The sequence below is a fragment of the Lycium barbarum genome, chromosome 2, assembly GCF_019175385.1.
Source record: "Lycium barbarum isolate Lr01 chromosome 2, ASM1917538v2, whole genome shotgun sequence".
Taxonomy (NCBI): domain Eukaryota; kingdom Viridiplantae; phylum Streptophyta; class Magnoliopsida; order Solanales; family Solanaceae; genus Lycium; species Lycium barbarum.
The window spans coordinates 136,587,229-136,659,317 of NC_083338.1; the positions used below are offsets into that span (position 1 = coordinate 136,587,229).

General features: G+C 35.9%; 4 protein-coding genes, 1 long non-coding RNA gene and 4 pseudogenes across 5 annotated transcripts in view; 7 read left to right on the plus strand and 2 right to left on the minus strand.

Moving 5' to 3' along the window:
- The first annotated feature begins 1,662 nt into the window (after positions 1–1,662).
- Positions 1,663–4,189, plus strand: LOC132622683 (F-box protein At5g03100-like; annotated as a pseudogene).
- Positions 4,190–11,808: 7,619 nt separating this feature from the next.
- On the plus strand, positions 11,809–14,209 carry LOC132627476 (putative F-box/LRR-repeat protein At5g02930; annotated as a pseudogene).
- Positions 14,210–21,909: 7,700 nt separating this feature from the next.
- LOC132627477 (F-box protein At5g03100-like) lies at positions 21,910–24,280 on the plus strand. Its single transcript, XM_060342842.1, has 3 exons — positions 21,910–23,013; positions 23,428–23,589; positions 23,780–24,280. The coding sequence occupies exons 1-3, from the start codon at positions 22,054–22,056 to the stop codon at positions 24,143–24,145; spliced, it is 1,488 nt and encodes a 495-aa protein (XP_060198825.1). The 5' UTR covers positions 21,910–22,053; the 3' UTR covers positions 24,146–24,280.
- A 7,107-nt stretch (positions 24,281–31,387) lies between these two features.
- On the plus strand, positions 31,388–38,082 carry LOC132628980 (F-box protein At5g03100-like; annotated as a pseudogene).
- Positions 35,822–37,677, minus strand: LOC132624145 (signal recognition particle subunit SRP54 1-like; annotated as a pseudogene).
- A 1,583-nt stretch (positions 38,083–39,665) lies between the features above and the next one.
- LOC132627478 (uncharacterized) lies at positions 39,666–47,555 on the minus strand. Its single transcript, XR_009577879.1, has 3 exons — positions 46,999–47,555; positions 44,357–44,424; positions 39,666–40,032 (listed from the first exon to the last, which is right to left on the minus strand). It is a non-coding gene; the product is annotated as an uncharacterized LOC132627478 (long non-coding RNA).
- Positions 47,556–47,776: 221 nt separating this feature from the next.
- LOC132624151 (F-box/FBD/LRR-repeat protein At2g26030-like) lies at positions 47,777–49,262 on the plus strand. Its single transcript, XM_060338975.1, has 2 exons — positions 47,777–47,811; positions 48,023–49,262. The coding sequence occupies exons 1-2, from the start codon at positions 47,777–47,779 to the stop codon at positions 49,002–49,004; spliced, it is 1,017 nt and encodes a 338-aa protein (XP_060194958.1). The 3' UTR covers positions 49,005–49,262.
- A 17,772-nt stretch (positions 49,263–67,034) lies between these two features.
- On the plus strand, positions 67,035–69,168 carry LOC132627479 (F-box/LRR-repeat protein At3g03360-like). Its single transcript, XM_060342843.1, has 3 exons — positions 67,035–67,607; positions 68,026–68,196; positions 68,628–69,168. Exons 1-3 carry the CDS (start codon positions 67,062–67,064, stop codon positions 68,997–68,999), a joined length of 1,089 nt encoding a protein of 362 aa, XP_060198826.1. The 5' UTR covers positions 67,035–67,061; the 3' UTR covers positions 69,000–69,168.
- A 2,230-nt stretch (positions 69,169–71,398) lies between these two features.
- LOC132627480 (uncharacterized) overlaps positions 71,399–72,089 on the plus strand; it is a 3,605-nt gene continuing 2,914 nt past the window's right edge. Inside the window, exon 1 of the mRNA XM_060342845.1 lies at positions 71,399–71,710. Within this exon, the coding sequence (XP_060198828.1) occupies positions 71,556–71,710 (155 nt within the window). The 5' untranslated portion in view covers positions 71,399–71,555. The remainder of the gene's footprint in view (positions 71,711–72,089) is intronic.

Below are 72,089 nucleotides of genomic sequence, written 5' to 3' on the forward strand. Positions count from 1 at the left end.
GCCTCATCTTTTAAACACGGTAGATAAATTGTGTTAGTCATTGTGTTTGAAACAGAAAATGAATATAACCATGAAATATTGTTTGGTCCTAAGCCATATAAAGTAAAGATAATTGCTATATTTATTTATTGTCAAAATAAAAGGAGGCCCAGTTTAGGCCCTGCACTCTGCAGGTCGTGAGCTATCATACTACAAAATAAAGATACCTTTTTGTATCCTTCAATCTGATTTTAGAACCCAGATTAAAATTCTTAACATTAACTTGAAAGAGCCGTGAGTAAGTTTTTGATTCGATGGTAGGACTTGAAGAAAATTGTAATTTTATGATTAATATACTCAATGGATGTGGAAGGAAGCCTAGAGGGCAATCCACACAAGTGGCCCTATCTTGGGGTGGTCTTTAATTTTTGTCCCTCAAATCGCTGATCTTTAACTTTTGCCATTTGGCAGTTTAAGTAACAAAAAAGTGACTGAAAATATCTTGACATAGAAACTTTGTCTTGTCGGGCAAAGTTACATAGAAATTAAGTTATCTGGCATAACTTCACTTCTATAGAACTTATGCCCGATAAGGCAAAGTTTCTATTAACTTATGGCGATCGAATTAGATACTACACCAACTTATGCCGGATAAGGCAAAGTTTCTACAAACTTATGCCAAGCGAATTAGTTCTACAAAACTTTGCCTTGCGATTTTTTTTTTCCGACTCTGCTGGGGATCGAACCCAGAATCTCTAGTTTCGTAGGCCAACGAATAAGGGTATTTTGGCCCACAAACTTTCATTAAATGAAAAGCAGGGGCAAAAATTAAAGATCAGCGATTTGAAGGGCAAAAATTAACGACCAATCCGTATGAAGGGCAATTCGCGCAAAAAATTGAAGCCTAAAATGTCTTTCGATTGGGCTAAGTAGGTTGTGTATGAAAGAAAATGCCGATGGTCTCAATTAATTTTGACAGCAAACATAATCATTTTCTTTACCTTGACTCAGAGGCGGACCGTGCACTCCCATCCTTCGAAAAAAATTATGTATGTATATGTGTATATAACTTGAGAAAGTGTCTTTGGGGCACGTTAGTTGCAACTGTTACTTCCCTTACATGTCATCCTGGATCGAACCCGAATGTCACTTTTAATTATTTTTTTGAGCCTATTTTTAGGAAAATAATAAGCGTTAAATGAGCTCGCCCAGATTCGAACTTGCACTGTCACCACATGTTGCACAGCCTTAACCACAGAGCTATATCTTTCATTTGCTTCACTGTGCTAAATTTTATTTATTACACATATTTGACCTATATACTTGTATTTTCGCCACTGCTACGCTATTAGTGACTGCTCCGATACAATATTATTCCTCAGTCGCCATTAAAATTTTTGTTGACATTTGTATTAAGATAATAGTGCCCCGGCGTCATAAAATCCTGGGTCCGCCTCTGCCTTACTTAGGATCAAATTGGTCACTTTTATATGTTCAGAACCATTTACATCATATTTATACATTAAGGACCAAATGGAACCAATTCCATACATTAAGTTCCATTTTGATCATTTTCTCCATCACTACTTCGTTAAAAAAGAGAAATGCCATTAGCAGTGACCTTAGATTTCTCATTTCTGTTCTTTGGACGTGTGTTTCCCATTTCGGAATAGGTTTCCAATGATGGCTTCCCGCCATTCCAGCAAAAATGGCTGTTGTAGAAGCAGTAATTTGGGAGATTCAATGTCCAAGAAACTAAAACACGAAGTTGAAGAAATCCTAGATGATTATATCAGTCAGTTGCCGGACGGACTGTTGGTACAAATTCTCTCTCTTTTGCCGACCAAAGATGCTGTCTCATCATGTGTTGTCTCAAAGAGGTGGCGTTATCTTTGGACTTCAGTTCATAATTTCCTTTTCAATGATAGAGATTACAATAATGCCCAAAACTTTGTATCCTTTGTGGACCACGTTTTATCTCATTCCACTTGTTCTAAAATAAAAAATTTCCAAGTCGATTTTCAACACAGAGGCTTGGATTTTGATTCCAAAATTAGCCAATGGCTTAGTTTTGCTGTGGAAAACAAAGTGGAAGATGTTGTGTTACATCCATATCCATCTACTTACGATCTTTCTTACAAACTGCCTCTATGTATGTACACTTGTTCGTCATTGATTACATTGTATTTGAGCTGTTGGATGTTTGATGAAGGAACAGTTATAGCGTGGAACTCTCTAAAGAGTCTAAAGCTGGACTCAACAGAGTTAAAAGACAGTAATTTAACAAAATTACTGTCAAGTTGCCCTGCTTTGGAAACTATGGAGCTGTCATTTTGCGTGGGTTGTCGTCGTCTAGAAATTACTTCTTCAAATTTAAAGAGACTTACTTTGAGAAACCATTCACCGCCTCTGTTGTTAGAATATGATACTTTGGAGATTATTGCCCCACATCTTCAACATTTGGATATTTCAGGAGATCTTTTTCATCTCAAGTGTAAGCTTGCAAATGTCTCCTCTTTGGTTATTGCCAGCCTTTTAGCATTAGTTGTATCAATGAAGGCTTGGAGGAACATGATATTGAGGAAGACAGTTGTCATGATTATCATCAAGATATCAGAAACCTTATTCTAGACTATCTTGAAAAGTTGAGTTATGCGACTGAGCTAATAATTGGAGGTTGGTTTGCAAAGGTTTGTTTCTATGCCAAAAGACCTTATTCTCTATTTGATTTTTAGCAGAGAATTGCAGGATGTAAAACTAAGAAAGAGAATATCCTTCAGAATATCATACGATTATGATTTTTTATTTGTTGAATACTTGAAAGGAAATTTATAATGTGTACAGAATTATCTTGTCTTCACCTTTCCGAAAGTTGGAATTCTTTATGGCAATATATTACTATAGAAACTATGGCAATAATTTATAATGTGTACAGACCTTAAAGTGTTTAGATAATTAGATTTGTCATAGCACTATATTTTTGTTGTGTATTACTTTTTGCTTGTAGTTTCTTCTTTTTCTATCCTTTACTAATTTCTTTGAGATTATTTCACTAGGTCGTGTTCATGATGAAACTTGAAGGAATGAGGCTTCCAGAATTGAGATGCACATGTCTAACTCTAAAGTTTCATGTCACAGAGTATAATCTGTATGGAGTAGCCAGCCTTTTGCAAACCTCGTCTATTTTGGAGTCACTCAACATACACATCCAACCTGAGGTCGTAATTTCTTTCAATTTATGCTCTTCTTCTTGTATCCATATTCAGTTTTCGAAGTTTCAAACCCCCTTCCCTCCAGAGGAGTTTCGTATGGAGAATGCAAATGTAACATTAATTGTCATTCAGAATATTGTCATTGTAGAACTAAAATTAAATGGTCAGAGTAGTTGCTTTCTATCTGGTAAACGAGCTCAAGAAAGGAAAGTGATCATTGACAACTAAACCTCTTGTTGCTTGGTTTATGCATTGCATAAGTATTTGCTGAGAACTGTTCAACACCTAAGGGTTTTGAGAATTGTTCTACCGTGAGATCATTTTATTGTCTTCTGTGAATATTCTCAATAGGATGTTGATCTGCTTTGGATCCTAATTATATTCTTTGTTCCAGTTTAACGATCCCCTCTGCCAGCTTGAGCAGAGCTATTTTGCCGAAGTAGATAACATCAATTTGGTGAGTTGGATTCCAAACGCTGTGTTTCCCAGTCTCAAGAGTGTTAAGATTGTCGGCTGCATAACAGAATGTTTGAAGGAGTGGTCTACATCGGGCTTTTGTAAGCTGTTCAAACTTTTGAAGTTTCTACTAAAGAATGCAGTGGCTTTGCAGAAGCTTGTTATCGTAACAAAGAGAAGAAAATGTTGCACTTGTTCAGAGAATTGTATGTCCCATCATTTATCACGATTGGCTAAGAAATTGTTAGACAGCCCAAGATCATCAACAAGTTTTGTGATTATTTACCAGGAGTTAGCTTAGCATGACCAGGCTGGAAGTCCTTTTGTTTCGGCATACTAGAAATACCTTATATTTTAGCCTTTGATTTACTGCAGATATATGCATTCCAAATGTTATGATGGCTGCTTGGTACCTTTGTTGCACTCTAGACATTGCATACGTGCTTGGAATTTTCTTGCAATTTTTATTTCATGGAACTGCCAAGATTGGCAAACCACAAACACATGTTTTCTCATGATAATTAGGCTCTTGAAATGCTGTATTTTGCTTCCTTTGTCTATAGGACCAAAATTCTCTAGGGAGATGGTTTTCTCTCTCTCTCAGATTGCTTTTACTTGGAAGAAAGAGCTCCCACTGTTTTGTTTAAGCAAATAATCTGTAGCTATTGTATTTGAGGCTTACAGTGCTGTTTAATGTTTTTACTTGGGATTATGCTCATAAGAAGATTGTTTGATTGCATCTAATTGCTTGATTTCCCTGAATCTTCATTCCTCAGACAGATCCCTACTGTCTAGAACTGCTTACTAGGGGTTGCAATTTTTTTTTTGCAGAACAGCATTCTTGATATAAACTATAATAGTTTTGACTTTGTTTCTGTTCACCAGGAACAGTCAAGGTGCTTTTTGTTTTATCTTTCTAGAGTTTAGCAAGCACATCGAAAGTGTTCGATAAATTAGATACATTATTACCACCATCCAAATTCTTCCTCCCGCGTATTCTACTGGTTGCATGACCTCTTCCACTTCACTCATAACAAGATTGTTGACTGAGATCTTTATCTCCTTCAACCTTGGATTGGCAAAGATCAATTTCGACCCTCACCTTTGCTACACGTAGTCTAGAGTTGGAACCAGACGCTTTATCAGGTGTCAGAGGGTACCCAATTGGTTCTACTAGCCTACAGATTGCTTCCCAGTGAAAATAATGCCATTTCAAACCTGGCAAAGTAACTCATACCGCAACCAGTGTAGTCTCTGAGGTAACCTTGAAGTCCATCGTTGTAAATGTATTAGTGAATCTTTCCATTTCAAATCTTGTTTCGTTTATTTTACTCATTCAATCGGTGTTTACAAGGTGATCGGTGGAAAATCTGTACTTTTAACACATGATTGAGCTGGTGTGCTTGTGCAATTGCAAATATAGCTCAGTATTGATAGAGTTACGGTCGATGACACTGTGTCATACTTGGAAACCCAGTCTCCTTATTTCTTTCTCGTTTTCCTCTCATTCATAAATCTTCTGTTGCTTCTGTTTTTGCTTCCTGTAGTGCTCAACAGGATATGTTGTATCACGTCTGGGATTTTAACTACATCTTCATAAGAGAATAAAAATGCTGCAGATATCAGTAATTGGAAAATTTTCGCGCTAAAGATAGATTTTCCAAATAATTGTGCAAAACCGTTTGTTTGGTGTTGTTATTTTCTCAATAACGCCTTGCTGCTCTCGTATATTGGTGTCGTTGGGTTCATGCACTTCTGACTTAAGGCATAATCAGTTAACCTGATACTATAACATGTAAAAGTACAAAAATTTAATGAAGAAGCAACTCAAATGAAGGGAAGGACTTAATAAATGCTCAATCATCTACTAGAAAAGATTTAGAGTCCGGAGCCAAAATGACTTATTTTTGTAGCCATTAGACCAAAATAGGCTGTCTTTTTTTTTTATACCACAATAGGTATTTCGTTGGTTATCCAACGAAATACCCACACAACGCACTGTTCATAGTCGGAATTTTTTGTTGCATTTCGCTACACTTGTAGCGAAATGCAACAATTTTTTTTTTTTTTTGTGCATTTCGTGAGTTAATCATCGAAATGCAACAATTTTTTTTTTGTATTTCGTGAATTATTCAACAAATATGAACGAAACTGATTTTTTTTTTTGTGCATTTCGTGAGTTAATCAACGAAATGCAACAATTTTTTTTTTTTTTTTTTTTTTTTTGCATTTCGTGTATTAAAAAACGAAATAGGATAATTTTTTTTTAATTCGTTCATATAAAAACGAAATTGGAAAATATATATATATATATATATATATATATATATATATATATATATATATATATATATATATATATATATATATATATATATATGCATTTCGTTGGTATATCTACGAAATAGTAAAAACAAAATTTTTGTATTTCGTTTATTAAAAAACGAAATATGAAAATAATTTTTTTTGTATTTTTGTGTTTCGTTTATATAAAAAAATAGGAAAATAATTTTATTTTCATTTCGTTTATATAAAAACGAAATAGGAATATATATATATATATATATTTGTATTTCATTTATATAAAAACGAAATAGGAAAATAATTATTTTTTTCGTTTATATACCAACAAAATATATATTTATATAAAAAAAATATTTTCCAATTTCGTTTTTATATAAATGAAATACAAAAAAAATATATATATATTTATCCTATTTCATTGGTATATGAAATATATATATATATATATATATATATATATATATATATATATTTATTCCTATTTCGTTTTTATATAAACGAAATGAAAATAAAATTATTTTCCTATTTTTTTATATAAACGAAATACAAAAACATTATTTTCATATTTCGTTTTTAGATGAACGAAATAAAAAAAAAATTCTTATTTCGTTTTTTAATAAACAAAAAAAAAAAAGTTGTAAAGTCAAGACATAACTTTATTTTGAATATAAATATAATTCTAAAAAATATAGGGAGAAAAACTAGTTGTAAAGTCGTCAAACTTTAGATGGTCATAACTTTGCGCTCGGACGTCTGTTTTACGCGTTTTGTTTTTTTGAAATTGTGTATTTTTTCGAGATCTATGCGGGCAAGCTGCCGCGAGGCGGTTTGGCCGAGCCGATTTTTTTAAAAAATAGCTTTTATCCCATTCAATTTCAATTTTCCCCCAAATTGGGGTAAAATTTTCAGTTTTATTTACTTATAAGATGATGATACGCAATAGATTTCAACGTAAAAATCTTGGGGTAATGTAGCTGTGAATGTCAATTTCACTTCTGCGGTTTCAATTTTTGAAAATAAAGCTGACTAATTTTCTCGACATATAAAGTTGACTAAAATAACCTTATAGTCAAACACTAAGTTTTTTCAAACAAAACTTACTTCGGCCACCTTTTAAACACCTAAAATGACGATCCGAACGTCTACGTATCCTTGATGTATTGGGCCTACATTATTGTACGAAGAAAAAAATATCAGGTTCTATATAAAATATTGACGTTTCGGAGTCTTGACACACGACTAATCATTGGTCAAAGTATGGAGAAAAACACTAAGCGTTGTAAAAAATAAAGTTGGCCAATTTTTTTTTTTTTTGGTACTGTTTCTATAACGCAGTATTTTACTGCGTTATAGAAAAAAAACATTGGTATTGTTTTACTGCGTTATAGAAAAAAAAATTCATATTTCAAATAAAATAAAAGAAATTATATATATATATATATATATATATATATATATATATATATATATGTATGTATTCCTATTTCGTTGGTATATAAACGAAAAAAATAATTATTTTCCTATTTCGTTTTTATATAAATGAAATACAAAAAATATATATATATTTATCCTATTTCATTGGTATATGAAATATATATATATATATATATATATATATATATATATATATATATATATATATGTATTCCTATTTCGTTTTTATATAAACGAAATGAAAATAAAATTATTTTCCTATTTTTTTATATAAACGAAATACAAAAATACAAAAAAAATTATTTTCATATTTCGTTTTTTAATAAACGAAATACAAAAAAAAAATTACTATTTCGTAGATATACCAACGAAATGCAAAATATATATATATATTCCAATTTCGTTTTTATATGAACGAAATTAAAAAAAAAAATTATAATTTCCTATTTCGTTTTTTTATTCACGAAATGCAAAAAAAAAAAAAAATTATTGCATTTCGTTGATTAACTCACGAAATGCACAAAAAAAAATCAGTTTCGTTCATATTTGTTGATTAATTCACGAAATACAAAAAAAAAATTGTTGCATTTCGTTGATTAACTCACGAAATGCACAAAAAAAATAAAAAAATATTTGTTGCATTTCGCTACAAGTGTAGCGAAATGCAACAAAAAATTCCGGCTATTAACAGTGCTTGTGTGGGTATAAAAAAAAATAGGCAGTCTATTTTGGTCTAATGGCTGCAAAAATAAGCCATTTTAGCTCCGGACTCAAAAGATTTATACAGCTTGTTGAAGAATGTCTATATAATATTGAGGCTTACAATGTTGCTGAATGCTTTTACTTGAACTTAGGTTATATTGTAAGAGCGGTTGTTTGATACATATGCTCGATTCACCTTAAAATCTTCATTTACTATGTGCATATTCGAATTGGCTCAAAAAGCTTACTAGGGGTTTGTAAAAATTTGTGGCTTCAGTTGGGTGGAAGTGTCGGGAGCTTGCTCAACACAAGACAACCTGAAAAGAAGAGGAAGAGTGCTATGTAATAGATGCTACCTGTGTATGGACGGAAATGAGAGCATTGATCACTTGTTTTTGCATTGTATGGTAACTAAAAGTGTGTGGGACATGTTTTGCAACCTTTTGGCGTGAGTTGGGTGATGTCAAGGACGTTTTGTGAGCTGCAATGATTTCAACGTTGGGAAATCGATTAGAAGCATATGGAGAATGATATTGCAGTGCATTATTTGGAGCATTTGGAAGGAGAGGAAACAGAGGTGTTTTGATGGAACTCCAACTCCAACACATGTTCTAAAATCCCGATGTCTCCTTAATCTTTTTGCTTGGTCTTATTTATGTGAAGTAAATAGTTCTATTTTGTTTTTCGGATTTTATTAGTTCCTTGAGTCTTTAGAAAGGAGATTATGATGTAAACAGGAGCTTTATCCTTCTTTTTTGTACAAAAATGCATCACCTGGAATCTGGATGCCTACTAGAATGCTATTTTAACTATACATGATCAAAAGAAAAAATTGCGGAGCAACTTTCTTGATAAATCCCACGCGCAAGTGGTACTAGCTTCTTTTATGCCGATGTTTTGGTTCCACTGTTTTTCGGGTTTGGTTGAACGGTATGTATTGTAGGACAATGTTCGTGTGCAATGATAACAATATATTGAACTTTGGGTAAGTGTCATATAATATTGGTCTGTATTTCGTTTGATTTATTGTTACAACTTTTACTGTTTATCAGCCCTTGAAATACCAACTCTAAAATTTTGCATTACGTTCAATGGTATTACGTTAGAGAAGTTTCAATGTAGAAACATGGTCCGTGAGGACTCATATAAAAGAGATGTCATGCATTCTAACAAATATAGTCCCAAGTGATCTTTTTAACACGGTGGACATTGACGGAACTAGAATTTTCACTAAGGGTGTTCAAAATATCAAAAGGTAAACACACAAAGAAGCTAAAGGAGGTTCATCATCTACTATATACGTCAAAAATAATTTTAATCATGTATAGACAATATAATTTTCCGCCGAACGGGGTTTGGGTGAAACCCTTGGCCCGTTGGGTAATTTGTTCATATATCTTGCTGATGAATCCAACCTTCAGCATATGTACGAAAAACATGAATATGAAGAAAATGTATTCAAAAGACACTTCCAAGTTGGGTAGTGGAAAAAAATGAACTGGTCTAAAATTATGTGCATTATGACATACTACAAATTACATGTTCTACCTATTTACGTCAATTGAATTTTTGCTCTGACGAATTGGGTTCATTCAAATTATGAGGAGCATACACAAGAGTCATACAACACAGAATTATAGCTGAAGATAGTTAGATGTACACAGAATAACAAGTGTCAAGTTTGGAAGATCTCAAAGTGTTATGCCTATAAAATAATTTTATAAAGGACTATAACATCAGTTAACCCCGAGGGTTCCAGTGTATTTGATATACTCTCTCCGGATTAAAAAGAGTTCACTTAGCCATTTGCACACCCCTTAAGAAAATACTAACTCCTGAACAAAAATAGGTAATTTGACTAAACCACCCCTAATTAAATAGGCATTGAGATTTGAACACTTAATAGGGGCAAATATGAAAAAACAATATTAATTCTTTCTTGATTTGCTAAGTGGACTCTTTTTCTGATCCGAGTAAAAAAGGCTAAGTGGACTCTTTTTTTGATCCGGAGGAAGTATTATCTTATTTTCGGATCCAAAGAAATAATTTGTGCGAATGAGTCAATTAAATCTTTATGATCTGAATAAAAGAATATGATCATGTAAAAATTCTTGTTCGTTGTTTTCAGTATTATATATGTAAAAAGGACGTAAAACAAAAAACAAATTTATAAAAAATCTACCAAACCAATTGACTCAAGAAATCTTAGATTTTGTTTATTACTCCACTAGTAAATAATCAAAATGATCTTTAATGTATAAACATGATGAAAGTAGTCCTTAGGGGTCGTTTGGTAGAGGGTATAAGATAGGATATGCTGGTACTAAATTTTTGGGATAAATTAGTACCATGTTTGGTTGAGTTATTAATTAGTACTGGTACAAATTTATACCATAAATTGGGATAATATTATCCCCATTCCTAGTTGGTATAACTAATACCGGTACTAATATATCTTGGGATAACTTTTCTAAATGACCATCTTGCCCCTTAACCTATTTCATATATACATATTACGTTATTCTAGATAATCCTTTTCTCATCTTCACTTCTCCCACTAGAGCTTTGAGCACTCAGCTATGGGAGATTGATACTCCAAGAAATCCAACAGATTGATACTCCAAGAACTAGTACTAAATAATCTAGGAATTATTTAGTCCCAGGACTATAATCCCAGCATAACTTTGTCCGCGTACCAAACGATCACTTAATGTATTATAAAAAGTAATCAGTTTGATCCTAAGCTATAAAGTAAAGATAATTATTATATTTGTAGTCAAAATAAACGGAGGCACAAGACATGTGCGCACACAGATGAGTTATCAAACTACAGCAAAGGTGCCTTTTCGTATATTCAATCTGATACCCACATCTAAATTCTTTATCCTACCTTAATGAGTATCGAATGAAATATTTTAGATTTCGGCTAAATAGGCTGTGTACGGAGAAAGATCCGATGACCTTAGTTTATTTTGAGATAAAAAGTAACTAGGACTAATCCCTCCGTCTCAATTTAAGTGTTGCAATTTGACTGGATATGAAATTTAAGAAATAAAGGGAGATTTTTAAATTTTATGGTGTTAAGTTAAAAACGTGTATAATCCTTTAAATCTCGTGATCTAAAACTATTTAGATTATTAAAATTGTCAATTTACTAAATATAGAAAAAAATATTTTTTAATAAATTAAAAAAGAAAATTAGATACTTAAATCGGGTCTTTAGTTTGATTTAGGACCAAATTGATTACTTTTAATATTTACTAGTAAGAATCATTTTCATCATAATTTATACATTAAGGACCAAATGGAACTAAACCTAATACATTGTTGGCCCCGTTTGTCCATAGATATAAAAAAAAAAATCATTTTTTTTTAGAATTTTGAAGTTGGAGTTGGAGTTGTGTTTGATTATAGTTTTTGAAATTATAGTTTTTGGAGAAATGTAGTTGTAAAAAAATGAAAAAAGTGAAAGTTTTTTGAAAAATATTTTTTTTGAGTTTTTGATATTTCGAAATATAACTCTAAGTTGTATTCGGAATTCTCATGGCCAAACGCTGATTTCGGAAAAAAGTGAAAAAAAATTTAGGATTAAAGTGAATAATTCTTATGGCCAAACGGGCTAAGCACCATTTTGATCCTTTTCTCCTTCACTACTTAAAAAGAAAACTGCCATTTTCACCGTATTAATTTCAAAATAATCGTACCAATTTTTCTAGTGAAGTCACAAAATCCTTTCCCTCTTGAATGATGGCTTCGCGTGGTTCCAACAAAAATTGCAGAATTAGTTTGAGAGATTCAATTTCGAAGAATCTAAAAAATGACCGTATCAGTCAGTTGCCGGACGCACTACTGGTACAAATTCTCTCTCTCTTGCCTACAAGTGATGCGGTCACATCATGTGTGGTGGCGTTATCTTTGGACTTCTATTTATAACTTCCTTTTCATTTATTGAAATTACAATAATGTCCAAAACTTCACATCCTTTGTGGACCACGTTTTAGCTCATTCCACTTGTTCCAAAATCAAAAAATTCCAACTCGATTTTCATTATGGAGACTGGGAATTTGATTGCAAAATTAGCCAATGCCTTAGTTTTGCTGTGAAAAACAAAGTGGAAGATGTTATGTTAAATTCATATCCATCTCCTGATGAACACTCTTATGAGTTGCCTCTATGTATGTACACTTGTTCATCATTGATTACATTGTATTTGAGCCATTGGGTGTTTGATAAAGGATTGGTCATAGCTTGGAACTCTCTAAAGAGCCTAACGCTGGACTCAACAACGTTAGAAGATGACGATATTGTGATATTACTGTCAAGTTGTCCTGTTTTGGAAACTATGGTGCTGTCATTTTGCGTGGGTTGTCATCGTCTAGAAATTACTTCTTCGAAATTTAAAGAGACTGACGATAGACTCCCATTTGCATCATCGGTTGGTAGGATATGGTTCTCTGGAAATTTTTGCCCCACATCTTCAGCATTTGGATATTTCAGGAGAACTTTTTAATGTCAGGTGTAGGCTTGTAAATGTCTCCTCGTTGGTTATTGCCAGCCTCGCTTTTAGCATTACATGTATCACCGTCAGTTGGGACGACGAAGATGATATTGAGGAAGACAGTTGTCATGATTATCATCAAGATATCAGAAACCTTATTCTGGACTATCTTGAAAAGTTGAGTTATGTGACTGAGCTAATAATTGGAAGTTGGTTTGCAGAGGTTTGCTCCTATGTCAAGAGACCTTATGCTCTATTTGATGTAAACCTAAGAAAGAAGAGTCTTCAGAATATCATACAATTTTGAACTTTTGTAAACATGAGAATTTCAGTGTGTATGTGTGTGTGTGTGTGGGGGGGGGGGGGGGGGGGGGGGTTGAATAATTGGAAGGAATAATGCATACAGAATTATATTATTTTAGAAGCTAGGCTTTTGCACACTGTTGTTCCTTAAAGTGTTTAGATGGTCAGATTTGTTATAGCGCTATCTTTTTGTTGTGGATTACTTTTTCTTTGTAGTTGCTTCTTTCTCTGTCCTTTACTAATTTCTTTGAGATTGTTTCACCAGGTCGTGTTCATGATGAAACTTGAAGGAGTGGTGCTTCCAGAATTGAGATGCAAATGTCTAACTCTAAAGTCTCATGTAACAGAGTATAATCTGTATGGGATAGCCAGTCTTTTGCAAATCTCGCCTCTTTTGGAGTCACTTAACATACACATCAAAGACAAGGACGTAATTTCTCTCGATATAACTCTTCTTTGTAGATCCATATTCCCTTTTTGAATTTTTAAACCCTCCTTCCCTCCAAATGAGTTTCTTAAGGATAATGCAAATATAATATCATTAAGACTGTTTTGTCACCGTAGAACTAAAAGTTAAATGGTCAGGGTGGTTGCTTTCTATCCGGTAGACGGGCTCAAGAAAGGAAAATGATCATTGACAACTAAACATCTTTTTGCTTATTATATGTACTGCATGAGTATTTCTGATAAGTACTAGCTATTACAATCATTTGCTGCGAACTGTTCAACATTTATGGGTTTTCAGAATTGTTCTACCGTGAGATCATTTTATTGTCTTCTGTGGAATATTCCCATTAGGCTGTTGACCTGATTATATTCTTTGTTGCAGTTTAACGAACCCCCCTGCCAGCTTGAGCAAAGCTATTTCGCCGAAGTAGATAAAATCAATTTTACCAAGTTGAATTCCAGACATTGTGTTTCCCAATCTCAAGAGTGTTAAGATTGTTGGCTGCATAACACAATGTTTGAAGGAGTGGTCTAAAGCGGGCTATTGTAAGCTTTTTGAACTTTCGAAGTTTCTACTGAAGAATGAAGTGACTTTGCAGAAGCTTGTTATCGTAGCAAAGAGAAGAAAATGCTGCATTTGTTCAGAGAACTGTGTGTCCCGGCATTTATCGCGGGTGGCTAAGAAATTGATAGACACCCCAAGATCATCAACAAATTTTGTGATTATTTACCAAGAGATTGCTTAGCATGACCAAACTGGAAGTTTTGTTTCGGCATACTAGAAATACCTTATATTTTAGCTTCTGATTTACTGCAGATGTAATTTGAACTTGTGGCATTCCAAATGTTATGATGGCTGCTTGGTTTCTTAGAAGCCTTTGTTTGTTGCACTCCAGACATTGCATATGTGCTTGGAATTTTCTTGCAACTTTTGTTTTCCTCGAACTGTCAAGATTAGGCTCTTGAAATGCTTTATTTTGCTTTCTTTGTCAATAGCATCAAGATTCTATGATAAGGACATGGTTTTCTCTCTCTCTCATTGCTTTACTTGGAAGAAAGAGGTCCCTACTGTTTTGCCAAGCAAATAATCTGTTGCTGTTTTATTTGAGGCTTACAGTGTTGTTGAGTGCTTTAACTTGAGGTTATGCTCATAATAAGACTATTCGAGTACATCTATTTGCTTGATGTCCCTGAATCTTCATTCCTCAGACAGATTTCAAGTGTCTGGAACTGCTTACTAGGTGTTGCAAAAAGTTATGTGGAACAACAGCTTTCTTGATAAATGCATTATGAAAGAGCTTAAGAAGGACTGATATACTTCATTATATTCTTACTATAAATAGACAAAAGAATCTCCATAATAGGTGTGACTTTGTTTCTTTTCACCGGGAACAGTCAAGGTGCTTTTTGTTTTATCTTCTATATATTTATTGTTTTGTACAGATATGTGTAGGAGTGCAGAACAAGGGCCTACTGAGGTTACGCTGAAACTTCCAGTGGTTCATTTGCAGTTGAGGTAGTATATTCTTCTACTTCTTATTTTTTGGTATTGTGTATCTGGGGTAATGATGGAAAATCTGAAATTCGTACTTTAAAAGTAGATGTATTACAAGCATGTTGGGTGATTGATGCACCAAACCAATGAACAATCCTTATGGAGTAAAATTAGGATATGGAGGTTTTGCGAAGGAAATATGAAGGTTAATACTGGAAGAGGGATATGGACATTAAATATCTAAGAGATGAAGCGATACAATTAGAAGGCCTTAAAGGTGAAGTTTCATTGATCATCCTTGCTCACACGAAATCTTTGTTTGTCTATGACAGATAGAGAGGATTTAATTTTAGGAGATGGAGTAATGCGATTACGTACAAGTCATTTACAGAGGGGCCCTGGGAGAAAAGGAAGTTTCCTTCTAGGGCCATTGCAATTAGCGAAGCTCCTAAAAAGGCCAATATTTTTTCTGTGGAGAGCAGCATTGGAGTGCTATCTTGACTGCTGAATTTGGGAGGGATAGAAAAAGAATACATGTGAGCAGGTGCTTCCTTTGCAAATATAATAGGGAGGATGCAAACTCCATTGCTTCCATGAAAGTACCTGCCATTAGCCCCTCATGCTCTTAACCAGACAGTTTGATTAAAGAAGAAACCTCAGAAGGAGCGGAAAATAATGTCTTTCATCTTGGATGCCTTTTATTTCTTGTGTAATTTTTGGAGGCCACGAGATAGGAATGTAGATACTTAAAGAGACCATGCATAAACTAACAGTTCTATAGTAGTGACATGTGAACTTTGTTTACCCCTTAACTGAAATCTCACAGATTGGGGTCTGGTGAGGATAGAGTGTACGCAGACCTTACCCCTACCGTGGGAGGTAGAGAGGACTTTGTTTACATCTTGTATAGGAGAATTATTTCCTTTTTGCTACCACTGATATTTAGCTTACTTATTAAAAAGAATATGAAGCAGGAAGGAGGTTTCTTCTTACCTTCAAGACGAGAGCCAAGAGGAAATTGCCACCACTGGAAACATAAAAAACAAGCCATAGTTCACCCAGCTATCAAGACCCTCTACCTTTGTCATTTTACCATGCATAGAAATTCAAAAATATGTCAAAGGACAGTAATCTTCTGGATCCTGTAGCATCATTCCTAATCAAACTTTTTCCTTCTAAATGGCTTGGCAATAGCCTAATAAGTTTTCAATAGAAGAGCTTAGAAAGAAGCGGCAATAGCGCCTACAATTGAAACTCGGTTGGTTTATTTACACTTGAGGTACATATTCTTCTGCCTTTTGTTTTAGTTATTTTGTTTGTTTTTCTGGATAATGTGTGAAAAAAATGAAATTCATACTTTTGAGTAGTTGTATCTCAAATTTCATAGATCTTGCTCTGGGAGGACCCATCATAATGTCAAACTCCACATAATTGTCAGGTTTCTTTTTCCTCGTCTTTTGCTGATGTTAACTTTAGATGATTTCATATCTTAATTCACGCTATTTTCTTTTGTTTATTTGAATGCCAGTGAAAGTTGATGTCGCTAGTAATAACTTTCATAGCCATTCATGGCCTTCTAATGCTGATTTTGCTAGATTGTTTACGTTATTTAAAAAAAAAAAAAATGTCTTGTACTGTAGGTCTTCAGTGAGAGGCGTAATAGCTGCTGGAAACAAGTAGAGCTAAAGATTTCAGCCCAGGAAAACTATGTTGGTAATCATGTATCTGTTTCTTCCTCTTCTTTCTCACGCATCTTTTTCAGATATAAAAAGCACATGCCACGTAATATATACTGGAGTTGAGCACCTGCGACTAAAGATAGCTTTTAATCAGAAACAAATAAGATACTTTTACGTATGTTGCTTTGTACAATATTTCTGTAGAGTTCAGATTCTTAATCAGAAAGCTTCTTAATGTAAAATTGTAGCGTTCAGCGAGCGGGCTTAGCGTTCCTAAATTTGAGGACCCAACATTAGAGAAAATTCAATTCTACTTGCTGTACACAAATGGGCTACTTGGATTCCCACTCTCCTTTGGCCATCCCTATACATCCTTAAAGAGCTGGAAAACAAGGTCATGGTGGTATGCCAAAGCTTCGTAACTTAAACATTTTATGGTATTTTTTCATTTCATCAAATTTCTTAAGTCCTTCAATTAGTTTATGGTAAGTCTGAACTAAAACACATCTCAACAGCTAGCTATGGGAACGTAAGTCCAGCATACACAATTGCTGCAATAATACCAGAAAATTGCAAAAACTCACATAAAAGAATTTTCAGTTGGATGGATTTAATTTTAATGCTAACTTAAGTTTTTCCGGAGATACATGTGGTTGCTCTGATAAATTTCTCGAGTATGTCTCTCCCTAATCAACAATAAGAAATCCTGTATGTAAAATAGTTTTGGCTCTCTCTGGCTAATTTACTTTAGTGATATCTTTTTTCATGCAAACCTTTTAAAGACTGATAATTCCCTTACAGATATTTTTGTTCATCTTGTAGTTTTTAAAACATGAAAGGTACTTGGGACCTCAACTGTCACGGGTCTAAATGTGCAAAACTGTTAGAATTGTGATGTCTCCTGCTGTATTGAGATATAACTTATGTATTAGGTATATTCACTGTGCAGAAAATGGTTTTGGTAGGTTCTTCTGGTCCTCACATTCTGATCATGTGCTCTGAAAATACAGAATATTTGGGTAAATAAAAATGAAGACAAGCTGGAAGTTGTAGTAGGGATTGCACTGAGGAATGTATATGAAAGCAGTCGATTAAGTTTTGAAGATCACATGTGTCATCAGATATCTTGATGCATAAATTGTCCAAACTGTGAGAAAATAAGTTACTTTGGCGTGTGTTTTCATGTATAAGATGAATTTAGTCAATTATATTTTTGTTGATCAATGAGGTCTACGTTGCTTTTTGTACAATACAGAATGTATTTGCCTTCAAGGTGAGCTGAAATAGTGACATTTCAGTCCACTACAACATGCCACTGCCGAAGTTGAACTCCAATGACAGAGATCAGATACCTTTTGTGCACACATTTTTGCTTAAATCAAATTCCGCATTTACAATCACAGTCTTTGACCATTCTTTTCCTTTACTCCCTATGTCTAAAGGAGTGTTGGACATAAGAACACGATAGTACATTAAATTTGTCAGTGCAGATTTGTTAAATGATTTTTCCCCCTTTTGTGAATTACAACAACAACAGCATACCCTTTTGTGAATTATGTTTAGATATTTAAAAAGTGTACGAAAACAAAATAATGATATTCTTAATTGCTTATGACATATAACGGATGATTCAAAAATTATAATCGTAAAAAAAATCTATAATTCAGAAAATGATTTGTTTGATCAATCCACTAATGTTTCACCAGTTCTACAGTTTAGCAAGCACATCGAAAAATGTACAATAATTAAGATACGTTATTACCACCATCCAAATGCTTCTCGCTGATTCTTGTAATTTTCAATATAGTGGGTTATAATAGCACCAATTTCCAGGGGATATGATATATAAGCCAATGCAGGTAAATCATTGGGAGGTTAAACATGTTCAGAAGTCCATATAAATATTAAAATCCACCTGGGAGAGACAATATCCAAAAATCCAGCATATTTGGAGGTAGATAACCCTAAATAATGATCCGACCAACATTGTATGAGCCACCCCTGTGTCAAATTGAGGTGTCTACTGGAACATTAGGTAAATTTAAGTGTCAAACTGTCAGTTGGAGCTAAGTTTAAGTGTCTTTCTATATATTTTACATAAGAGTTTTTACAAAGAAAGAAAGCTAATTTTATTGTTTAAAAGAAAAGATTACAACTTGAAAACAAAATGCAAAGTTACATGTTTCAACTTAAAAGCTAAACACAAATTCGAAGCAATACAAATTATCTAACTACCCAAAACAAATACAATCAAAGAGAAGGGTGCGACGGAATTAGATAGTTAGGAGTGGGGCGCCTAAATATTTAAGCCTAAAGGATCACCCCGTGCGACGTAAATAACTTCGCAACCTAAGTATAATGGTTGCTCATATTGTCGAGCGGGCACATACTATCATCTTTGGCTACACAATTATTAGGTCGATTAAGATTATTTAATCTTAAGAGCATTTCTAAGAGTGTGAGCCTAATCGTGTCCTAGATATGCCTACTCCCTCCAACTCCTCATTGCACTTTCTATATGGATTGACTTTACTAGACGAAGAAAAAAAGAGACTACAAGAGTGAGCAAACAAAACATGTAAATGACTTTGAAACAGTTAGCATAAAAGAAAAGAACCCAAGTCAAAAAATTTAAGGCCAAAGTCATAGATGGACCCCTGAACTTGTCCTGATTTTCCATCTATACCCTCAACTGAAACGTTGACCATCTGAACCCCGAACATAAGATAAAATGTGTCATTTGAACCCCTCGTGCCAGTTGGGCACACGCGTGAAGCTCACTTGCTGTGACATGGAAAAATAAACCAGTGACATGGAGCCATGTCATGTTACCTGTTTTTTTTTTTTTTTAAAATAAGCCATGTCAACAAAAATAATTAATTTTAACAAAAACTATATTTTAAAATCTATTTAAATAATTAAAAAAAATTGAAAAACCCAACCCATCCTCTCTGATAGCCCACCTTGCCACCGCCACTGCCGCCGCTGCCTCCTCAGCCGCCGCCGCTTTCTTTTTTTAAATTTTGAATCATTAAAATTAATTTTAACAAAAGCTCTATTTTAAAATCTATTTAAATAATTAAAAAAAATTGAAAAACCCAACCCATCCTCTCCGATAGCACACTTCACCGCCGCCATCGCCGCTTCAAAATCTATTTAAATAGCGTTTTTGTTAAAATTAATTTTTAATGATTAAAAATTTTAAAAAAGAAAGCGGCGACGGCGACGGAGGAGGCGGCGGCGGCAGAGGAGGCAGCGGCGGCAGTGGCAGCGGTGAAGTGGGCTATCGGAGAGGATGGGTTAGGTTTTTCAATTTTTTAAATTATTTAAATAGATTTTAAAATAGAGTTTTTGTTAAAATTAATTTTCAATGATTAAAAATTCAAAAAAAGAAAAACATTGGTCTCTCACGCTCTGTTTAAAGCAGTGAGCTTCACGCGTGTGCCAGCTGGCACGAGGGGGTTCAAATGACACAGTTTATCTTATGTTCGGGGGTTCAGATGGTCAACGTTTCAGTTGGGGGGTCTAGATGGAAAATCAGGACAAGTTCAGGAGTCCATCTATGACTTTGGCCAAAATTTAACCCTAACTTGAAAGAGTCATGGAAAAACTTTTGACGTAGGATAGGGTTCGAAAATTATAACTTTATAGTGAGTACTCAATGGGTGTGGAATGGAGCATAGAATATCTTATATTGGGCTAAGTAGACTGTGTTTGGAGGACGGTGTCGAAGCCCTCAGTTTATTTTGATAATAAAAATAACTATTGGCTTTACTTGACTTAAGATCAAATTAATCACTCCTTTGTATATGTAAATATGATTTCAAGAAAATTGAGGATTTTATGTCCGACTTCACACCAACATTAATTAGTTTGACCCGCGTACTCTGAATCAAACCAAACAAATTAAAACGAAGGACGTAATATATTAATGACCATTGTCATCATGTTTAGATATTAAGGACTAAATGAAACCAAATCTTATACATTGATTATTTGCCCTCCAAGTATGGTTTATAGTTTAAATTTACCCTCCGTCAAAGTTTGGGATCAAATTTGCCCTCCCTATTAGGATACTTGATATATTTGCCCTTTTATGGATGAAAGTCCACATCACACAAAAAAAAAAAGCCACGTTGAATCCACATCAGATCCACGTAGGCAACTCATACCCAACCCAATAACTCATAACCAAATAAATCCATAACCTGTATCCCCATCCCTATTGGACCATGCAAAAGCAGAGTAGGTATCATTCGACAGATTGATTTGAGTGCTTTAGCGTTGATCGTAAGATGATATGGTAGGACAAGAGGCACTAAATAAAGCACAATTATATCTCAACCAGTTCACATTTGGGGCAGTAGAAAAATGAAAAAAGTTTGATCCCTGAGATAGGTTAGGTCCAGCTAAAACAAGTCTCCCCCCACCCCCACGATCCGTGAAGTTTTTTGTTAAAAAGGTCTATCCATGGTCTGACTCAAAATATCTAATAAAAAAGAAGTTGAAAAATAATAATCCTACAGGATTCTTTTGTGTAGTGTTTCTGTTCCACGGTTCTATGTTTGTTACTTTCTTCGCATCATTCATTCGAAAGATCAACTAACAAGTATATCAGCAACTATTGGCACAGGGTAAATAATTATCAAATGCCTAGTCTAAATTCAATTAATTATCAACTTGACACAAAATTAAGCATTCCTGTACATATGCAGTGAGTTCATGGTTGTGAACAATGAAATCAAGGTTACCAAATCGCTAAGATCAACATGCCCAAAATCCACTTACTATGCATGAATTAGGTTGCTAGCCCTTTTATTGGGTTGGGTATGAGTTGCCTACATGGATCTATGTGGATCCAACGCGTTTTTTTTTTTTTTTTTTTTTTTTTTGTGATGTAGACTTTCATCTATAAAAGGGTAAATATATTAATTATCCTAACAGAAAGGGTAAATTTGATCTCAAACTTTGACGGAAGACAAATTTAAACTATAAATCATACTTTAAGGGGAAATTTGACCCTTTGGCCTTGATTAAAGGAACATGTGAAAAACAAATTATACATTAAAGGACCATATTTATAATTTTCTTCTCCACTGCGAAAATAGAGTAGTGTAAGTGCCCGTTTGGATGGGCTTATGCCTATAAGCTGCAAACAACTTATAAGCTAAAAAAAAATAAGTTGGGGTAGTCTAACTTATTTTTTTTTTGCTTATAAGTTATTTTCAGCTTATAAACTGCTTTAGTTAAGCTAAGTCAAATGGGTCCAATTATTTTTTTGAGCTTATTTTAAGCACAAAATGACTTTAAGCTGACCAGTCAAACACTCAAAAAAGCTGAAAACATCTAATAAGCAACTTATAAGCAAACTTTATAAGCGAATCCAAACGGGCTCTAAAAAGAAAAACTGCCATCTGAAATGAAAAGTTAAGTGACCTTAGTTTTTCTCTTCCTTGGACGGGGGTTTGTGCCATTTCGAGCAATACTTGGTACCAATTTCTATTGAGCTGAACTTACAAAATCTGCAGCATTTTGAGAGATTCAATGTGGAAGAAACAAAAGAATGGAGTTGAAGAAGAAGAAGAAACCCTAGATGATCGTATCAGTCACTTGCCAGACGCACTTTTGGTACAAATTCTGTCTCTTTTGCCTACAAGGGATGCGGTCAAATCATGTGTTGTCTCAAAGAGGTGGCGTTATCTCTGGACTTCTATTTATAACTTCCTTTTCATTGATGGAAATTACAATAATGTCGAAAATTTCATATCCTTTGTGGACCACGTTTTAACTCATTCCACTTGTTCCAAAATCAAGAAATTCCAAGTGGATTTTCATCACAGAGACTGGGAATTTGATTCCAAAATTAGCCAATGGCTTGGTTTTGCTGTGGAAAAAAAAGTGGAAGATGTTGTGTTACATTCATGTCTATTTGCTTACAATCTCTCTTACGAATTGCCTCTAAGTATGTACACTTGTTCGTCACTGATTACACTAAATTTGAGCTGTTGGGTGTTTGATAAAGCACTGACTATAGCTTGGAACTCTCTGAAGAGCCTAAAGCTGGACTCAACAGAGTTAGAAGATGACTACATTGTGAAATTACTGTCAAGTTGTCCTGCTTTGGAAACTATGGAGCTGTCATTTTGCGAGGGTTGTCGTCGTCTAGAAATTACGTCTTCCAATTTAAAGAGGCTTACTTTGAAAAACCGTTTGTATTTTTCGTTCGGAGGAGATGAATCTTTGGAAATTTTTGCCCCACATATTCAGCATTTGGATATTTCAGGAGATCTTGGAGAACTCAAGTGTAGACTAGTAGATGTCTCCTCTTTGGTTATTGCCAGCCTCACTTTTAGCATGAGATGTATCACTGACTACTTGGAGGAAGATGATATTGAGGAAGACAGTTGTTATGATTATCATCAAGATATCAGAAACCTTATTTTGGACTATCTTGAAAAGTTGAGTTATGCGACTGAGCTAATAATTGGAGGATGGTTTGCACAGGTTTGTTTCTATTCCAAGAAACCTTATTCTCTATTTGATTTGTAGCAAAGAATTGGGGGATGTGAACCTAAGAAAGAGAAGAGTCTTCAGAATGTCATACAATTATGAAATTTTGTATGCATGAGAATTCCAGTGGAATTTCTTTTTCATTGAATAATTGAAAGGAATTTTTTTAATGTATACGAAAGGATCTTGTCTTCACCTTTTGTGACCTTTTATCATCTTCCTATCTACCTTCTGAAGTTGGAATTTCTTTACTGGAAACAGATTATTTTAGGAACTAGCCTTTTGCACACTGTTGTTCCTTAAAATGGTTAGATTTGTCATAGCACTATCTTTATGTTAGGGATTACATTTCTTTGTAGTTGTTTCTTTCTCTATCCTTTACCTATTTCTTTGAGATTATTTCGCCAGGCCGTGTTCATGATGAAACTTGAAGGAGTGATGCTTCCAGAATTGAGATGCAAATGTCTAACTCTAAAGTTGCATGTATCGGAGCATAATCTGTATGGAATAGCCAGTCTTTTGCACACATCGCCTCTTTTGGAGTCACTCAACATACACATCGAATCTCAGGTCTTTCTTTCTCGTGATTTATAATCAATTCCCCCCAACCCTCCCCCCACATCTTCTTCTTCCCTCAAAAGGAGTTTCTTAAGGAGAATGCAAATATAATATCATTAAGAATATTTTGTCACTGTAGAACAAAAAAATTTAATGGTCAGGGTAGACCTACATTGGATCCTGATTATATTCTTTGTTCCAGTTTAATGATTCCTCCTCCTGCCAGCTTGAGCTAAGCTATTTGGCCGAAGTGGATTACATCAATTGGCCGAGTTGGATCCCAAACACTGTGTTTCCCAATCTCAAGAATGTTAAGATTGTTGGCTGCCTAAGAGAATGTTTGAAGGATTGGTCTGAATCGGGCTTTTGTAAGCTTTTCGAACTTTCGAAGTTTCTACTGAAGAATGCAGTGGCTTTGCAGAAGCTTGTTATCGTAGCAAAGAGGAGAAAATGTTGTGATTGTTCAGAGAGCTGCGTGTCCCGACATTTATCACAATTGGCTAAGAAATTGTTAGACACCCCAAGATCATCAAAAAATTCTGTGATTATTTACCAAGAGTTTTCTTAGGATGACCAGACTGGAAGTTGTGTTGTTTCGGCTTACTAGAAAATTTACCTTATATTTTAGCTTTTGAAATACTGCAGATGTAATTTTGAACTTGTGGCATTCCAAATGTTATGATGGTTGCTTGGTGTCTTAGAAGCCTTTGATTGTTGCACTCTAGACATTGCATATGCGCTTCGAATGTTGCAACTTTTGTTTTCCTGGAACTATCAAGATTAGGCTGTTGAAATGCTTTATTTTGCTTTCTTTGTCAATAGCATCAAGATTCTATGACAGAAACATGGTTTTCTCTATCTCTCTCTGATTGCTTTTACTTGGAAGAAGAGGTCCCTACTGTTTAAGCAAATAATCTGTAGCTGCTGTATTTGAGGCTTACAGTGCTGTTGAATGTTTTTACTTGAGGTTATGCTCATAATTAGATTGTCCAATTACATTTAATCGCTTGATTTTCCTGAATCTTCATTCCTTAGGCAGATTCTGAGTGTTTGGAACTGCTTACCAGGGGTTGGATTTTTTTTTTTTTTTGGTGGAACAACTTTCTTTATATTTTTAGTTTCTTACTATAAATAGACAAAAGAATCTCTGTAATAGGTTTGAAAATGATTTTTGACTATCATCTGACTGTAATTTCTTTAGGTTTAATTTAACTTCCGTCACATGATGCGAATGGGTGCTGGTATTCATTTTCATGTGCCAGAAACTTTAGAATGACATATTTGAGTGAAGTTACTGTCAGTGTCTCTTTGTTGTGGTTTTCTTATGGCTGCTGGTTCCCGGAGTCAACAAACTCTGAAGCTTGTTGATGTTTTTGTTTCTTTGATGGATATTTCACAAAGATAGCAGCATGTAAAGAGTTTATAACACATCTCACAGTACAATAAAGTTTATTTAGATGTGATATGAGGTGAAGCTAATATGGTAGAAAATGTCCTAGATCGAAAGATCATGTCAAAACTTCTTATGGTTCTTGAAGGCTTCATTTGTCCTTCCTATTTCAGTGCTGCTACTGATATGCTTGCTAAATTGCATCTTTATGACAATGGCTGTTGAGATGAGCAGAGTGGAGGTATGTTTCCTGTGGATGCAGCTTTTGCAGACTTATGCCTAATTAAGAACTTGGAAGTTTTGGACAATAGCCATTTCATTTTATGAGATCGCTGGCCAAAGCGGATAATACTGGCCATTTCAATCGTATGAAAGTGTTAAACTACACTTGAGTTTCAATATTTTAATCTACTTCCATTGTACAGTTATGCATGTTACCTTCTCTGTTTTTTTTTTTTTTTTCTCTTTTTACATATTTAATACGCGATTTGACAATAGCATACAGTTCTTCCTGGCACTCCAAAAGTAGTTTGAAACTTATAATAATACATTTTGACATCATCATTTCAAACAGAAATGATAGTATATGGAGTAGTATATTTCAAGTCCCCAACAACTTGATTTTTGATAATTCTCTCTTTTGGCAAGATATAAGCGATTCTCTGTCATTTCTTTTTAAACTCCCTCATTCTTGAGGTAGTTTCTTTTCAGTAATTAGTAGCACTAGGAGTGAGCATACTTGGGTAAATATCGAATTACCATACCAAAAATCAAAACTTCTTAGCAGTCTGGTATTGGTATAACGGTATGTGATGCGATATTTGATGTTTTAAGCCATTGCTTCTTTTAACGAAAACCTTATCCTTGGCATTTCCCTCCTAATCAAACTCTTAGGTAGTCGCAAGGAGAAGGGAACTGTGATAGTCATGAAATGATGCTAATCCTTTTTAGTTCAGAATTATGGCAGAACATGTTCTTTTTCCCTAAGATATATCAATATCTGAGGTTATCTGGAACCTCTGATTGTAATGTAGATTAAGATCTTTCCAGCCAGTAGTTTGGTGGAAAAAAGTGGCTGAGAACATCTTCAAGGTCTAGGTATTGGACATTAATCTAGGTGAGGAAGTTGAGCTTGTTAAACAAATTAACAAGGTATTTGTTGAATGATCGTTAGAGCCCACAACTTCGGTTTCTCATGATTTAGACACAATAAGTCACTTGATTATCTATTTCTGGCATTGCATACCACTCATTGAATCCAAATTATGGCTGAAAACTTTTGGGGCAAGTCCAAATATGCTGGTAAAAGTTGTTCTCCTCACGTTTAGTACTAATAAAATGCAACGTTTGATTAGTCTTTTAAGAAAATGATATACACATATCTTATGCTGTGTTTGATTCATAATATTAAATAAGCTTACATTTTAACTTATGCGAGAATCTAGAAGATATTGCACAAACAACCTATTTGCTCAGTGCGATGTAAGGCACAACCACTTTAATTTAAAACAAAAACTGCATTCACGGTCGGTTAAGGATTTCAGCATTAAGATCATATTGTTGCAAGCTTGAAGAAGTGAGTCTTGAATTTTGAATATGAAAATTGAATTTAAATCAAGTGAATATTGTTGAAAAAACTTGGAGATGGTAGAGGGATGAAGACTTAACGAGAGCAACGAGACATGGGAATGTTTGACACATTTGAGGCGATATGTTATTAAGGTTCGTATGGGCATATGCGTGCTATCTGATCGACATCACGACATATTAAACAATATGCTTAATTTGGCGGGGTGGCATCCTCCCTTTGCTTACCATCGCTTTTGTTTAAGGCACATAAATACAAATTTTCAAACGGCCTTTAAAAACAGCACACTAAACAAATTGATGTGGGCGGTTGCAATAGAGAATAAAGAAAAAAAGTTTCTTGCGCGGATGAAGATGATCAAGGCAGTGAAGCCGGAAGCATATGATTGGTTGAAGGCAATCGACGTTGACAAATGGACATTACATGCACTTGAGGAGATGGGGGATGCTAACAATAAACAGCTCGGAGTCATTCAATGGTTTGCTAAAATCTGCACGGGGGCTGCCCGTTACTGCAATGGTGAGAATGACTTACAAGCAAGTTGTGGAGCGGTTTGTGGCTAGAACAAGACAAACCAAAGCCATATTAGCAAATGGTGGGAAATGGATGCCAAATCCTGCAAAAAATGTTCGAGTGATACGTGAGGTCGCCACTGTTTTATTCACGGGAATGCTATCTTCCCATCGAAAATGTTTGCAACCATTCATATCATATAAACATTACAAGAAAATTAGATTTTGAAAGTAAAATATATAGATAATGTGAAAAAGATCTAAACCCTAAAAACTTGTAAAAACACTTACTTCGGGCACTTTACAACGCCAAAAACGACGATCCGGATTATCATGGGTCCTTGATGTTCTTAGCTTACAATAATAACCGCATTCACAAACATTGGGTTTTATAGCAAAGTTTGACGTTTTGGAGCTTTGAGGTGGCTAAAGTATGTTGAAAGAGTGAAAATGGAGGAGGTGAAGAGTGGCTTAAAAATGGTGAAGTGTAGGGTTTATACTAACCCCTATTGCGTAGGAAATTCCTACCAAAAGCACTTAAGAGTACGGCGCTATTAAGTCCTTTTGCGCAGGAATTTCCTCTGCAAAAGGTAATATTGTAACCTTGTTTTTTTAGTGGGTATTTTGGTTCACTTGCTTAATTTTTGGGTCATTTAAGTTCCGGACTCATAGTCTTACCCCCTTTGTCCCAAAATAAGTGTCACCTTATCAAAAGAAATTTGTTCCAAAATAAGTGCACCTTAGGAATTCAAGCCAAAAATTGGTAAGTACTTCCAGCGATGTTCTTGACATTAAAGAAGTAGCCCTGTTTAATACTATGCAATTTAAAAAAAAAAAATATCTAATAAATAGAGCCAGCTAAGTAAACTCTACATTTTATTCATTGGTTTCTTAATTGATGTAGTTTTGCTAAAGTGACACTTATATTGGGATGGAGAAAGTAATAAATTTTAAAAATGAGTAATTAATATCAAAAATAAAATAAAAAAATAAAGTTTGTTTTTCTCCTGATAGGATAAGATGGAAAAGTAAAAAGTGAAAGTTTATTTTTAATGCTGAGGATAAATAAAAAGGGTAGGAGTGAATACCGTGTTAGTTGTTTTGTTCATCAAACATGACGCTAAAGAAGTGGGATTTAAGAGGACAGAAGTATGGGAAAACGCAACTGAAACCCAGAGAAAACATGTGAACAGGGGAGAAAACCACCGGAAAAGTACTCTATAACCATTCTGCACCAAAAACCATGGATTCCGGCGAAAATACTCTATCGTTGAAGAAACAAAAGGTTACAATCACCCGAGTTGAAGAAGAAACCCTAGTCGACCGTATCAGTCAGTTGCCTGACTCTCTTCTAATTCAGATTATCTCTCTTTTGCCCACTACGAATGAGGCAGTCACTACATGTCTTCTCGCGAAAAGGTAGCAATATCTATGGTCTTCTGTTGATAGCTTCTTTTTCTATTGTCAAAATGAAATGGAAGGGGAAAAGTTTATATCCTTTTGTGGATAATGCATTAGCTCATTCAACTTGTTCAAACATTAAAAATTTCATACTGGATTTCACTTACTGGTATGGATACCAGTCTGAAAGCAGCCGGTGGCTTGGTACTGCTGTTGAGAAAAAAGTCGAAAATGTTTGCGATCATTTTGGGATTTAATTGACCCACTCAAGTTGCCTCAGTGTTTCTACAATTGTTCCTCGTTGATAACATTGGATCCGAGCAATTGTTCCTTTGATAAAGAATTGGTCATACAGTGGAAGTCTCTAAAGAGCCTAAAGTTGGAATTTATTGAGTCAGATGATGACGATATTGGGAACTTACTCTCGGGTTGTCCTGCTTTGGAAACTGGAATTTTCTAATGTCTGGGTTTTCCCTCGTTGGAAATTAATTCTTCAAATTTAAAGACACTTAGGGGTCGTTTGGCAGAAGGTATAAGCTGGGATATCAGCACTAATTTTTATATCATGTTTGATAGAAAGTGTAAATTAGTCCCGGGATAAATTTATACCTTGTACCAAACATGGTACAAAATTAGTGCTGGGATATCTCAGCTTATACCTTCTTATCCCACTTATACTGGGATTATTTTATACCATCTAAAAAGATGGTATAAAATAATCCCAATAGATGGGATAAATTAGTCCCGGGATAATTTCGACTATCTACCAAATGACCCCTAAAGATCAAAGAGTATTCCGCCATAACTGACTACACAGATCATTCGCTCCTTGATTGCCAACCCCTCGACGCAGTGTCCTGATGGCCGAGGATATGCATCACTCTCAGGAGCGTATGAGGCACCGGTAAATTTATTCAATCGTCGTCTTATTATGTATTACTTTACGAATTTATTCAATTTTTAAAATTTACAAATATATGCAGCTACAGATGACTCTGATGATATGCCATGAGAGCATTCCTCTTACGGAGTCCACCGATCCCGGGATAGCAACATATGCAGCACGGATAGTTCATCTTACCGACACTGGTATGACACAGGCACAGGAGTGGCATCGTGTCGATGAGGATATTCCAGAGCCTGCACCAGAGGGTGTTCCAGAGGGTGGTAGGACTGATAGAGGTGGTCAGGCTGATAGAGGTAGTCGGGCTGGCAGAGGTCTAGTAGATGAGCCTGACGATATAGCCCGTCAGGCTCCGTCGGCTACAAATATCCCGTCAGGCTTCTTCTTCCGGGCCGTCGACTTCAAAAAGACCTGGATATACGCCAGAGATGATCCCACATTATGATCCTTGGTCATCATTTTCACATGTGCCAGTTAGTGATCTACATATGGGAGACGGAGATGAGGACATAGACTTGAATATTATTTTAGATTTAAAAAAGTCTTGGGTTCCTATGCTGATGAATCCAAACTTAACCAATATGTACAAAAATATAAAAATATGAAGCAAATGTTTTTCTATAGAAAGGTCCCCAAATGCACTTAAAATTAAGGAGTTCCAAATAAAGCAAATTAGGTCGCTAAAACACTTTATTTACCAACAATTTTTTTAATTTTCTTGGTGATTTGGAAAGATCAAGCAAAAAGATGAAAGAATGGACTGCAAACAACTTGAACAAATAAAAGAAATTACTAATTCTGATTTTAGATCTTACTCTGCTTCAAAAATTAAACTCATTAGGTGAGGATAGTCCATGACGAGAAAACAATCCGTTTCGTCAATTAATGTCCGACAAGGAAGCAGTGACGAGATGTGGATAGTTGATAATCACACACAAATCCAATTTCTAAGTGGCTTTCCAAATACTCTTGACCACAGGTTACAAAATGGATGGATCATTTAGTTATTGTTACATTGGACTAAAAGTGACATAATTTTAAGTATTAGGAGGACTATTAGTGCTCCACCTAATAAACCAAAAACTATTATGAGTTATAACACGAGAAAAGGACCAATAAAACAAAGACTATTATGAAAACTGGATTTTTTAAAATTAAAATATCTGGAAAAATGTTTTTTTTTGTCCTAAATTTTTTAGATTTTCATGATTTTATTTTTAGAATACTTTAAAAAAAAAAAGAAGGAAAAAGTGGATTTTTTTTCAAAATCTGAAAAACTGGATTTTCATAAAAATCTGGAAAAAATGATTTTTTTTACAAAAAGTGTGGAAAAATCATGTTTTAAAAAAATAAATCTAGAAAACTATTTTTTTTAATCTAGAAGAAAATTATGGAGTATTAGTTTTGCAAATTTTACTTAAAAAAATCAGTTTCCAGATTTTAAAAATCCAAATTTTAATAAAAAATTCAATTTTCCATATTTAAAAATTCCACATTTGTTAATAAAAATGCAATCCTGTTTTTTTTTTTTTAAAAAGGGGCTTACCACATTTTAAAAAAAATATTAGTTGTTCCAGATTTTATAAAAATCCAATTTTTTTAGATTTAGAAAATCGGACTAGTAATAAAATGTCATGTGTAATTTTTTTTTTTTTTTTTAATTTAGTGTTGACCGTCAAAAAGCATGATTGAGCCAAAAAGTTGAACTGAGGGGTATTTTTAGCAAAATAGATGAATGAAAGGTATTTTTGAATCTTTTCTAATAGTTCAAGGTCATTTTTGCCCTTTTCTGTTAAATTTTAACAAAATATTTGAGAGTTAACTAAAAGTGTACCACTTATGTAAATATAATGGACTATTAATGCTCCATGTAAAAGAACATGTATGGTTTTATATCCAAACCAAAATGATAATGTACTATTGCCTATTTTGGTCCTTTTCTTTATAACACAAACTTAAGCGACTATTTATTTCGGTACGTTGTCGAAAAGCCTAACCTTTGTGGACGGAAAAGCATGAATTGCCGTAGTAATAGTGTTGGCGTATCGTCAAAGAAACTAAAGAAGGGAGTTGTTGACCGAATCAGTGAATTGCCGGACCCTCTTCTACTTTACATTATCTCTCTTTTGCCAACCGAAGATGCCTTCACTACACGTCTTGTCTCAAAAAGGTGGCAGTATCTTTGGACTTCAGTTGATCACTTCTTTTTCAGTTATAAACATGAACAACTCCGAAACTTCATTGCCTTTATTGATTATGCATTAGCTCATTCCACTTGTTCTAAAATTAAAATATTCACACTGGATTCACTCACCTGACCTGGTTTTTCCCAATCACCCGATGGCTTGATATCGCTGTTGAAAGAAAAGTCGAAAATGTTGTATTGTCGTCATCTGATAAATGGAAATACACCATCATGTTGCCCAAGTCTCTCTGCATTTGTTCCTCGTTGATAACATTGGTTCTGAACCATTGTCGACTTGAAAAAGGATTTGTCATAGAGTGGAAATCTCTAAACAGCCTAAAGTTGAAATTCGCTAAGTTAGATGATGATGATATTGTCAACTTACTCTCTGGTTGTCCTGCTTTGGAAACTCTGGAATTTTCTAATGTCGAGGGATTCAGTCATTTGGAAATTACTTCTTCAAATTTAAAGAGACTTAAGTTCGAAGAGTATTGGTTTTCAGATGATGAAGCTTATCATTCTTTGGGAATTATTGCCCCGTATATTCAGTATCTAGAGATCTCTGGAAATCTGTATGATCTAAAGTGTAAGCTAGTAAATGTATCCTCTGTGGTCAGTGCTAAACTTACTTTCCAAAATTGCTATACAAATTTTGCTAGATCTATTTCTGGTAAGACTTATCCTGTTACGCATCAGGTTATTAGGACACTCATCCAAGATTATCTTCAAAAGTTGAGTTACGCAACTCGGTTAACAATCGGAACTTGGTTGATTGAGGTTTGTATTAAGTCAAAATAATCTTATTTGCTCTATAGTATTATTTCTAGCAAACAGTTACAGAATATGGATTTCCTAAAGAGAATAGCATTTAGAATATAATACAACTGAGAACTTCTAAAAAGGCTAATGGTTTAAGTACAAAACTTGTGACTTTTGCAATCTTTCTGTCAACTTTTTAAAGTCGGGTATTTACTTAATCATTCAGCAGATGTGTTAGATGATCAGATTTTATATAACACTTTCGTCTATTATGGATTACTTTCTGTCACGACCCAATTCGCGAGTCGTGGTGGCACCTACACTATCCCTCCGAGTAGGCGAACCACATTACTATTAACCAGTTAAATAAGCGGAAAATTGAATAAGAATAAGTTACCAAGTCTTAAATACTTAACATAACTAGAAATGTCACGACAACCCCAAAATCTGGTCAAAGGGTACAAGAGCGCTAACATAGTACGGAATATAAGTCTGAAAATACCCGAAGGCTACATATTGTCTGTCGAATACAAAAACAGAAATAAATAGAGAAGGTCCTTCAGGGGCCACGGATGACCAAGTAGCTCACCCTGAATGACTGAAAGATGTCACCCTCGCGTATCAGTCACGGGGTGTAGAACTGGAACCTGGATCGTACTCTGCACTCAACAAAAATGCAGCAACAGTAGTATCAGTACAACATTTGTACCGGTAAGCATCATAGGCCGACAATGATTAGATAACGCATGAAGAAGTTGAAACCAACAAGTAGCATATAGAGCAAACAGGTATGGTCACGTATCATGTACAAGTAAAGTGTAAAGGAATCATGAAATCAACCAAGACAGATATAATTCACCAAATGATCAGTCAAATATATGAGTGGATGAATGCAATGCAATGCAACAGTCACCTCTCTCACTCCACTCTCGTACACACATGCTAAGGGCAGTGCCTCAAAGCCATGACCCATGGGGGACCCGCGAAGTCCATGTACCACTCGTGCTCTCCGGCAGAAACCTCGGAGGCTATTAATCACTCTCAATCTCCGGCAAAGACCTCGGAATCTCTCTGTCACTCTCCATCTCCGGCAAAGACCTCGGAGTCTCTCAATCACTCACCTCACCAATCATCACAACAATAATATGGAAAGCATGCCATGCATGATATCAGTCTCAACAATATCACCAATATAAATCAACAAGTACAAATCATATTACTGTCCTCTGTTCAATTATCAATATTACCATTCCTTTTCATGTGATGAGTGAATAGTATGTGACAGAGATACAAACAAGTGATAATCACATAAATAACACATTTGGCGACAAGCCCACATAACAGCTAACAAAATCAACCTAATTGGAATTCACCTCCACTTCATGCCCGAAGGCCTATCATGCTATCCCCGTCACTTTCTACAACTACATACGATTCTCTAATCAGAGTCTAACTAAAGTAGACCGTAACCTACCTCAATGCCGAGCGGATGCCACGAACAATCAAACTAACGCCTTCCCTTTGCGTAGAGCCTCTGAACGATCCAAATCTATAAAATATGCGATCTACGTTAGAATACGAATCTAAGGACACCCATATTGCTATATTTATATTCGAAACCCAAAACGCACCCCAAAAAGTGGCCATGGGCCCACAAGGGCAAGATTGGAATTTTATAAAAATAAAAATAAAAAAATAATTTCACCCATTATCTAAGGATCATATATTTTGAAAATTAATCACTTTCATCCATACATGGACTCTCAAATCATTAATTCTCCTTTCTTAGGACTAGGACTCGAAACCTTTAATTACCCTAATATCTTAACTTCGGACAAAAATCTAACTTTCCACAATTCAAATACCATGAATATGAAGGTATACATATAATTCAATACCAAAATATTCCATTACATATACCCTATATATTAGAATTGAAGTGCAACATGATACAAAATTAAAATAAAAAGAAATCTAGAACGAAAGCCTAGACTACACAAATCAGTAACCAATACGTGAAAAGGTGCAGAACTACCATAATTAACCCATACCATTTACTTAAACCCTTTCCAATGATTAGGCCATCATTGCGTAATTACTACTCTTATTCATTCCCTCTAATCGTTGACGCCATCATCATGGAATGATTAAACATAAAAAAATAAAAAGTTGAATACTCAGAACAAATAAAATATAAAGGACTTCTTCATTGTCCCACGTTACCTGGTGCCTCAATAGTTTGCTCCACAAAATATTTCTTTAACAAAAATTCTTTCGCCTCTTTCCCGAAGTGGAGTAGCCCAACCGAATATATGCAATTTTCTTTTTTTTATTAGTACTAGGTTTAAAGTAAAGAGAAAGTTCATTTATTCCCAAACACCCCTAAGACTAATGACGTGAAGGATGGTGGGCTTGACCCATTTCTTTTACCATTTAATAACCAAATAATTGCACTTTAGTCCACCAATCCATTAGTAAATTAGCCAAAATAAATAAAATAAAATAAATACTCTCACCTCATGCCTTATATATTTGTGCAAATAATATTCCCATTAATTTCTATAATTTACCTATTCACTTAAGCACCTGTAGAAATATAGTCCTTCCGCCAAATACTTTAATTACCAACTTAGACCTTATATGTGTGAAACTTATATTCCTATAAATAAACTATTCACACATATTAAATAAAAATATATTTCAAAAAGTATCCGCCAATTAAATCACCGTGCCACCAATCCCCGCAAATCAAAAATACCCTTTAAACTACGAAAGGGTATTTTAACGAAAGCGAGTTCACAGGTGCAAAACGACCAAACGGGTCGTTACATTTACTTTCTCTTTGGTTCTTTTTGGTTTCTCTATCAGACAATCATTTATTAGTTTCATTGGGATTACTGCATCAGGTCTTGTTGCAGCTTGAAGGGCTACTGCTTCCAGAATTGAAATGCAAATGTCTAACTCTTGATTTGCATATCACAAGGTTTTCTTCGAATGGAGTAGCTATCCTGCTGCAAGCCTCACCTTATGTGGAGACACTCAACATAACTATGGCGACTATGACCGTAGTTTCCTGCAATTTTAGCTCTTCTTATTGCACATTCATTTTATGAATTTTACATGCCCCACCCCCCCACCCCCCACCCCCCACCCCCCTTTGAACAGTTGTATGAAGGAGATGCAAATATTCTTTAATTATCACTAAGAAATTCTCACTAGAAAGCTTCATGTTAATATGATTAGTGCTGTTCTTCTACTGTGGTAAACACGCTTCGAAAGGAAAAATGATTGCTGACCAACTAGTAATAGCTTTTTTTTTTCCAGCAAAATCATAGAATGTTTCATTCTGAATTAACTAAATTCACCACATGCATGTGATCCAAAAATTTGGAAGATAGGGAATGACAAAGATGTGGTTATGTGTTTTTTCCACCGACTATGGATTGATAACTTAACTAGCCTTTACCGTTACCCCGTAAAGTGTACTTTGATTGTGATCACATTATTACTCTCCACCACCAAACATACCCATCACGTTCTTGGGGGAATCCATTTTCTTCATTAAGTTTTGTAAACCACCCATGCCACCTATTTGCTTCAACATCTGATGGGGAAGGACTTTGCTCATGTTTTGTGCATTCATGTTTCTTGACAAGGAACTCATATCTCCCTTTGGAATCTTAAGACCCTTCATCTTGCTGAATATCTTGGCAAGTCGTTTGTATTCTTCCAACATCTCCATCACCTCATGCACTAGGCGGCCAGATCTCCTAGCTATACGCGTGAATTGAGATTCAGTCATAATCTTTTGGGTTGGTACTGTCCAATTTTTCATCAGTCATGGAGTCCATCATTGTCATATACCGTCTAAATTCTGCCTGACTTTCCTTTTCACGACCTTGTGGCATCATCTCGGCACTAAATCCTCGAAGCCTTGAGAAGACCTGCCCAAGGGGACCCATTTTAAGCATGTTTTGAAATTGCTCGTACATGATCCTCAAGGTAAAATGTCCTGATGATAACTTCTGAAGAATCTCAGGCTGTTGATCCATTGGGACCACCTCCTGTATCGTGTTCACCAATCCAGACAAGTCACCCATGCCTAAAAAACGGCTGACAAATGGTTTAACATCAAAAACTTCAAACTCGTCCATGTATTCACCAGTTCCAATAAATATGACTGGACTTTTAGTTGCAGCAATAGCACTTAGGGCACCACCTCCTTTTGCATGGCCATCCATCTAAGTAACAATCACTGCTCCAACCACAACACTTTGTCGAAATGCTTGAGCTTTATCAAACCAAACATCCAATACTACTATCCACAACAAATATCAAGAGATCCGGTTTCGTTGCTTCAGACACTTGTCGCATTTCTTCAAAAAGAGCTGCTTCTTGTTTGTGGCGCCCGCAATTATTAGATCACAATTTTCCTTCTTAAATGTTTCTGCACCGTCCACAGCTATTTTCACTGGGTGCGATTCTGTATAGCTGCTGGTTCATTGGTTTACCTAGTCGATTCCCCTGTAACTAGTTATATTTCTTTTACGGAAAAGGCTTAAATATGCCATCGAACTATCGGAAATAACTCATTTATGCCACTCGTCAATAGTTTGGCTCATTTATACCATTGAACTATCCGAAATGGCTCATTTATGCCACTCATCAATAGTTTGGCTCATTTATGCCGTCGCCGTTACCAAAATGACTCATTCATGTCATTTTTCATTAACGCTGGTTTTACAATACCAGATATCACACGTGACCTCCAACTAGATTATGGTTATGGGTGGGTCGGGTGTATGGATCGAATTTTTTATTAATTTGGGATTTAAAATTGGGCTGGTTTAATTAAACGACGTAGACCTCTAATTGGAGGCCACGTGTCATATCTGGTATTATAAAACCGGCATTAATGAAAAATGGCATGGATGAGTGATTTTGGTAACGGCGATGACGTAAATGAGCCAAACTATTGATGAGTGGCATAAATGAGCCATTTTCGATAGTTCGATAGCATAAATGAGCCAAACAATTGATGAGTAGCATAAATGAGCTATTTCTAATAGTTCGATGGTATATTTGAGCCTTTTCCGTATTTTATTCCTTTTCTTGCTTAGTTTTGGAGGAATACAACAGTACCAACTTCTCAAAACAGAGGGAAAAAAAAAGAAGGATTGCTGACCAACTCAGCAGCTTTCATTCTTAGCTTTTCAAGAGAGGAAACCGTTAAAGATTGGTCGGTCCAAAAATTGTTCTTTACCAGACATTTCTGCTATTTAATAATTGGTTTGTGATTTTGTGCAATACAAGTTTCATTTGACTGAAGACCTGCTTTTCCAGTTCAAAACAAAGTTCCATTCGATTGTAGACCTGCTTTTGATCCCTCTATATTCTGTCTCCAGTTGGATAATGATCCATGCAGCTTTGAGTTGGGATATTTGACCGGAGGAAATGATACTCATTTGCTGTCGAGCTTCAGGTTTCCCAGCCTCAAGAATGTTAAGATTGTCAACTCCTTAGGGGTGTGTTTGGAAGATCATTTCAATCAAGGCTATGACAAGCTTTTCAAACTTTCAGAATATCTGTTAAACAATGCGACTGTTTTGGAGAAGTTCGTTATTGTATCAAAGACGAGAGTGCAGGAGATGTTCAATGAACTGTGGGTCCCGATATTTTTCTCGATTGGCTGAGAAATTGTTGGGTTGCCCAAGATTCTCCACTAATTCTGTGATTATCGTTGAGGAGTGAGCTTTCCATGACTAACTGCAAAACAATTTGCCGTGTCAGGATGCGGTAAATATCGTCTTATGTTGAGTTTTTGATAAACTGCTCATGTAATCATCAAACTTTTTTGGTCCAATTACTGCTAATTTTACTTTTTGACTTACTGTTGTGTGACATACCAGAATGTTATGGTATCTTGCTTTTTAGATGTTGTACATGTGCATTGAGATTTCTTGCAGCTCTTGTTTTCTTAGACATATTAAGATGAGTAGATAAGCAACATCATTTAATGATAATTAGCGTTATGAAATGTTCTGTTCTGCTTACCTTGCTATGTCAATATCATCAAGATCTAAGATTGTGAATCGGTTCCCTTTTGGGCTTTTTTCTTGAAAGAAAGGGGTAATAATAGCAGAGAGTAGAGATATGGAAACTGTGATAGGAGGCGTAACCTGCAATGGCCACAGAATTTTGCATTTGCCATTTATTTTCAGAAAAGGTGTATTTGTGGGGTTTTGTGGTGGTGTGAATGGGAAATGACAGGACGTTTAAATACTTGTTTCGAACACAGTGGTTAACAGTAGTGACATTGAGAAAGCACATGGAAAGACCGCATGGTCAAACAATTAAAAGAAAATTACGTAGATGAAATATTTGAAGAGTATATCATGAACCCACTAATGAATTAGTAATGCTATAGATGACCAGTAAGTATTAATGTTTTCATGTGCTGGTAGTTACTAGTACCATCATGTTGCTAAACTTGATCTAAAATTTTATTTGGTTTATCTCAGTAGAAGTGGATCGGAAATAAAATTGAAGGACTGTCTTTCATAATTAAGACTTTCCATGAGATCATCAATGAATTTGTTTTTTAATGGCATGATTCATTGCTTACCTCTGCTAGTTGTTTGTCTTGATTTTCTTAATATATTTGAATTTTTCTTTTACTTTAAGAACGGAAAAAATATTTATCATAATTAGTTTTTGTTTTTCCTAAAAAAGAAAATATAAATCTCTACCATAGATGTTTAGCTAATCTGTTCTACGACTAAAAGGGTTTTGCACTTCTTGTTAAGTGTTAGTTCATTGCTTGTAATGCTGGAATTGGTAATGTAATAATTAGTAATGCAAGGATTAATAATGTTGGAGTTATTTCTTATTAAGTGTTAGTTCATCGCACTAAAATTGGATGTATAAATTCATTTTTTAAAGCTAAAAACCAGTGAGTTTACTGTTATCCCATTGGAGGTTTAACGTTCACGGTCTTCTAGGAAAAAGACAATGATGCGTCGTTCTGGATGCTTTATTCATGTATATAGTTATCTTATGTTGCTAGGGGTCGTTTGGTTTGAATACAAATTATACAAGGATAGAACAAATGCAGGGATATGGTGTTCGTAAGAGTTACTTCTTATTGGATGTTTGGCTTAATATAAAAAATTAATGGAGTACAGTGTATGATTCTAATATGTGTTCACTTTTAAATAAGAAAATAAAAGTTTGTTTGCGTTTAGGAAAGACACTTCTGTCATTTTATTAGTTTAATCCATATATTATTAATATACTAGTAAATTTGTTTGTGCTTCGCGCGGTGTATTGATCAAAATTATAGCGTGAAAGGAATTTCTAAATCTAAGAGAGAGGGAGGAGGAAAGTATAAATTACCGATTACATAATAACGTTTGTACTAAAGAGCTCTTTTGTACATCCTGGCTTTTGTTATTTTCAACAGATCTGGAGGAACTAAATTTTCTTCTAAACCAGCCTCATCACTCCAAAATCCGAACTCTGCAACTTTCTTCTGTTAGTATGATGAAACAATCCAATGGATTGAATCATCTGAAATTGTCACAAAATCCATTAAAAATTATATTCAAGAAGTCAAAAACTCATAACAACATATTCTTTGAGTGATTTGCATGCCTGGAGAGAAGACATTTCACGTTGAAGTCCATTCCCGAATTCAGATAACTTCTTTGAGATAAACTGCATGAAAGTATGCATGTACAGAATTTAGCTATTTTGCTAATGTTTACCTCCCAATCAGTTGGAACATGCATTGCAACTTAAGATTAATAACTAAGAAATTGCAAATAGTTTAAATATTACGCATCTGTTTCAATTTGTTTTGTCTTACTTGTTGACACCTAATTTCATCCCTCCTTTATTCCTATTTATTTCTTGGGGCTTCTAAATTTATTAACAATCTAAATACTTTATTTTCACCACTATTTTTATTGCTACTACTATTAATATTGTTATCCTCTTATTACTTTCATCCTCGCTATTTTTACTATCAACATTACTAGCATTATTTTATCACAATTTTTTTATGGTTCGTCATCATTTCATTTTCGGATTTGTACTCGTTAAATTAATTATAAGTCAATACTTTAGTAAGTCCTTTACTTTCTACATATTAATTACTAATTGTCTTCATTGTACTAGTTATTAAGTTAGAAGCCCAAAAATAATTAAAATGAAGGAGGAAAGACCAATGCTTCAGCCAATTAATGGCCCAAACAGTCAAGCCCACTATCCGTTAAATGGATCAGCCCACAATAGCCGACCCATTTCGTCCAAACCTACCCGACCCGGCCCGTCTTTTTCATTTTGTTCAACCTAAAATCTAAAAGGATACGAACGGCGCCCTCTCTCTGTTCTCCCTCTTCTTCCTCCATTTGTGGCAAACCCTATTTCTCTTTAACCATGCACAGTCTTGTCTACCACATTTTCATACCAAAATTTGTCTTTCCTTCTGCTTACCTGCATGCGTTTGTCGATTGAAAGGGAAAGGTCTGCCCACTCTTGCTTCAAGACACGTGACAATCTCCAAAACCATAAATGGTTGAGCCATTTTCGGGTAAGATCCAAGTCAAACCACGTGAAAATCTGTTCAGATTTGAACGATCCCATTTTGACTCGTTTTCAAAAACCCTAGGTAATTCGAATCCCGCCCAAAATTTGGAACCCCAGCAAACCCTAGGGATTCTACTATAAATACTCGTTTCTTTATCCATTTGAGGGGAAGTTTTTTTTTTGGGAGTCATTACTGGCATTTGAAATTATTTGAAATAAACCAAATTTCTTTCAAAAGAAAAGAGTGTACTGTTTCTGTTTCTATCGAGATTTTTGATTCGAAAGATTTTTCGAGTTTGGGTTCGTCGTGTTCGAGCATAGATCTAAACCCCGTGATCTAGTTCACTGCACCCTAGAAAGGTAATCTTTCTTCCTTTAAGTTATTTTTGTGTGTGTTTAGTTCAGTATTATTTGTTTTTGTTTGTGTTTAGATTAAATTTTGTGTCATTATCTTTTTCTATTGTTATTATTAGTAGTTTAGCATGTCTATTTATGCTTTACTTGTTAATTAATAGAGTATGTGACGTTAATAGTTTATATGTCCTGTTAGTAGAATATTCAATCTTGTTTAAGTGTTGTTGTTAGATCAGGCATGACTAGTAGGTAAATCTGTGTCTGATTTCTGTTTGCTCATGATTAGGTCCAACTTAGGATAATGTAGCGTTAGGCTTAAACAACGAACTTATTGGTTTGGGATGTCTTTTTGGGATTAGAATCTAGTTAAAGAGTTTGATAGTGGCTTTCGATTGAAGTTATGTTTCCTTTTAGTGGCTTTCGATTGAAGTTCTGTTTCCTTGCATAATCCAGCTTAGATTCTGAAACTGTTTTCAAGTACCTTTACTGAAAAAATGACTCCCTACATTCTTTAACTTGATCATGTGTTTAGACAGTCCTTAAGAATCCTCCTTATGTCCTTGTCTGCTTATGAAATTGAAGTATGATTCGTAATCCCATCCTTGCTTTCTTTCTCTTATGTGAATTAGCATAGGATGTAACATGGAGACTGTTAGTGTGTTGGTTTGTTTTGATTAGTTTAAATTATCCCTAAATTCATATAAGTAAAATCTGGTTTGATTGCATTGTGAGTAATGGATTTTATAGTTGAAAGATCCTGAAGTCTTATTTTTTTTTATCCCATCCCTGTTATCTTCAGTTTTGTTCCTATGTTTTCTTTTCTGATGTCCTATGTGCTTGGCTCTGTGTTCTGTTTTGTCTGAATTCAGTTCAATTAGTTGATTAAATTTTTGAGTGTTTAGCTGTACTTGGACTCTGGAATGTTTCAGTTTGGTTATGCTTCCCTTCCCTAAAAAGTAGAGGGGGGGGGGGGGGGGGGGGGTTAAGGAGTTAGAATTTGTTCATTCATATATTGAACTGGCTCACCATATGATAAAAGGCAAAAGAAGAGATCTGTTATAGGAATTATTACTTGCTAAGGTATCAATATTTGTTTTCTTAATGTTCGGGTCCAAATGTTGGCTTTCATTGGTTGGTAAATCACAAGATTTTCTCTTATCTAGAAGTCATGAGATTTTTAGGGCAGAACTCTTAGGTTACAATTAGTTTTGAACCCTCCTAGCACTAATCTGCCATGTTCTTATTTAAGAATTAAGTCCTAAATCTAAATTGTGCTATGTGTTTAAAGTTAGAATGTTGTCATATGACCTGCTATTAATCAAGACTAATCTGATGAGGGATTTGATTAAGGAAAAAATGCTCTAATTTTAAAAGAATTAGGATCTGCACTTTGTGGGGCATTAGAGGTCATTGATTAGTAGGAGGAACTTAGGAGGATAACTCTTAAGATTCTGGGAAAGATAGTATATCTTGTTATAGTGCAATATGTCCTTTTTTATCTTAAATAAGGTTGGGAGCATATTTAGGTTTCCTGTCAATCAAAATCTGACTCTGCCCTCTTTATCTAAACAAAGTTCCTACTTTTATTGAAGTTTAATGCTGTCATAACCCAGTTTTTGTTGAAAGATCAGTAGCCTTTTTCCAGGTTCTTCTTCATTGTTTTGCTCAAAAGAATAGTGGTGGCTTAGTGTGTTCCTCTAAAGTTATTACTATCATTTAAATGTTTGAATGATAATGTGGCTATGGATCTACTTTTATGTTTCCTTAACTATTAAGAAGCAGTAGAGCATCTCTAACTCCTCCTCTCCTACTTTGTTTATTTTGCATGTACAACCGGAGCCGAAGAGTTTCACTTTGAAACTCAACGACACTGCTTACGGAGTTCGCACCCCTCCATTGTCTACCCTCTTATTTCGCTTGATCGGAAAATTTGCAGAATATCGCTACTCCTTACGAAGGCCAAAATGGCTTTTATCATTCTATATTCCTTTGACTTGCTCATTAGTGTGTTTAAAACTCCCTATATGACTAACCTTTTATTTCCATTTTTATGTCATTGATTGTTAAACCTAAGGTACTACATAGTTTATAGACAAGTTTCACTTAAGGATCTGCTGTAGTTAATAATGGACCGCATGCGTTTTATTTGGAATAGGACATTTAGAACGTAAAGGAAATTGGGCAAGTAATTAGTTATCTTCATTCACCCTCGGTTTGGAATTTGATTAAACGTTTTCACTGAAGAAATTTAGGTCGCAAATCAGTCCTCATTCTAACGAACAAAGCTAGTATTTCTTTGAATACCAATCGCCTTCGGGCCATAAATCCGATGCTGTATTTGTTTTTTAATAGGAAAGAAGCTTTTGAGTTTATAAAATCATTTCAGTACTATCTGGTTTTACTAAAATGGATTTTCACAATAAAACATCAATTTGATATTTAGCATATGTACATGTTCATTTTATACTTTGCACATAACCTTTTAAATTAACATAAGTTTGGTCGGTTAACCATTGTTAATGGATCTTAAAGGATGCCTAATATCTTCCCTTTAGATTAATTGAACCCTTATCTAGAGTTTTAGTTAGTAGACCTTGAAATGAAGTTAACTTTAGAAAATAATTTTAATGAACTTTAGGTGTCCTAATTCACCATAAATAATTAGGTGGCGACTCCTTAATTTTTTAATTAACCCTGGAATTATCGGGAATGTTGTAAACCATTTTGACTCCGGTTAAAATGGGGTATAACATTACTTTCCTTTTTAATCTGTTTAAAAAAGAATGCCTCTTTCCTTTTTGGGCAATGCTCTAATTTCAACTTTCCACGTGGCATGTTCAAGATCATAAGTTTCAAGGGAATTTTGATTCATGCTAAATATCTTTAATTTAAGACTACAAGATTCAAAAGTCTTCTTTACTTTCTTAAACTCTGCGGCAAATCAAAACTAGACAAACAAATTGAAACGGATGGGAAGTTTTTTTTTTTTTTTTTGGTTGTGGCAAAGCACATCAAACAGATATTTCCCTGGAAACTCGACACTAATTGCGAAGCCAATTTTTGCGTATTATAAAACAAAGCAGTCTAAGTAACTTACCTCAACTCGGCGGTGGAAGGTTGCACATAGTTAATAGCCTCAGCAATCTTCACAGCTTTTCCAATCACCTAGTAAAAATATAATATACTTAAATCTGAATTCTGTCTGTTTGCTCTTAAATCTTTGAGTCACTGCAACCAAAGTTCACTTGAAACTTCTAACTATCAAAGACTCAGGCACATGGTTTTACCAGGTCTCTTTTCTTCCTTGTATGTATGGTGAGAAGAAAGTTACAGAGGTGCTAAAATCACGTAGAGATATCAACATAAAGCCCCATAGATGGGAGAAACCAAATTAGAAATTTCAAGTAGTTGAAGTGACTATAAAAGACAAATCATTTGAGAGTGGGTTGAAATAACACAGAAACGTTTCTTCAAAGAGTAATTGAGTCTTGAATAACATTAATGTGCTATCATAGACAGGGTTGACCACTTTGATGGAAACATCTTGGTTCCAGTTTCAATTTATCTGGTATGAAAATCTGTTTTTATAGCGTTAACAACATTGGGTGTCAACTTTCTTCCCGGGAGCTAGCTTCTTCTTCAGTTCTAGGCGTAAGTGCTCTACACAGTACAAAACAGGCATCAGAAAATAGCTCTCTTTGCATCAGTCTAAGGGCATCTTTCTTAGATTAATGGTCGGAAAGAAAATCCATGCGTATCAACAAAGGTCTAATAGTTTCATCGTGTGTTTGCACATCATTCTCTAAGTGAAATCAATGTTCACAAACCTCTATGTGGTATGCCCACATATAATTTAGGAGATGAATATTTTATCCATTTAGTATGCCACCCAGAGTTATCAACACAAGTTAGAAAAAAATAGATTGCAAGTCAGATCAGTACAGTGAGCTAATAATAGTTGACATCAAATGGATAACGATTAGACAGAGAGAGATATGTCATTTAACAGTCTAAACTTGAAGCAAGTGATTGAATTGCAAATCTTTCAGCATCTTGCCTAGCTTTATCAGTTTTGGCTATGCCACGTTCAAGTACAAAATCTTAATTTGACTTTATCTTCCTTCCCTAAAGTCCATATTCAACCTCTTATTTTTTCATTTTCCATGGGTTGAAAGTTGCATTTTAATTTGAGTTTTCATTGCAAGTAAGTACATTAGAGATGAGTGAATAAACTCAATCATTATTCATTCAGCCTCATCGTCTAAGCTGGTTATAAGCTTTTGCTTATGATTTTTAGACTTGAAATGAGAAGTATGTCTCCATACGGGATCTTCCAGCGATAGAAAATTCAGTTTCCTGATCATTCCTATCGAATAAGCTATGCTTTTCTATGGCCAAAAAGTGCTTCCTTGTGAAAGCAGCTTTCGACTCTTTGCGTTATTAGATTTCTTCGAAGTGCGCCTGACTGGGATGTGCTGTAATCCTGTGGAGCAGTTTATGGCATTGTCCTTCCGCACCTTAATAATCATATCATACTAAAACAAACCTTCTTTCAGAGTAACATACACGGAAACATACATATACAACCGATCAAAGTTATATGCCCTTTCTAAAAAATTGAGAATGAACTGATGTAATATTTTCTATGGCCATCTTTTCCCTAGAAATTAAAAATTTGCTTAACTTAAACACGTGACACAACAACCATATTCGAGAAATTTTGGTAAGGATATAGTAGCTTAGCTGGTTGGCTACCTGAACTTTCACCTTGTTGGTGAAGGTTCGAATCCCCACGTTGTAATCCCTTCCCCCATTTCCCTTTCCCCTACCCCTTATGTAATAAAACAATTTAAAAAAAATCGAGAAATTTTGAGAATTAAATGCTTTGGTCTTTTTTATGGCTATATTTGCCTAAAAATTAATCTTTGAATAACTAACCAATGTAACGCAAGTGCCCATTTGGAGAATCTAGGGAACAAACTGTTCTAATCTGTTTATATCATCATATTCACACCCTAAAAACCAAAACTTTGCTTAACGAACCCACATCACCCAAGAACCTATTTCGATAATTTGGAGTATGAACTGTCATAATTTTTTTGGCGGACACCTTAATTTGGCCTAAAATCAAATCTTTTCTTCACAAATTCATAGAAGTACCCATTTCAAGAATGCGGATAATGAATTGTTTGGTATCTCTTTCTATTGTCATGTTTTTCCTAAACATCAACCTTTGCTTCAAAAATGTTGTGATTTTTCTATGGTCATGTTTAGCTTAAAGATCAGACCAATTTCCATTATCGAGAAAATGAATTGGGTAGCCTTTCTATACTCATTTTTGTCTTAAAAATCTAATCTTTGTGCTTAACCAACTCACTTTGCAGAATCACAGAAGTACTTAATAAATGATATCAGCTTATAAAGAGACTATATATGAACAACCGCATTTGTACTTCCTCCTATTATTTGTCAAAAACATGCTTTAAAAGATCAGTCTTTTCTCCAATTGCTATCCTAATATCTCCCAGCAAAGCACAATGAAATTCACAAAATTAAGTCTTCTACTGAGTAGAAGAAATATCTCCTAGCAATGCATAATAAAATACACAAATAGAAGAAATATCTCCTGGCAACGCATAATAAAACACACAAAATTAAGTCTTCACAAGGAATAAACTGAAATAACTTACAAAAACTAATTAATCACTTCAAAGGGAGAACGGGAGTATATGTAGGTACCGTATTCGTTTCGAGGGCCTGTTGTGGCGAGCAGAGGCAGAGACGGCAATTGTATCCGATCGTCGGTGTAAATCCAGTAAGCACACGTTATTTGAATTTGATGTAGCTGGTGGATTCAATTTTAATAAAGTCGTGAATTTAAATAGTAGGAGTTTTCCTTAATTTCTTTGCAACTCTACTTCGGAATTCAGAAAAATGATGATAACCAATTGTTTCCTTATTCCATTCTTAATTTCTTTACTCAAATCCTCGTGTCAAAAGGGAAATAGCCTCAATTCTTCAATTTCTGAACAACACATCACAATCATGGGAATTTCTTGGTTCAAGTATTTCATGGTTAAGATTCGCAATACCCCTTTAGGCGGGCAGTATTGCCCCGAATTAGAAATCCTATAAAATCAGTTAAGTACATCTTGCTGTTCTTCACTTTGGCAATGGTAGCCATGAGTATAGATTGTGGGAAAAGCAAGAGCAAAAGGTAACGCTGGGAAAAAGAAGAGGAATAAACGGAGAGAAATTATGAGAAGTTAAAAGGTGCCTTTCCATTTTAGGGTGTAAATTTTTTTTTATTTTTTTTTTGGCTTGTTAAAAATAGGGAAAAAGTCAAAAATTCTGACAAAAAAGATAAATATCATTCATGAATTGTGAGGCTACCACGTCACCTGACTTGAGTCATGCAATTATATATATATATATATATATATATATATATATATATATATATATATATAGATTAATACATTATGATTTTACATTCTATCTCGCTTAATTTAGACTCATGCCGCATAAAGCTGTTGCTCCTCCATCCGGAATGTTATTAACCAAACACACTCTCCATTACTTACGCTAAATCCAATGACAAATTCGGTTTTTTCTTTTAAATACGATTCCAGAAATTAAAAGGCAAAGAAAAAAGTGCAAGGACTCTTCTCTTGACGAGACTTTGAAATAAAAAAGAAGACGTTTAGCGAACCAATTCCAAATCCTTTTTTGGACCCAAAATCATGGATTCCAAATCATGAAGAAGTAGTAACTTGACAGTCACCGAAACCCTGGACAGAATCAGTCAGTTGCCAGACCTACTGCTGGTTGAAATTCTCTCTCTTTTGCCGACAAAGGATGCATTCACAACCTGTATTCTCTCTAAAAGGTGGCGCTATCTCTGGACTTCAATTCATAACTTCAGTTTTACTTGTAGAAATTACAGAGAAAATTTCGCACCCTTTGTTGATTATGTATTAGCTCATTCCGTTTCTTCCAAAATAAAAAAATTCGAACTCGACTACAGTCAAGAGTTTAAATACTACTCCCAACTCAGCCAATGGCTTATTTTTGCTGTTAAAAGAAAAGCAGAAGATGCTGTACTCTGGTCGTCACCTTTTATAAAAACTTGCGCATTGCCTGAATCTTTCTACACCTGTTCAACATTGATAACATTAGCTTTGGGTCGTTTTAACTTTGATAATGTGGTCATAGCGTGGAAGTCTCTAAAGAGCATAAAGTTGGGGAATTTGTTTTTAGACAATGACATAATTGCGAAATTACTGTCAGGCTGTCCTGCATTGGAAACTATGGAATTATATGATTTAGTTCTGCTTAAGGGTCCTCGTCGCCTGGAAATTAAGTCTTCAAATTTAAAGAGACTGAAGCTGAATGGTCATTGGTTGATTAATGATGGAAGTTTTCGTTCCTTGGAAATTTTTGCCCCGTACATTCAGCATTTGAAAATTTCAGGAGATTTTTATGATCTCAAGTGTGTGCTTGTAGACGTGTCCGCCGTGATTACTTCTAACCTTACTTTCAACATTACGTGTATAAAAGACATCCAGGATGGCGGTCAAGAATTTGATCCTGAGGAAGACAGTTGCCGTGACTATCATCAATTCTTTAGGACCCTAGTCCACCATTATATTCTGTGTTTCTGTTTTGCAAGCGAGTTACCAATCGGTACTTGGTTCACAGAGGTTTGTTTCTATCTCAGAGTCCTTTTCTTTGTTTGTTTTTAGCAGACAGTTGCTGGATGTATACATTAGTTGAGAACCTTTGTACAAATTTCACGGACCCAACTGGATTAGTTGCAGAAACTTGTGGCCTTTTTGTGCTTTTTTGTCAACTTTCTCATGTCAGGTGTTTCTTTTGTCATACCTTAAAAAGATATACCAAAAACGAGGATTCCTGCGCGTTGATGTTGCTTAAAGTGTTTAGATGATTAGATTTGTCACATAACTTATCTTGTCGTGGAGTACTTTCTAATTGTTATTGCTTTCTTCATTCTTTATATTACTAGTTTAATTGGGATTACTGCACCAGGTGCTGTGCATGTTGCAGTTCAAAGGGATTTCGCTTCCGGAAATGAAATGCAAATATCTGACAGACTGACACTAGAGTTGCATATGAAAGAAGTTTAATTTGTATGGAGTAGCTGGCCTTCTGAGAGTGCCACCTTACGTGGAGACACTCAACATGGATATATCAACAGAGCCTGTAACTTCCTGGAACTTTCTCTCTTCTTTTTACATCCATTCATTTTATGAAGTTTAACCACCCCTCCTGAGAAATTGTTTCTAAAGGAGAATGCTAATATCTTATCAGTAAGAAGTTTTTTTTTTTTTTCACTGCGAAGCTTCATGTTTATATTGTTCGTATTGTTGCTTACTTTGTGGCAAATGAGCTCTGAAACGAAAAGGGTTGGGTGCCATCACTCTTTGCTTGGGTTTTGAACACCATGAATCTTTAAGATAGGAGCAGTCATCATAATCTTTTTACAAATACCATTAAGATTTGTTGTTTCTGAAATTTTCTGTACAAGACACTTTTACTGTGAAATCGTTTTTGTCACTTTTGTGCTCTGTCCATTAGGCTAACCTGCATTTGGTCCTGATTATATTCTCTGTCTCCAGCTTGAAGATTCCCACTGCCACTTTGAGTGAACATATTTGGTCCAGTGTTTTAAAAGGCAGTTTCAGGGCTCGCCTTGGGGCAGGGCAATTGCAAAACGCCCTGGGGCTCACGTGCGGGACTTAGTTTATGTGAGGCTTACGCGCCCAACGCTCGGGGCTCGCCTAACAGTTCTTACACAAATTATATGTTAAATTCCTTAATTAAAATCGTTGACCCTCATAATTCTTTAACAAATGAATAATATTTAATAGTTTTTCATCTATAGAAATAAGAAGATTGGGTTTAACTCAAATAACATGTCGTAGTATTGCCTATTTACTATTTGAGAACATCGTGAGGGTGAATATCACTAAATAATTCTTTTAAAAATTACATAGCTGAATAGTACATTTTCACTTGTCATTGGTCTTTTGTCCTATGTATCAAAATTATTATATCTTATAATTTCGCGATTTGAAAGTAATTTTATTTTTATTCATGAAGGAGTTACGTTTTAATTATAATACTGATAAAGTTTATTGATTATTTGCTTCTAGGGAGATAAAATGAATAGTATGATAGTAATATTGTTTTAAGAAATTGTGATTTTTTCATTGTTTGAAAGTTAAGATATTAGAGTTGATTTGCATTCCATAATAGCTTTATTTCATTGTATTGTTTATACTTGTAAAATTATGTTATACATATTTACAAGTTGTAAGTGACGTTTAATGGATTGCTTTGATTAGTTTTTTGTGAGGATCAAGCGCGCGCGCGCGCACACGCTCATATATATATATATATATATATATATATATATATATATATATATATATATATATATATATATATATATATATAGGAGAGAGAGAGAGATTTCATTTATTTACAATTTTTTAATGTAATTTTACCTATTTAAAAAATATTTTTTATAATTATATTATTTTATAAAATACTAAAAATTAAATACCCATGCGGCTTACGCCCCGTGCCTCGGGGCTTACGCCTCGCTGAGGCATACACAAAACGCTCCCCCCTTTTAAAACACTGATTTGGCCAAAGGAGATAATATTGATTTGCAAAGTTGGATTTCAAGCTTTGAGTTTCTCAATCTCAAGAGTGTTATGATTGCCAACTCCTCCGGTGTGTGCTTGAAGGATCATTTCAATCGATTTGACAAGCTTCTCAAACTTTTAGAATTTCTGTTAAAGAATGCAACGGTTTTGGAGAAGTTCGTGATATCAAAGAGAATGAAGTGCGAGATATGTTCAATCAACTGTGTGTCCACACATTTATCTCAATTGGCTGAGAAATTGTTAGGTTGCCCAAGATCCTCCCCGAATTGTGTGATTATCTTCTAGGAGTGAGCTTTTCATGACTAGACGCAAGTAGTTTTCTATCTTAGCATACAAGAGATGTCGCCTTATATTGAGTTTTTTGATAACTGCTCATGTAATCATAAAACTTTAACTTCTCTATGCAACTAATTACTAATCTTTTGGACATACCCATATGGCTTACCAAATGTTATGATATCTTGGTTTCTTATGAACGATTTGTATGTTGCATTTTAGATGTACATATGCATTCGGATTTTTCCCAACTCTTGTTTTCCTGGACCTGATAAGATGAGTAGATAAGCCATATTTTTTATGATAATTAGCAGTATGATATGTTGTGTACGTTTTGCTACCTTGTGTTATCAATAGCATCGAGGTCTATGATTGTGTAATGGTCTCCATTTTCGCTTTTTTCTTGGAAAAGGGAGGTCTGCATTGTTTGTTTACTTCAAATAATTTTTAGCAGTTGTTACTGAGGCTTTCAGTGCCGTTGAATCATTATATTTGGCTTTAAGTCATATAAGAATGTATGATTAGATCTCTTTGTTTGATTCACCTGAAATCTCCATTCTTCAGGCAGAATTTAGATGGCTAATACAGCGACAAGGGGTTTGAAAATTTATGTAACATGTCGTGAGAGATAGTTTCTGATTTGCTTTTGTGTCAATAGAGCTACTGTTCTGTTTTGTCGAACAGGATATGGACTAATTTGGTGAACTTTGCACGTGTCAGGTGGTATTGGAATCAAAGTACAATTCTGTTGGTTTTAGGTTACAACTTTCTAGTTGTTAATTCTTGACAGGTGATTTGAAGATTTTGCATTAAGCTTCATTAGAATAAATAGCCTAGCTACATTTTCTTTGTTCTCTTTGGGAGCAGCGAGTGAAAAAAAGTTCTTGCGTTACCTCTCAATCTCGACTATATTGAAACTATAATGGTTAATTTGTTCATCTAACATGCTGACTATATTGAAACTATATTGATGAATTCAAACTTAACAGTAGGTATAAAAGCATAAAATACGAAGGAGAGTTTTAGAAAAAATTCCAGTTCCAGGTTGAGTATTTTACAGAATGTGAGGCCACAGCTACATGTTAAATGCAACAAAGTGTATTATACTACAAATATAAAATATTATCAAGTCAAATGCCAGATTGTTACTTAGATGAATTGGTTTCATACAATTTTCAGGAGATAATGGACAGTGCCTGTACATTAGCCTACCATTTCTATGACATAGCATGGACCCATTGCCATTCTCTTTCTTAAAGCCACATCGAGAGCGAGTTTTAGTGTTGATTGTTAGAAAATTAAGAGGCAAAATGTACATTTTACCAGTTATTGCTTTGTATAAAGTTCTACTCGGCTAGCTCACATAGTTGGTCTCGAGTTCAAAAAAAGAGTAGAACTGCAGTGGGTTGAAAATCAACATAAAATCTTAGCAATTAATTGTCATTTATAGACTTGGGCAAACTTGGCCCTTTTGTTGGTCCTTACTCCTTGTTGAGATTTGGCCTCGACCGAGGCGGATGGAGCACTATAACTAGGGGTTAATTGAACCCCAAACTTTTGATGCGGGGTATAAATTTATGTGTAAAAATTTACTAAAATTATAATAAATAGTAGATATGAACCCATAACTTTAGAAATATAATGGTTCAATGCTAAAAAATATAAAAAATTGAAGCTCTTAAGTTTAAATCCTAGATCCGCCTCTGGCCTCGAGGGCAGAGTGGATGGACGCAGACTCTTGGGAATTCACATGTTAATTAAGTGTCATTTATAAACTTGGGCACAGTACTAATTAATTAAGGACTTCACTATTTTGGGTTTTCAATAACCTTGTTTAAGATTTGACCTTTCTTATTTCATTGCTAAGGAAATCATGCTGATCACACAAACATTCTCTTGATCGTAAGTTAGGGAATGAGAAAGATGTAACACATCTCATGTCTCGCATGCCAAATTTCACCGGTTGTGTTACACTTCGCACTTTCAGAGTATAAGCATGCCATGTACTTCCGTATTAATGGAGTATCGGAGACGTCCCATGAAGTTTTGAGAGGTACAAGTCATGGGAAGTACAAAACAATAAAGCACAGGATGAATTACGATCTCGTAAGTCGTAACTGTCACGTCCCGAACCATGGCCTGGACGTAACACGGCACTCGGTGCCTGACTGCATGTGACCGAGCGAACCACATGGCCTGCTGAATCATCATGATACATAACATAAGCGGAATATAACGTGAATGCATGATGAGCCTTTATAAAACGTAGTAAGTCATAATACTTAATAAAGTACTTGTTTAAACATGAGTGAGCCAAAATGGCTATACGACTCCAAATGTCTGACATGACATAACTGACTTGTCTAGTCTATGAAACCTCTATCATGAGTCTGACTGGAAAACATACTTACTGGGACAAGGCCCCCATCATACCTTTAGATGCAAAACTAAAAAAAGAAATACAATGTCTAAACCCCGAATGAGATGGGGCTCACCAATAAGCTGGTACGTGCAAATCCTAATGAGCAGAAGCGTCGTCCTGTAAATCCGCACCTGCATCGTGAAATGCAGGCCCCCGCGCAATAAAAGGGGACGTCAGCACATTGAATGTACCGGTATGTAAAGTAACCGAAAGAAACAACATGGGACATGGAATAACATGATAAGAACTGAAACTGAAAACCTGGACATGAACATGAGCATGAGTACATATGTATATATATAACATAAGTAAAACATGATAAGTAGGGAGAGCATTTCATAAACCAACATGTGATATCACCACGTGGGTACGTGGAGTCTGGTACCTCGCCGGACCAGCAGAGCCCTCATACCTTACCAGAGTATAAGGTGGTAACGTGCCTGATGGATCCATTCAGTGTAAAATTAAGGTATCGTCTTATCTGGGCGAAGCGATCCTTGTCCTACGGTGGCTATGTAGTTTCAGGCTATCTGAGCCTTCTCGGTAATTTGTGCAACTCCCAAAAACATTAACATAATATAGTTGGCTAAGAAGCCCATGATTTTCGTGAATTAACTTGTATTTGTCTTGTAAGCATGATTTCACGAAATAACTTGTAAACATGGTTTCATGAAATAGCTTGTAAACATGTTCTTGATTTATGAGTAATACAATAATTCATAATCATATATTTGTAATTGACTTGAAAACATGCTTGTAACTTGCAAAATAAAATCATACAGTTTCATATGAACATAATGAGAACACATGAGGAAGAATTCATGATTCATGGATTAAGTTAGGATTCCTAATATCCGTAATGGAAGATTAGGAATACAATAACGAACATAGATACAAAATTCATGTACATACATACATAATTACGGGCTACCAATATGTTGGGTTTAATGCCCTAGGATTTGAACTTCATAGATTTTACGAAACGGATCATGGGGAAGAACATAGAGATTCCCACATGTGGATGGAAGTTCTACATACCTTAACTTCCTGCTTTTGAGCGTATCACAATGTCCTCCAATCCCTTCAACTTTAATCTATAGCAATATGTCACGCCCCGAACCATGGCCTGGACGTAACACGGCACTCGGTGCCTGACTGCATATGACCGAGCGAACCACATGGCTTGCTGAACTATCATGAGGCATACATGAGCGGAAATATAACGTGAATGCATGATGAGCCTTTATAAAACGTGATAAGTCATAACACTTAATAAAAATACTTGTTTAAACATGAGTGCAGAAATAACATGAATGAGCCAAAAATGGCTATACGACTCCGAATGTCTGACATAACATAACTGACTTGTCTAGTCTATGAAACCTCTATCATGATCTGACTGGAAAACATACTTACTGGGACAAGGCCCCCAGCATACCTTAGATGCATAACTAAGCATAAAACAAAAGTTGACTAAACCCCCGAATGAGATGGGGCTCACCAATAAGCTGATACGAATGCTATCTTACTGAGCAGATGTGTCATCCTGTATATCAGTACCTGCATCGTGAAATGCAGGCCCCCGGGCAATAAAAAGGGGACGTCAGCACATTGAATGTACTGGTATGTAAAACAACTGAAAGAAACAACATGGGACATGGAAAAACATGATAAGAACTGAAACTGAAAACTGGGACATGAACATGAGCATGAGCATGAGTACATAACATGGAATTGAAACTGAAACTGAGTACTGAAACTGAACATAAAACATGAGTACTGTAAGCATGAGATAATCTGAAATGATCTGTAATAATCTGTAATACCGACATAAACCACCACGGGGAGAAGCGTGGAGTCTGATCTCTGCCCGATCAGCTAAGCCATCTCGTACCTTGCCGGGGCACAAGACATGAACATAACATGAATGGATCCAAATCCCTCAATGGGGAACATATGAGGGAATCGTCCTACTGGGCGGAGCGATTCTCATCCTATGTAGCTTCCTCAACTTTCTGACTCCTCCACAGGACTTTCACTGAGGCTATTTCCTTAGTTCTCAACTTGCGAACTTGACGATCAAGAATGGCTATGGGGATCTCCTCGTAGGTGAGGCCATCCTTAACTATTATAGCATCAGCAGGAACAACCAACGAAGGTTCTCCCACACACTTCTTCAACATGGATACATGAAACACTGGATGAACAACAGCTAACTCTTGTGGAAACTCAAGTTCATAAGCTACTAGACCAACCTTTCGTAGAATTCTGTAAGGTCCAATATATCTGGGACTAAGCTTCCCCTTCTTGCCAAATCGCATAACACCCTTCATAGGTGAGACTTTAAGGAACACCCAATCGTCGACTGAAAACTCTAAATCCCTACGTCTCACATCTGTATAAGACTTCTGGCGGCTCTGAGCTGTTTTCAACCGCTCCTGTATTAATTTGACTTTCTCCATAGCTTGATAAACCAAATCTGGCCCTAACAATTCTGCTTCACCTACTTCGAACCAACCAATTGGTGATCTGCATCTTCGCCCATACAGGGCCTCAAATGGTGCCATCCCAATACTAGCATGATAACTATTATATAAGAAAACTCAATGAGTGGTAAGTGATCATCCCAATTACCTTTGAAATCCAAGACACATGCTCGCAACATATCCTCCAGAGTCTGAATAGTACGCTCTGCCTGGCCATCTGTTTGTGGATGAAAAGCCGTGCTGAGGTTCACCTTGGTACCCAATCCTTTCTGGAAGGATTTCCAGAAGCTCGCTGTAAATTGAGCACCACGATCTGAAATAATGGACACTGGTGTCCCATGCAACCTGACAATCTCATTAACATACAGTTTGGCATAATCTTCTGCTGAATATGTGGTCTTGACTGGCAAAAAGTGTGCTGACTCAGTAAGTCGGTCAACGATCACCCAAATGGAGTCATGTCTCTTAGCTGAACGAGGCAAACTTGATACAAAATCCATATTGATCATTTCCCATTTCCAGACAGGAATATCAATATTCTGAGCCAGACCACCAGGCCTCTGATGTTCGGCTTTCACCTGCTGACAGTTCAGGCACTTAGCTACAAAATCTGCTACATTCTTCTTCATATCGTTCCACCAGTAAATCTCCTTGAGATCATGATACATCTTAGTGGAACCTGGGTGAATGGAATACCTGGAATTGTGAGCTTCTGACATGATTCGCTCCCTGAGCCCATCTACATCTGGGACACATAATCTACCTCGATACCTCAAGGTACCATCATCTCCCCCTTGTTCGAAAGTCGTCGTCTTATGCTTGTGAATTCCCTCTTTCAGCTGCAACAAGTAGGGATCATTAAACTGTTTCTCCTTGACTTCAACGACTAAAGAGGAAAGAGCACTATTCTGAACAACCACTCCACCATTCTCGGAGTCCAAAAGTCGAACTCCCAGATTGGCTAAACGGTGGACTTCTTTTGTCATAACTCTCTTATCCACGTCCACGTGGGCTAAACTTCCCATGGAATACCGACTAAGAGCATCGGCTACAACATTCGCTTTTCCCGGATGATAGAGAATATCCACGTCATAATCTTTAAGCAATTCAAGCCATCTCCTTTGTCTAAGATTCAGCTCCTTTTGCTTGAAGATATACTGCAGGCTTTTGTGATCCGTGAAAATATCAACGTGCACTCCATACAAATAATGTCGCCATATTTTAAGTGCAAAAATTACCGCTGCCAACTCTAAGTCATGAGTCGGGTAATTCCTTTCGTGAACCTTGAGCTGACGGGATGCATAAGCTACAACTTTACCATGCTGCATTAAGACACATCCGAGACCAACTCCCGAAGCGTCACAATAAACCACGAATCCTTCAGTTCCCTCTGGCAAAGTCAAAACTGGAGCAGAAGTCAATCTCTTCTTCAATTCTTCAAAGCTTCGCTCACAAGCTTCTGACCATTGGAACTTAACTTTCTTCCGAGTCAACTTAGTCAGCGGAGCAGAGATAGAAGAAAATCCTTCTACGAAGCGTCGATAATAGCCTGCCAGACCCAAGAAACTTCTTATATCAGAAACTGAGGTGGGTCTGGGCCAACTCTTTACGGCGTCAATCTTTTGAGAATCAACTCTAACACCTTCACCCGAGATTACATGGCCTAAGAATGCCACTGATTTAAGCCAAAACTCACATTTTGAGAATTTCGCAAAAAGCTCACGATCCTTAAGAGTCTGCAACACTATTCTGAGATGTTCTGCATGTTCAGCCTCATTACGGGAATACACCAAAATATCGTCAATAAAGACTATGACGAATAAATCGAGATACGGCTTGAAGACTCTGTTCATAAGATCCATGAAAGCAGCTGGTGCATTTGTCAACCCAAATGACATAACAAGAAATTCGAAATGGCCATAACGGGTCCTAAAAGCTGTCTTAGGAATATCCACTTCTTTAACCGTCAACTGATGATAACCTGTCCTGAGATCAATCTTGGAATAACATTGGGCGCCTTGCAGCTGATCAAATAAGTCATCGATCCTAGGAAGAGGGTACCTGTTCTTAATGGTGACCTTGTTCAGCTGACGGTAATCTATACACATACGTAAAGAACCATCCTTCTTTCGGACAAATAAGACTGGTGCACCCCAAGGCGAAACACTAGGCCTAATAAACCCCTTATCAAGTAGATCTTTTAACTGGGCTTTTAACTCTTTTAACTCTGCTGGGGCCATTCTGTATGGCGGAATAGATATTGGCTGAGTATCGGGAAGTAAATCAATTCCAAACTCAATTTCCCTGTCAGGAGGGACTCCTGGAAGATCTTCCGGAAAGACTTCCGGAAATTCATTTACAACTGGAATAGATTGGAGAGTTGGAGTCTGAACATCTGAATCTTTGACTCGAACTAGATGGTAGATATAGCCTTTGGAAATCATTTTTCTGACCTTTAGGTAAGAAATGAATCTACCCCTGGGTACTACTGAATTACCCTTCCATTCTATGACTGGCTCCTTAGGAAACTCAAATCTTACCACCTTAGTTCTACAACATACTGCGGCATAACATGAAGCTAACCAATCCATACCCATGATCACATCGAAGTCTACCATTTCTAATTCTGCTAAATCAGCTATCGTTCTGCGGTGGTAGACTAAAACTGGGCAACCCCTATACATATGTCTAACCGTGAGTGATTCCCCAACGGGGGTGGACACCTCAAAGGGTTCATACAATTTTTCAGGTTCAATACCAAATTTCTTAGCAACAAAAGGGGTTACATACGATAGAGTGGATCCTGGGTCAATAAGGGCATATACATCGAAAGTGAAAACTGTTAGAGTACCTGTAACAACATCTGCTCGAGCTTCTGTATCCTGACGACCTGTCAATGCATACATGCGGTTTCGCCCCCCGCTTGTGTTTCCAGACCTAGCTGCATTGTCCCCTCGCTGGGCCTGATTATTACGAGGGACTGCTGGATTGGTGGGCTGCGCCTCGTTGCCTCCGGTACCTTGCCTAGCTGATGGACAATCTTTCTGAATATGGCCCCTCTGGCCACAACCATAACATACATTCCTGCCTATGAGACACTCACCTAAGTGTTTCTTATTACATTTGCCGCATATCGGATAATTATAATTCGACTGACCCCCACTAGTTTGAGAGTACGAACTTGATGGCCTGAAATTCTGCCTCTTATCATTGCGGAACTTAGGAAGTGGGGCACTTGCTGTGGACGGAGCAGGTGCTGCTGACCTGTTCTTGAAGAAGTTCCTATTTCGGTTCCCGCTGAACTGTCCGGTGGATTTGACCCTCTTGTTGTACTCCTTGTCTTTCTCTTTTTGTAAGGCTTCTTCCTCCCTTAGCCTTGTCTCCTTGCCCTGCACAAAAGCAACCATCTTGGAAATAGTCATGGTCCCATTTTGTGCCACAATACTGGCTCCATCATACAAATAGGAATCAAGACCTCCCACGAATCTTCTCACTCTTGCCCTCATATCAGGTACCATGTGTGGGGCATGCTTTGCCAGACTAACGAATTCCAGATAGTATTCTTGAACTAGCCTGCCATTTTGCTTAAGTTTCAGGAACTGTTCGGCCTTAGCCTCTCGGAGCTCTATTGGCATAAAGTGGTCTAGGAATGCGCTAGCAAATTCATCCCATGTAGCATCAGGTGCACTCTCACCTCGGGACAATTCCCAAGATTCATACCACGTGTTAGCAATGCCCTGTAATTGATGAGCTCCAAAAGTAGCTGCTTCGGTTTCGGTAACTGTCATAATCCTGAAGATCTTTTGGAGAGCGTCAATGTAGTCCTGGGGATCTTCATCCTTTTTCGTTCCCGTGAATACTGGGGGATTCATTCTGAGAAAGTCCTTTGCCTTAGAAGACTCCCCATTACCTCCTGAACTTGATCCAGTTTCTTGACGTTGGGCCTGAGCTGCTACTAGCTGGGTGAGCATATTAATAGCACTCCTAACATCCCTATCTGAAGCATTAGGAGGTGTAACAGTAGAGGCGGTTGGAGCTGTTGTCTGAGTCGGAACAGTATCTTCGTGAGCTACTGCGGCGGCAGCCCTTTGGCTAGTGGCTGTGTTTTTCTTCTTGTAAGTTCTTTTGTAAGGCATTTTCTGAAAACACGTATACGCACGAGTTAGGAAACCATCCTAAAAATACTGCTCTAACTGCACGATCTAGAATATGAAAGAAATGAGACAATCCTGAATGTCTTGGTGGTCAACTATTTATATGTGTGGGGCCCTCACACATATAAATGAGACCCCGCTAGACACGGTTTCATAGACTCCCTAAAGACACTTGAACCTAAGCTTTGTCACGCCCCGAACCATGGCCTGGACGTAACACGACACTCGGTACCTGACTGCATATGACCGAGCGAACCACATGGCTTGCTGAACTATCATGAGGCATACATGAGCGGAAATATAACGTGAATGCATGATGAGCCTTTATAAAACGTGATAAGTCATAACACTTAATAAAAATACTTGTTTAAACATGAGTGCAGAAATAACATGAATGAGCCAAAAATGGCTATACGACTCCGAATGTCTGACATAACATAACTGACTTGTCTAGTCTATGAAACCTCTATCATGATCTGACTGGAAAACATACTTACTGGGACAAGGCCCCCAGCATACCTTAGATGCATAACTAAGCATAAAACAAAAGTTGACTAAACCCCCGAATGAGATGGGGCTCACCAATAAGCTGATACGAATGCTATCTTACTGAGCAGATGTGTCATCCTGTATATCAGTACCTGCATCGTGAAATGCAGGCCCCCGGGCAATAAAAAGGGGACGTCAGCACATTGAATGTACTGGTATGTAAAACAACTGAAAGAAACAACATGGGACATGGAAAAACATGATAAGAACTGAAACTGAAAACTGGGACATGAACATGAGCATGAGCATGAGTACATAACATGGAATTGAACTGAAACTGAGTACTGAAACTGAACATAAAACATGAGTACTGTAAGCATGAGATAATCTGAAATGATCTGTAATAATCTGTAATACCGACATAAACCACCACGGGGAGAAGCGTGGAGTCTGATCTCTGCCCGATCAGCTAAGCCATCTCGTACCTTGCCGGGGCACAAGACATGAACATAACATGAATGGATCCAAATCCCTCAATGGGGAACATATGAGGGAATCGTCCTACTGGGCGGAGCGATTCTCATCCTACGTTGGCATACGTAGTTTCAGGCTATCTGAGCCTTCTCGGTATTATTACAACTCCCGAACATGAAAATAATATAGTTGGCTAAGAAGCCCATGACTTTCGTGAATTAACTTGTACTTGTCTTGAAATCATGATTTTCACGAAAGGACTTGTAAACATATTTTCATGAAATAACTTGTAAACTTGATCATGAGAAATACCATAATGCATAATCATTTGTTTGTAGTTGACTTGAAAACATGTTTATAACTTGCAAAATAACTCATGCAGTTTCATGTGAACATAATGAGAACACATGAGAAAGAATTCATGATTCATGGATTAAGCTAGGATTCCTAATGTCCGAAATGGAAAGTTAGGAACACAATCACGAACAAGTATACGGAATTCATGTACATACATACATAATTACGGGCTACCAATATGTTGGGTTTAATGCCCTAGGATTTGTACTTCATAGATATTACTAAACGAATCATGGGGAAGAACATAGAAGTTCCCACATGTGGATGGAAGTTCTACATACCTTAACTTCCCGTTTTTGGGCGTATCACAATGTCCTTCAATCCCTTCAACTTCAATCTATAGTAATACAAGTCATAGGGATTCTATATTAGCAATCATATCCATATTTTGTTCATCTAAGCATTTTATCAACACTTGGTGGGCATGAAACTCCACAACCTTCATTAATGGTGATTTCTTCACCCAATTCTCATTCTATTACTTCTAGGTGATTCTACAATCTTAATTAGATGTAACTAACATCATCCTTCATCACCCATATGAATACAACAATCCCAAGTCAACAATCCAAAACTCTAGCATTGTTCATATAATCCTCTTTATCAAACCCATTTACTATTCTCCCAAGAACTCATCAATTCACAACTATACATGTTCGGAGAGTAGAAACATTACCTTTTATGAGTAGTCACCACGAAATCAACATCCCCAAGTTCGATTTTTAGCTTAGAATGTCGGCAACAACTTGTACTACACTTTATCCTTCACGAGCCTCGGGATTCGGGGCCTTCAACTTGGTTGATTCTCTACTTTCTCTCTCTAACTCTCCCCTCTCTCTCTCTCTAAAATCTGAAAATGTGATGAAATGTGGCTGCTAGGGTTAACATTTCCCTTAAATACCAAGGGGAAATGGGTTTGACCCAACTTGAAATCGGGTTGGGACATTTCTGTCTTAAAACATTCATATCTCCCTATCCCAATGTCACCTGTGTCCCCACGACCTATGGTTGGAAAGGTATTTCAATTATCTACAACTTTCGTTCTTTGAGGTTTCCCAAATTCTCAATTTATGATAGGGTTATGACCTCTCGAAGTCAGGTGACCCGAAACGTACTTACGGACCAAAATACGCCCCATGTTACGGTCCCGTAACACGAAGTACGGACCGTAACTTGGGACCGTACCTTGGTGAAAATTTCCAGTGAGGTTCTGAAAATTTTTTGTGTGTTACGGCTCACTGTTACGGCCCGTAACACGTGTTACGACCCGTAACGTCCACCGTAACACAGGCGAAATTTCCAGCGAATAGGCTTCAGTAAAATGGGCATAAATATTTGTACAGATGTCCGTTTGACCCCCATAATATACCGTTGGAAATATATTTCAAAGGAATACAACTTTCATCAAGGAAGTTTTCTCAAATTCCCAACGGATTTTCACGAAATTTGACTGGAAGGCAGACGTATCGAAAACTTAGCCGATTCTATAGGATTTCAAGTGTCTTACTATTATCCATATTGAGACGATCATATCTCCTTGATCCGATCTCTGATTGGCTTGGTCCTTATATTGTTAGAAAGGTATTTCTACATACTACAACTTTCATTGAGGGAGCTTTCCCAAATTTCAAACCGATCAAGGAGTTATCGCTGCCCGAAGTAGGCCTATCAACCATTTTCGCAAAACGTTCAAACCTTCAGTGTTTCCACTAGAACTCTAATGATATGAGCTTAAACTTAGTTCCAAGATGCGGGGTGTTACAGTAACCGGGAAGGACAACCTTGGAACCAAAGGACATGATCATTGTCAAGTATGATTAATAATGAATATCATGTAAGGAGAGTTTAGGAAGATTCCGGGACCAAGCAAATTAAAGAAAATAAGTTTGTCAAAAATTTGGAAAAAGTTGGCAGAATTAAGGACAGAATTTTGGGTCAACTTTCGAGGGGTATATCTCCAGGTATATTAAGAGTTTTAAGGTGTTTCAAAAACCTAAAATGAAGTTTGTCGAGTCTAGTTTCCAACGCAACAAACTGCTCGTCGATGTCGGAGTAAAGAATTATGGACGTTACAATTTAGGCGGGCAGAGCAGGGCGCGCTGCTACAGTGCCGCTACAGTGCCACCGACTTTAGCTCACTATATAAGGGCTAAAACCCCTCTTTTTTGTCATAATAATTCCCCAAAAAATTCAGCAACATATGAGAGCTTACATATAACATAAACGTGAGGATTTTGAGAGATTTTAAGTTACAGAGTATTAATCAAGGTCCGGAAAACGTGTAGTCGCGCTTATAGTTTCGTTTTGCGTTGAAGTTGACTTGGAATCAAAGTAAATATTGAAGATCTTCCTATTCTAGCAAAGATAAGGTATGAATTTATTAATATTGATTTAAGGATATTTACGAGAATAAGAGCTACGGATTGTGGTGTTGGTATTGTTGGCTTGTGGATTGAAGTTGAGGAAAGTTTTGGATGAACTTATACATATTTATCTTGTAGAATCTTAATGATATTGTTCTTGATGTTGTTGGTATTGTTTGGGAGTTGTTTTGGTAGTTGGAGGAGGTAAAGAATATAGGGGAAATGCTGCCCAAATTTTCGTAACCCAAATTAGTGGTCAATAATTAGTGCTTATAAGTTGATGAAAATATGATGAAAGTATGATTAAAGATGTATTTCTCGATATATAGGTTCGGGTGAAGGGCAAACACCGAAGTAACAGATCCTTTAAGTGGTGGCTTAACGGATAAGATATGTAAGGTGTTCGTTTCTCTCTCTTTCCTTGGCACGAATCCAACTAGAGTATGGATATGAGCTTTCTATAATAAAATCACTCCATTCCTATGTCATGTAGCTCAACTCTTAATGTCTTAGCTATTTGATTGATTCTTGGTATATTATTATGTTCATTATCGTTAAGTTATTTCTTTGGATTCGACTCGAATTCCATAATATAAATCGGAGGTTACCGACCTTACGTCACTTCGATAAAGTTGTAGCTTTCATATGAGCTCTCATGCATGCTATTTAGATTATGTATATATTATATTTATGGATCGGGCCGTACGTTCCTCGGCACTAACAGGTGATATTTATGGATCGGGTCGTACGTTCCTCGGCACTAACATATCCTATTTATGGATCAGGTCGTACGTTCCTTGGCACTAACATATCCTATTTATGGATCGGGCCGTACGTTCATCGGCACTAACATATCATATTTATGGATCGGGCCGTACGTTCCTCGGCACTAACATATCATATTTATGAATCGGGTCGTACGTTCCTCGGCACTAACATATCCTATTTATGGATCGGGCCATACGTTCCTCAGCACTAACATATCATATTTATGGATCGGGCCATACGTTCCTCGGCACTAACATATATGGATCGGGCTGCATGTTCCGCAGCACTAATATGATATACATATACACATATGTGCTTACTTATATATGATTTTTAAGATTCATGCATGGCATATTGTATGTTCTCAGCTGACAGGTTACCTTTACTCTATTTATATTTCTGTCCCACTTATGTTATTGCTTCCAGCCTTACATACTCAGTACTTTTATCTGTACCGAAGTCCCATTACACGGGACGCTGCATTTCATGCTGCAGGCTCTGATAGGGTTATTGAGGAGCGACCGCAATAGGATTTTCCAGCTCAGCGGTCTCAGCAAGTGCCAATACTCCGGATTCGCTATCTTTCGGTACTCTTCTGCTAGTGTAATATATGTTCATATGTACACTCTTAGAGACTCATAGACATAGTGGGGGTATGCAAGCATGGTATATGGTCATGTTGGCATTGTTTTGGTCGGTGATACTTTACTGTTAGCCTTGCCGGCTTTATGATATACATTATGTTATGGTGACCTTGTCGGTCCGCATACGTACATATGTGCTGAATGATCAGATATTTCTATGTTGGGCCTTTTGTAGGGACCCCTGGTGGGACCCGACCCCTGATGGGCCCATGATCTGACATGCACTGGTATTGTCTGTGCCAGGGTACAGCCAGTTCGCACATACTTCCTCTTCACGCTGCAGCGCTACGGGGTATCGAACCCAGAACCTCAGGCTCCTTTACATTCCGCTGGCTTAATTATTTAGACGTTCTCCCAAGTTTCTCTTTGTAACACTGATTTCCTTTGTCGTTTACAAAATTACGCTTATCTCCTTATTTTGGTTTTCTTTTAACAATTTGAAGTCAGGAAAACGTATCATTGAATTGATGTTCCAACAACACTCTTCTGCTAATTACAAATGTATTTAATAAATTAACTAAACAATATTAAGGGCAAAATAGTCAAATTTCTTTTTTTACATTAATGATAATCAGTTAATAAGATATTACAAGAAAATAAAATGAAAAAGGAAAGAAATATTATAATCGTAAGTTACAACGAGAAATTAGCGTTAAAAACTGAAATTATCTCAGAGTAACTAACTTATTTTGGAGTGAGATGTCATATTTCCGGTACAAAAAATTAAAGTTTAGGTACGATTTAGTTTTAGTTATAACTAAGTCAAAATGGTATAACTTTTATGTAACAAAATATAGCAAATTAATTCTTGGATGATTAAACTTTGAGTTGATGAATTTTAGATGATCCTCCCTCCGGTTCGAAAAGAGTGTTCACTTAGTCATTTGCACGCTCCTTAAGAAAATACTGTAATTCCTAGATAAAAATAGATAATTTGACTAAATTACCCTTAATTAAGTAGATATTAAGATTTGAACACTTAATAAGGAAAAAATTAGAAAAATAAAATTAATTTTTTCTTAATTTGATAAGTAAACACTCTTTCTAAACTAAAAAAAATAAAAGGGAGTATAAATAAATAAATAAGCAACTTTAGTTTTGTACGCATTTCCTAATCCGGCGGACATGTGTTAGCCATCAGGCTAGAAAGAACTCAGAAAGGAACCTGTAGAAAACGGCACTCCCAATCCGAAGTCTAAACCAAACAAAAACAAAACGAGGCCCAAAACCCCGAAACCAACAGAAGTGGCGGGTTAAGTAATTTGAGAGATTCATTGTCAAAGAATGGAGTTGAAGAAGAAGAAACTCTAGACCATATCGGCCAATTGCCTGACGCACTACTGGTACAAATTCTCTCTCTTTTGCCTAAAAATGATGCCGTTGCATCATGTGTTGTCTCAAAGAGGTGGCGTTATCTCTGGACTTCAATTCATAATTTCCTTTTCATTAAGAGTCATTCCGAGTCACGAAACTTTGTATCCTTTGTGGACCATGTTTTAACTCATTCCACTTGTTCCAAAATCAAAAAATTCCATCTCGATTTAGATTACACCTCTTATTGGAACTGTGAGTTGGAAATTACCCAGTGGATTAGTTTTGCTGTGGAAAGAAAAGCGGAAGATGTTTTTTTTGTGTTCACGTGGTTGTGATCTCACTTACATTTTGCCTCTAACTATGTACGCTAATTCGTCGTTAATTAGATTGGATTTGAGCCATTGGGTGTTTGATAAAGGACAGGTCATAGCTTGGAACTCTTTAAAGAGCCTAAAGCTGGATTGGATAGAGTTAGATGATGATGATATTGTGAACTTACTGTCAGGTTGTCCTGCTTTGGAAACTTTGAAATTGTCAGCATTCCATGGTTTTCATCTTCTTGAAATTACCTCTTTAAATGTAAAGAGACTAACGTTGGCTGGCTATTTGAAGCCTTGTGATGGAAATGAGGAGCTTTTGGAAATTATTGCCCCACATATTCAGCATTTGGATATTTCAGGAGATCTTGGACATCTCAAGTGTAGGCTAGTAAATGTATCCTCTTTGGTTTCTGCCAGCCTTCCTTTTGAGACTACATGTATCACTGAATCTCGGGATGAAGATGAAGATGCTGATGAGGAAGACATGTGTCGTGATTATCATCAAGTTTCCGAGAACCTTGTTCTGGACTATCTTCAAAAGTTGAGTCGTGTGACTCAGCTAACAATTGGAAGTTGGTTCGCAAAGGTTTGTTTTTACGTCTAAAGACCTTGTTCTTTATTTGATTTTATTAGCAAAGAATTGCAAGATGTAAACCTGAGACAGAGAACGGCCTTCATAATCTAATGCTATTATGAAATTCTGTATACATGAAATTTTCAGCGAAAAAATATATTTTGGTGAATAATTGAAAGAAATTTCTTTTATACATATAGAATGATCTTGTCTTCGCCTTTTGTGACCTTCTATGATATTCTTATCTACTTTCTGAAGTTGGATATTTATTTACTGGCAATAGATTATTTAGAAACTAGCATTATGTACGTTGTTGTTCCTTATAGTGGTTAGATTTGTCATAGCACTAGTTTTTTTATTATGGATTATCTTTCTTTATTGTTGCTTCTTTCTCTATCCTTTACTAATTTCATTGAGATTATATCACCAGGTTGTATTCATGTTGGAAGAAAATGAACATGAAGAAGTGTCACTTCCAGAATTGAGATGCAAATGTCTAACGTTAGAGATGCATGTGACAGAGTATAATTTGTATGGAGTAGCTAGCCTATTGCGGGCATCACCTCTTTTGGAGACACTGAACATACACTTGGGAGTTAAGGTCGTTATTCTCTCTAATTTATGCTCTTTCTTAATAGCCATCTTTCACTTTGTGAATTCTTAACTGTTAACACCCCCAAAGATTGAAAGTGTTAATGAGAATGCAAATAAAGCATTAATTATCATTAAGAATCTTTTGTCACTATAAAGCTATAAATTAATTGATCAGAGTAGTTGCTTTCTATCTGGTAAATGAGCGGAAGAAAGGAAAAGGGTTGGTAACCAACTAAACCTCTTTTAGCTTGGTTTATGTACTGCTCGAGTATTTCTGACATGAATTAGATATTGTTATCATTTGTTGAGAACTGCGGGTTTTGAAAATTGTTCTATATCAGACACTGTTGCTGTGACATCATTTTATTTTTTCTTCTGTCGAATATTCCCATTAGTTTGTAGACCTCCATTTGGTCCTGATTGTATTCCTTATTACAGTTGACTGATTTCCACTGCGAACTTGAGCTAAGCTATTTCGATGAAGTAGATAATATCAGTTTGTGGAATTGGATTTCTGACATTGTGTTTCCCAATCTCAAGAATGTTAAGATTGTCGGCTGCACAGAGAAATGTCCGAAGGAGTTCTGGTGTGAATGGGGTGATAAGCTTTTCAAACTTTCGAAGTTTCTTATAAAGAATGCAGTGGCTTTAAAGAAGTTTGTTATCGTAGGAAAGAGAAGAAAATGCTGGAAATGTAAAGAGAGCTGTTTCTCCCGGTATTTATCGGGAATTGCAAAGAAACTGTTAGACATTCCAAGATCATCTAAGAATGTTGTTATTACTTATGAAAAGTATGCTTTGCACGACTAGACTGGACGTGGTTTGGTAGCGGAGTACTAGAAATGTCACCTTATATTGTAGGTTTTTATTTACTGCAGATGTCATCTTGAACTTGTAATGTTTTGGATGCTTGGTTTCTCATGAAGCCTTTGTTTGTTGCACTCTAGACATCGCATATGTGCTTAGAATTTTCTTGCAACTCTTGTACTATCAGAAAAGTTTTTTTTTTTTTTTTTGTAACTTTTATTTTCCTGGAACTGTCAAGATCTGCGAACCTACAAGGCACTCTTTTTCTGATAATTAGGCTCATGAAATTTGCTTCCTTTGTCAATATTGTCATGGCTCTACCATAGGGAGTAAGGTTATCTTTTTGGCTTTTTCTTGGAAAGAAGAGTGTGGACCTACTGTTAGTTTAAGCGGATAATTTGTAGGCTCAGAATGCTGTTGAATGCTTTTACTTGAGGTTTTGCCCATAATAAGAGAGGTTTGATTGAATCCAATTGCTTGATTTCCCTGAATCTTCATTCCTCAGGCAGATGTGAGTGACTGGAACAGCTTACTAGGGGTTGCAAAAAAGCTCATTGGAAGAACTGCTTTCTTGATAAATGTCATGTGAAAGAGTTTGAGTAGGACTCTTCATTATATTTTTACTATAAATAGACAAAAGAATCTTTCTTATGGGTGTGACTTTTTCCTTCCACCGGGAGTAGTCGAGGTGCATGTATTTCTAGAGTTCAGCAAACACATTGAAAGTGTATCATAACTAAGATACATTATCACCACCATATGCTTCTTCAGTGAACATTATCACCACCATATGCTTCTTCAGTGAATCTTGCATTTCATATATATAATAGGTTCTATAGCCTCAATTCCTGGGAGAAGATCTCAAACTCGATGCAGGTAAACCATTTGGGAGGTTAAAGATGGTCAGAATTCCATAGAATTTTAACAAATCCTCGGGTGATGAGCTAGGCATCTAGTGTGCATTTCTAGATCCCCCATTGAATCTTACACACAAAAAACGTTAAAATGACAACCGGAAGTTCATCCTAACATGACAACTCCTCAAGAAAATTTAATCCCTGTTTAAAAAACTATATTACTTGTACATCATTTGGTTTCCGGTATGAAATCTTGCATGACTATATAATCTCTGTATAACTAATACAAATGATTGGTTTTCGATATTAAACTCATCATAAGTTGTTCAGTTTAATGAGTGAATAACTTAAAAGGTCACTCAACTTCTCTCGAGCATCAGCTTGATAAGGAAATAAATAAAATTAAAATCCCAAAACAATTACAATCCAAGGAAAACATAAATAAATTTAGGAAAAATAATGAAAATTACCTGGCAATTACCAAAGGAAAAGGAAAGATAAAGGTTAATATAAAAGCAGTACTACTCCAGTAACGATTAAAGATGTGATTTTTATTATCATTCATAAGGACATATCATTTTCACCCTTAGCTTCAGATCATCATTAGAATCTTAGCATTTGTTCTCTAGTTAACGAAGAATCGCTAAAAGGAAGAGGAAAAAAAGAGAAGAGAATAACATAATAAAAAGATAGATCATAAAAAGACAGATAGATTACATACACTAAATCACTGTGACATGTTCTCGTGATGATTAAACATACAAAGGCATTCAATTCAATAGAAAGAAAAACGAAAATTTTTCATGAGATGCCTCAAATTTGGTTATCATTCGTAACATAGCCTTGACTCTCTCTCTTTTGGGACTTGTTAAGGTTATTGATTTTGACTTCTTTGCTGCTTTATTCGCTGTTCGTCTGCAGTTTCGAAGGACGTGAAATACTTCTTTCACCTTCAAACATTGAAAATTATATTTAATAAATTACGTAACCCTAAATTAACAGAAAAAATAGGAGAAAAATATTTTCATAGTTTAAGAAACCATACGTTGATTAACACTATGGTTGATGGTGTTGATATGTTGTAAAAGTCCTGGACTTCTTAACTGAAGTATGAGTGTTTCTTCAAATTAATCTTGTCATAATTGAGCCAATTGAATGTAAATCTTACTATGCAAACTTAATGGTGTAATTCAAGCACAGAGATATTTATTTAAATGAATCAGACCTGATCCACCAGAAAAAAAATTTACCACGTGGCTTAAGAAAGTAAGTTTGATAAAAATATGAGTAGACTTACTTTTTTTAAAGCCACGTGATATTTTTTAAATTAAAAAATAAGCTAATTTTTTTTTTTTTTTTAAAAAAAAATTGTCAACGAAAGGGTTTATTTGCACAATTTGTATAACGGCAGGGGTATATATATATATCACTTTTTTAACGAGGGACACATTTGTTCTAAATGGCAAAGTTGAGGGGTATATTTGCATGTTTGCCCAAAAAACTATAAGAAGAAATGCCACTAAGGCCAAATACGCTAAGGTGAATAACATGGGGATTAAATTAGAATAAAGCAATAAATGAAGCGGCGAAACCGCTATCTTACTGAACTTTTTTGCTCTCCCGTCTGTTCACTTTCCATCTGTTTACAAAGAACCGAAGTGTTGAGTGAGATAGGATTCCAAACCCTTTTGGACCGAAAACCATGGCTTCTCCATCTTCCAAAAAACCAAAGAATAGAGTTGAAGAAGAAGAAACCCTGGATGATCGTATCAGTCAGTTGCCAGACTCACTCCTTATACAAATTCTGTCTCTTTTGTGGACCAAAGATACTGTCTCATCATGTGTTCTCTCAAAGAGGTGGCAGTATCTCTGGACTTCTGTTTATAACTTCATTTTCGTTGCTGAAGCGTTTAAGAAAGCAGAAAACTTCATCTCCTTTGTGGACCACGTTTTAACTCATTCTAGTTGCTCCAAAATAAAAATAAAAAATCTATCTCTTTTCATTAGTAGTTCCCGAAAGGGACCTGAAAATCAGCCAATGGCTGAGTTTTGCTGTGGAAAACAAAGTGGAAGATGCTATGTTATACGCATTTGCATTAGCTGAATATCTCTCTTATGAATTGCCTCTATCTATTTACACTTGTTCGTCATTGATTACATTAAATTTGAGCCGTTGGGTGTTTGATAAATTACTGATTATAGCTTGGAACTCTCTAAAGAGTCTAAAGGTGCGGAC

What these genes read in the sequence shown, in the direction of transcription:
- LOC132627477 (XM_060342842.1), top strand. Translation starts at nt 22,054, where the DNA reads ATGTGGAAGAAACAAAAGAATGGAGTTGAAGAAGAAGAAGAAACCCTA. An exon ending in TTGGAGGATGGTTTGCACAG is followed by an intron (nt 23,014 to 23,427) that starts GTTTGTTTCTAT and finishes TTATTTCGCCAG; the next exon opens with GCCGTGTTCATGATGAAACT. An exon ending in ACATACACATCGAATCTCAG is followed by an intron (nt 23,590 to 23,779) that starts GTCTTTCTTTCT and finishes TCTTTGTTCCAG; the next exon opens with TTTAATGATTCCTCCTCCTG.
- LOC132624151 (XM_060338975.1), top strand. Translation starts at nt 47,777, where the DNA reads ATGCCGCATAAAGCTGTTGCTCCTCCATCCGGAAT. An exon ending in GTTGCTCCTCCATCCGGAAT is followed by an intron (nt 47,812 to 48,022) that starts GTTATTAACCAA and finishes CAAATCATGAAG; the next exon opens with AAGTAGTAACTTGACAGTCA.
- LOC132627479 (XM_060342843.1), top strand. Translation starts at nt 67,062, where the DNA reads ATGTACGCTAATTCGTCGTTAATTAGATTGGATTTGAGCCATTGGGTG. An exon ending in TTGGAAGTTGGTTCGCAAAG is followed by an intron (nt 67,608 to 68,025) that starts GTTTGTTTTTAC and finishes TTATATCACCAG; the next exon opens with GTTGTATTCATGTTGGAAGA. An exon ending in ACATACACTTGGGAGTTAAG is followed by an intron (nt 68,197 to 68,627) that starts GTCGTTATTCTC and finishes TCCTTATTACAG; the next exon opens with TTGACTGATTTCCACTGCGA.